Here is a 70,002-nt window from a genome sequence, read left to right on the forward strand (position 1 = left end):
TTATACGAGCTGTCGTGCCCACAATTCTCTATCTCATTATTTGTTCTTTCAAGCCAGCTTTCAACACTTTTAGACTGCACGCTGTTTGAGCCAACTTGTTAATTTAATATAAAAATAAATAAATAAATAAAGTCAACTTGTTAATTCAATATCAAGACATCAAACAAAATAATTTATAATAATAATTCCAATTGGAAGGGTGGGTTTGTAGGGTGACAGCAGCGTGAGAGCGGATCTAAAACATGCCATTTTGTTTATGAATCCTGCATTTCAACCATTAAAATGCCAAAATATGCATTTTGATTCTTGTCCCTAAATTTGCAGTACTCTTAATATGTTCTACCTACTTAAATAACAAGCACGTGATTTTTAAGCTAAACTCTAAACCTTACCTAAATTTTGGTTTTTTATTTTTTTAAATTAAAAATTACTTTTACGTTAAAGTTATAAATAAAAATTTTAAAAATAAAGTTACAAATTATTTGGTAATTATACAAAAAATTTAGAAAGTTATTTATTTAAAAAAAAGTACACATTCAAAAAATTGATACAACTTAAAAAAACATTCTCTTCAAGATTTTTTTGACTTTTTTCTTTGTTATAATTTTTTATTATTATAATTTTTTTTTTGTAAAAAACATGTTTGGAAAGAAGAAAGTAAGAAATAAAAAATACAAACATGGACTCACTTAGGTGGATAGGGAAATTTTTTTGAGATTCCGGATAAAGTAATAATGATGATCCTATTTAACCACTTTGAGATAAAGTTTCTGAAAATTTTCCTGAATTTTTTGGAATTTATTTTGTATACAATTTTTTTACAAAATATCATTGAAAACTCTTGTGTTGAAAAAACTTTACATTTTTTTGCAAAAATTTGGATAATATTTTAACTTATCAAATAATTCTTCAGTAACATTTTCGAAAAAATAACTTTTCCACCACATTGTTAAAAATTATGATTCCCAACATAAAAAATTTATCCTATATCAAGAATATTATTGAAATACCATTGATTTTATTCAGGATGATTATGTAAATATTTAATTCCAAATTGAGAAAATTCGAAACAATTAAAATGTTTTTTTTGGAGATTGAATAGTAAATTTTCAGTACTTAAAAATAATTTTTATATTTGAGTTAGTTGTAAGACAAGAATAAGCCAAAAATAATTAAGAGAGAGAAGAATATAAAGAGCGAACGAAACATTGGAAATAAAAATGGAGAAAAAGGAGCGAGAGAGAAGAGAAGGGGGGGTGATGTTTACCGGATTTGTTCCCGAAGACGATGTAGGGGAAGGTGGCCAAGTAACCGAGTCCGAACGAGGAAATCGAACAGCGTGTTCAGCCGTGCTGTGTTGCAGAGTATGAGCTCGGTGGAGCCCAGCTCCAGAACCCCATTCTCGGAGGGTATGGCAACCAAGGTTCGAATCCCAAAGTGGTGGGCCCTCTTGGTCCTCTGCCACGTGGAAGCCAATAACTGATCTGCGCCTGTTAACCAAACGGGACTCGAATTGAAGAAAGCGTGTCCGGGCAAGTCCTCTGTGTCGGCGAAGGATTGACTCATCGATATCTTAAAGAACCATTCCTCGTCGCTGACCGTGACCGTGACAGACGACCCGAAAATGCGAAGCTGCTTAGACGACGACGCTTTGGGGTTGTAGTGGCCATCGTGGAAATTCAAGAGGGGGCGGTTAGAGGAGGAGGAGCGCCAGAGGATAGCGTAGGTCCAGGTCTGTGTGTCTGTGGTGTCCTCAATCAGCGCCTTAAGGTGGGACCCATGCATCAGCTGAAGACTCAGGGTCAGGGAGAGAGTGTTGTCTTCTCTCATTTTTTGCGGCAACCCATACTCTCTCATTCCATTTGTTAGGGTTTAATTTATGGGGATATCACTTCGGGGAAAAAAATTTCCTTCTAATTCTTCGAGATAGCGCTGTTTTTTTTTTAAAAAAAAAAATAAATTGAATGGGCCCGCCAGGACATTGTGTCTACCACCGAAGATGTCACCCATAATTTATATATAATTTGGAGTGCAATTTTTAAAGTTGAATTTTAAGTTCCATGCACTATGTGAACCTTCCAGCAAATGGGAACCACATTCATGTCGGTGAAGAATATAGATTTCTAGTACTTTACATATTACACCCACTTAAATCAAAACACATTGAGTCTCATTTCTTGGGATAATTTGAGCCTTCCTTAAGGACTTTGGTGGGTTACGAATGAAGCACAATGAAGCCTTTCTTCATTAGTTCATTTGGAATCTGATTGAGTCTCATTACGGAGATAAAATGTAAACCTTAAGACAGTGGGTGAAAAATCACCAATAGTTTTTGAATCCGTATAACTAAGATGTTATAATTAATTCTTCAATCAAAGTAATAAACAGAGTAAAGAACAAACTCATTGGTTATCAAAATTGGATATAAGTATGCAGACAGAATTGAAGGAATCCAAGCCCAACAAAAGTTGTCTCCTTAACAAAATTTGCCTCCTTCTATTGATGTCGAAAGTTGAAGAACAATTGTCTCCTAGGACAGAACGGATTGCGTCTCCAGAATGTGATGGCACTACCAATCTGGGGGCCCAACAAACAACCAAATGACTGAGTAATCGCACTATTAAGTGTATGTCAGAATGCACCTAAGTCTACGAATGTATGGAGGGTTTAAGAAAAAATTTGGGTTACATATTTTTGAAGGTTGAACGTCAATATATTGATGCTGATTGGACACGATGAATCGACGCCTGCGAACCGGTGAATCGCCGTCGGCGAATCGTCACAATAGATAATAGTGAATCAGTTAAAATGATCAAATCGGCGGGAAGAAACCCAACACCCCTTTTTGATTCAAAACGATGGGGAGTAACGTTTCGTTTCAGTTTGAAAATTGGAGGGAAGTAACGTATAAGACAAGGGTATTTTGGACAAAAGATAAAAAATTATTTAATAAAAGATTATTTATTTTTCTCACACACACGAGCGAATCGAACCGAGCCGACGAGATGGCGACGGCGCACAACGTCCTCTCTCCTCCACGGAAGTGGAGTGCCCCTAAGGGGCAAACTAAGAGGTGAGGTGGAGGTTTATAAACCTTTACACCTCTCACGACTTGTCTAATGTGGGACTGCTACCCACACACCCCTTTCAACTTCACTTTTTTTTTCCCTTCCCTAACCTACTTCTTATTCATAAACCATGAATTTTAGACACAAATTTTAACAATGAATCTCATCTCTGGAAAAGTATCTGCAAAATATGGCCAAATGCCTTAAATTCCTGAGCGTGGCAGATTGGAGATCGCACATCTGTGAACTTCTGGTATGAGAACTGGACAGGTTTGGATCAGATTTTGCTATCTCTTGCAACCTCTCCTTCTAATCCCGAAACCTTATGTAATAAGGTTGTAGAGTATGTCATTCTCAATGGTGACTGGAATTCTGCCTTCTTTAACAAGTACTTTCCGTCGGATATAGTGAATGTGATTATGACAATCTTCCCCCTAACCCGCATAGATCACTTGTCTTGGAAAAATTGAAGCCCCAATCAATCCCTTATCAACATTGCCTACAAAAATCTCATGAAGACTACTGATGCCACCCCTAATAGAGCTTGGGATAGAATTCAGAAGTGGAAAGGCCCTGAAAGAATAAAGTTTCTCCTTTGGAAACTGAGACATGGTAGACTGCTGACTAGGAAAAAATTGCCAAGTGGGGCAACAATACTGATAGATGCACATCTTGCTATGACAAAGTGGAGGATTTATTACATGCCTTCCGTGACTGTCCTAAAGCCCTTGCCATCTGGAACCTCAAGTTACTCCACCCCCTTCCCCCTAACTCTTATGTTTGCTCTTCTTTTCAAGAATGGTTAAATATGAATTTGTGCTTCACTAAAAGGAATAGGATGGACTGGAGAAACTATGTTTTCCTAGCTTGCAACTTCTTATAGACATGGAGAAACATTGAGATTCATGGTGAGGACTTCTATAGGCCAACAAATCCTCAGCTTTGCATCTCCTTTCTCTTGAATCAGATCAATTTAAGAAGATCCCAAAGTTTCTGCAATGGTAGCAGTTGCTCTACTGTTACTACCATACCCATCTCGACATGTTCTGACTTTGACACTGCCAAGCTCAACGTTGATGGAGCTGTGTCTAATGAAAAGGCCGCTTATGGTGAACTTCTTTAGAGATTTTAAAGGAACCTGCCTAGGAGGTTTCTATTCCTTTTCGGGCACTTGCTCCCCCCTGCTATCTGAAATCTGGGTTGTTTATTATGGATTAAATTTTTCCTGGGACAACGGGTGGAGGAAGATTAATATTGGAAGTGACTCTCTTCATGTGGTTAACTTACTTACCTTGAATGGTAATGACACTTGAAAGCTTTTTCTGGTTGCTAAAATTGGAGTATTACTTAATAGAGACTAAATTGTTTCTATCTCTCATATTCCGAGAGCTCGCAATAAATGTGTGGACTGGTTAGCCAAAGAAGCCATCAACAAGAACATTGGTCTCTCTGCTATTTCTTCTCCCCAGCATGATCTGCAGATGCTCCTCAGAGCTGACTGCTCTTCCGTTTTAATTTGTTGTCTTTGTTTTAGTTTAGCTGTTTTTCCTTTTTTGCTGTTTTTTCTTTTCTGGGGCTTCTACCCCGCTTATGTAACCAAAAAAAAAAATGAAAAAAGTTATTGAGAAATTCACATAAGTGCATTTGCGCCCATATTTTATTGGTAATTTTTTATTTTTAATGTGACGTGAATTCATATACTTCTAATTTAAATAGGTATATTATATATTACAATTACAAGGGTATAGAAAATTCATCGGTGTAACACTTATTTTATCTTTGGTGAGTCAATGAGTAATATTCTGGTACTGAAGATTCCTTTGATTATGATGAACAGGAGTCAAGCGGACCTGTGTTTTAGATTTTAGCTTATTGATTCTTTCTGTTAATTTTGTAATAATTCTTTTTAAGAGTGGAACAGTCAGCTTTACTACCCGCAATTTATGTCATCATAGCTTCCCATATAAAAGTCGACATGTTTTGATCTGTCACGGAATTCGAGTGTCGAAAGAGTAGGAGTTTTGTTTTTTGATCTGTCACAATAATGGTTTATTTTCACCTTAACAATGAGCAGAGTTAAGCCACGAGAAAGCCAGGACTGATTAATAAGAGGAGTGCCAATTGGCAAGAGATTCATAAAACCAAGACCATTATTAAATTCTCAATTCCATTGTCAAAAGTGAATAGGGTATAAAAAAAGGTTTTATAATTCTCATTTAACATGAGAATTCTCATTTCCGTGCTAACATGGGTCCTACATATAATTTTTTCTAACACGTAGGTCCCACATGCTTTTTATCTCTACAACATGAGAATTGAATTCTCATTTAACATGAGAAAATCAAACTCCATAAAAAAATGGGACGGTTAAGTTTATAACTTGTTTATAAACTCTTATAACCTCAATTATGGCAAAAAAATTAGTTTAATGCTTTTTAATAAAATAATTACGCATTTATTACAATTTTAGAAATAATTACAAATCTATTACACAATGTAACACCTCTTTAAAACGTCTCATCCTAAGAAGAGACGCCTCGTTGGGGCGTCACATGTGACGCCCACAACGGGCGTCACACTTGCATGCTTTGGTGACAGTTTTCAAACATCTTTTTGAATAAGGTGCCAATTTTTCTCAACCATAATATTATTCGCCTCCTCACTCCATTTTAAATTCGACGGCTGAGGCTTTTAACCACCGGCAAACTTGTTTACGAGCTAAATTAAATACAACAAAATGTCCTTGTCAACGCTTTTTAAAATAGTAGCTTATCATGTAACCCCAAAATGTCCTTCACACTTCATTCTTACGAACTCTATATCTTTATAGAATTTTTTTTTCCTTGTAAACGTTCACCCATAGAATTATATATGGGAAATAATTGTCTCATTTTACATGAGATAACTATCTCATATTTCTCTCACACAAAAAGTTATGACATCATTTTTTCTTTTTTCTTTTTTCTTTTTTTAATGGATGGTGGGCTCCACCATATTATGTATCTATAGTAGGAGATACTTATCTCCTACAACATGAGAAAAATACGACCCATTATATATTTGTGATAAAGAGCAAAAGTTTTTGAGTTCTCATACCAACCAGTTCATCTAATAAAAATAATTAATAGATTTGGGGGCTGCACCTGGATATTATGTTGAAAAAAAAATTACATATCCTTTTTAATAATTTTACATATCCTTAAAAGTATCTCCTCATATAAGTTTCTCAAATTAACCACACATATGACCTAACACAGAACGCAATTTGGGGGCTGCACCTGGATCCTGAACCATATATGTTCTTCAAATTTCAAACGTTGCCCATAAAAAAATGAAAATAGAAAAGGAACAATAAGCGAGGGATAAAAATTAACTTGGCTCCTCAGTAAACTTTAAATAACAATCAATAGGAAAGACATATAATATTAATAAACAAAATTTTAGTCTTAACAAAAAAGAGAACAAACGCAGACACTACATAAAAGAGGAGAGAGGGACCAAATAAAACGAATGTAGACTAGGAATTTTTTTTAATTTTTTTTTAGAAATATGTTGTGCACAAAAAAAAAAAAAAGATTCGTCTTTTTTTTTTTTGTAAAAGGAAATCTCATCTACTTTTGTGTATATTACAGAAAAAAACATATTCCCCATTTTTCTATATGTAAACCAAACCTATGAAGAGACTATAAATAATACCAAAAAAAAAAACAACTGAATTTGAAAAAAAAAAAAAAAGCCATGAAATTGCCTACAATCAACGTTTGATCGGTTAGTGCCACTACCTCAAACTTTGATCTGAGTCGTCCATTGATGCCTACGTGATTGCGGGATAAGCATAAAGTCCATATCCCAGTATTTGATTGGCATTAGTGTTTGTGGGGGCCACGTGAATGCCCAGATACCCGCGTAAGTAAATTAAAAATAGTTGTCATGTGACATTGAAGTTGAGATGAGAGTTTGATGGGAAAAAGTATGCAAGTGTGACGCATGTTCTGCGCGTCACGTGTGACGCTCCAATGAGGCGTCTCCTTTTAGGGTGAGACGCTTTAAAGGAGCGTCACATGTGACGCCTAAAAGGGACGTCACATTATGCAATAGATTCGTAATTATTTTTAAAATTATAATAAATACGTAATTATTTTATTAAAAAACATTAAACTAATTTTTTTGCCCCTCAATTATATATTTCAGGGACCAGGGAGTACACATGGAGTGAATGTATTTCTCAGAATATATAATTGAGTTTGTAAACAAAAAAATTATAAATATAATATTTTTCTAAAAAAAAATACCAGCAATCAAAAACAAGTCCAAAAATATTTAACCGAATTTGCAAAATTTAAGTAGGGGTGTTCAAAATGTCCAAAAGAACCAAACAGATCCATAACCAAACTGCTTCACATCTTAAAAACCGGTTATTTTTAAAAATCGGTTTCATATGAAACTGCATTTTAATTTATAAACTGGTTATTTACCAAACCATGAAAATAATTGGTTATCCATAACCAAGCTATTTTATAATTAAAGAACAAATAAGTATTATCTTTTATCCTTAGCATTAAAATGTGAAAATTACATAAATATGAATCATTTTTAAATGTGACATTATTAGAAAAATCTTAAATACTAACATAATTTATCGAAGAAAAATATTTCGTCAAAATTTTTGACAGAAATCACATTACGTAGAAAATAGAGACGAAATTTTTTTTCATCGAAACTAGAGACGGAACAAAATTTTGTCATAATCACTGACATAAATTTTTGAGGGACAAAATATTTTAGTCAAAATTCTTGATAGAATCTAAATTCCGTCGAAACTTTCGACAGAAACAATTCTGTCAAACTTTTCAACGAAAAATAATTCTGTAAAATTTTTGGCCGAAACACATTTTCATAAAAAAAAATTGACAGAAAATAATTTCGTCAATTTTTTTTACGGAAAATATTTCAGTCCAAATTTTCGACGTAAAATATTTACAGCAAAATTTTCAAAAAAACACTTTTACAACGAAAATTTTGACCAAAAATATTTACGTAAAAAATTTTGACGAAAAATATTTTAGAAAATTTTTTTGACTGAAAATATTTCTATAAAACGTCGAAATTTTTTTGTCAATATTCTTTACGGAATCTAAATTCCCTCCAATTATTTCCCTCAAATTTTTTATAAAACATTTTGACGAAAAACATTTTGGTCAAAAAAATTTATCGAAATATTGTTCGTCAAAAAGTTTTACGAAATTTTTTCATAGAAATGTGTTCAGTTGAAAATTTTGATGGAAATGTTTTTTATCAAAAAACTTGACGGAAATATTTTTCGTCGAAAATTTTCGATGGAAACGTGTTTTGTTAAAAATTTTGACGGAAATTTTTTTGTCAAAAAGTTTAACGAAAATATTTTCGTCGAAAACTTTTGACGGAATTTGATTCTGTAAACAATTTCTATAATAATCATTTCGTCCTGAGAGTTCCAAAACAATGAAGATTCTTGCAAAAAATAATCGGTCAACTACCTATAACCGGAAAAAAAAATACAAACGACTACTTATAAAAATAGCACAATTCATTAAAAATCGATTTTGAATTTGTTAAAAAACCGGTTTGAATTAAAACCGATTTTAAATCAAAACCGGTTATGAACCATAAACCGGTTCCAAAACCGGTTTCAAACCGATTTAGAAAATTAAAAACCGGTTTTAAAAGAAGAAAACCAGTTCGGTTTGAAAACCAAACCGTTTAAAACTGGTTTAGTTCGGTTTTTGTTAAAACTGGTTATGAACCGCTCCATGCACAGCCTAAAACTAAGTATACAGTTCTGCTTCTTATCGCCAATGGAGACCAGCACACAGGTATACTCATCCTATTCCTCATCATCATTCTCAACCAGGATCCTCTTGCATGCTTCATAGCGCATGAAAGAGATTCATGCAGCTGGTACCAACTTCATGCAGCTAGGTCCTAGCCCTTTATACAAACCCTGAATCCCTTTTTAAAATTGCAATAGTGTATATAGCAAGAATTCAGTCTATCAAAGTTGTCTGAAGGAACTAAGTGAAGAAAGGTTTTATGCATATGGCAAAGATGGAAAAAAAAAAAAAAAAAAACCTTTGTAGCCTGTGTTGTGTCTATTATTTATTTATGGGATTTTCGTTTGTCCTTTAACATGACATGGTAAAATTTCTTACACATACAACATTTTGTAGAGCCCGCATTTTTTGAAGCAAAAAAAAAAGGCACGGAAAACGAATCTCAGTAACATGACATAATCACTTTTCCTACAACATAACTCTTATAAAACCCTTTTTTTATTTATTGTTGCATGTTGCTCCATACCAGAACAATTTTGTTGGCGGTATTTTTGTGTGATAGTTTTACTTATGCCGACATAGTATGAATGGTTTATTGGATTAAATTGATGAAAGCAAACAAGGTTCTGTTGGGTGCCTCATTACCAATGTTTTTTTTTTTTTTTTAAAGAAAATCATGTGTGCTTTTATTATACATTGTCCATGTAGTATCAATGATTTGTGGACTTAATTCAAAGAAAGGAATGTGCCATTTGGTGCCTCTTTGCAAAGTTCTGTGTTATTGAATTTGTGAAAGCATTAGTTCAATTATTTTTATTTTTCAATATACGAATATATAATCAACTTAACCTTAGGTTTTTATGAGCTAACTTAGGTCGTAGATTGGCCTTTCCCTCGCTTCAAACATACATATCCTCCGTAGGTGGTTTTTATTTTTAGTTTCTATTTCTTAAAGAGAATTTAGCCAAATGTTTTTATAAAAATTCTTATTATATAAAAAAAAGAATTTTATAATTCATAAAAAAAATTAGAAGCTCTTAGAGGAATTTTTTTAATATGTACACCATTTTTTTAAAGTTATAATTTACCACATTAAATAATTTTTCTTTCTTGAATTTTAAAAAAAAAACTAAACTAATTTTTTTATATAATCACAAAATAAATTTTAATTTTAATTTTTAAGTTAATTTAAGCTTTTGTCTTTAACTTAAACTTAAAAAGGGTTTTATAAGAGTTATGTTGTAGGAAAACTGATTGTGTAATGTTATAGAGATTCGTTTTGTGTGCCGTAATTTTTTTTTGGAAAAAGTTCACCAATACTCCTGTGGTTTGCTTCAAAATCACCTATGTCCCTGTGGTTTTTTTTCTATCACATATGCCCCTGTGATTTGCAAAAGGGTATGTTTTTTATCACTTATGCCCCTGTGATTTTTTATTTTTTACAAAACACAAGGGCATATGTGATAAAAAAAAAATCACAGAGGCATAGATGATTCTGAAGCAAATCACAGGGGCATTGGTGAACTTTTCCCTTTTTTTTGTGTCATGTGAAATGATAAATGCTAACCCCACTTAAAAAATAAGGTTACACTTAAAAACAACACCCTAGACAAGCTCTAAAATATTGACTGTTGTTTTGTCATATTTATATGTAGGAGTGTAAATGGATTAGGCCGGCCTAGCCTATATTAGGTCAGACTTAGCTTATTATAAATAGTAAAATAGAACAGGCCTAGGCTTTTAAAAAACTTATTTAGAAAATAGGCCACAAGCTTTTTTGTACATATCGGGCCTATAAGCCTACAGGATGGCCTAGATTATATTATTTATTTTAAATAATATAAATAAAATAATTATTTTTAATAATTTTGAATAATAAAAAATATTATTTTAGTTATTCTTTTAATTGTTGAATGTTTAATAGGCTTAAACAGGCTTAGGTCAAGGCTTTTATTTTTTAAATATAGGTCATATCATACTTGGAATTTGCGGTTTATACAGGCTAACAGGCCAGGATAGATCCAATGTTTTTTACACAGGGCCTGGCCTATTTGAGCCAAAGCATACCTATTTATACCCCTACTTATAGGTGAACTCTATGAAGAGTAAATAACTACCCCAACTCCCTCCAAGGTTTGTATGATTTTCTGTCTACTCATTTGATTGAAGTAACACATAACTTAGTTCCAAAGAGTTGTTAGAGAAAATGGTGTTGTTGGGTGCATCACTCCGATATAAATTTGACAATGCTCGGATAAAAAAAAATCTAGAAATTAATCTGTAAGAAATTATGTTAGTTCATGGATGTATAGTTTTGTTAACCTATCCAAAATATTTGCTGGTCTTAATACAAAATGTGCAACTTAGCAAGCATGTCCATAATTACCTATCACATCAAGACCAGATTGGTTCTAATTTGAAATTTTAGAACTAATTTTGTCTCCTGCAATTTTATGGAAAGAAAAAAGTGTTCCATGATCTAGCCCTATAGGCTAATATTTTTTTTCCTTTTAATTTAGTAAAGAGGCAGTAGCTCATAAGGCCTTAATGCCTTATAGGCTTTTGTCTGTAACTGTGATTAAAATGTCACTGTTCACACAGTTATTTACCCAAATGTCACGTGGGCAGTGTTATTTTCCAATATGCCACGTGTCCAAGTTCGCTACAGTGGGCAGCGAACTTGTTTTGCTAATGTGACACGTTTCTGGTGGACATCAAGTTCGCTACTAGGAATAGCGAACTAGGTTACAATAAATACCCCTGTCCTCTGACAAGTTGGCAGGACACATGGACAAGTTCGCTGCCAATTCCAACGAACTAGGTGTGCCATATGGCAGCGGCTCACCTAATTCGCTGCAGGGGCCAGCGAAGTAGGTGCCAAGTGGTAGCACACTACTAGTTCACTGCATGGGCCAGCGAACTAGGTGCCATGTGGCAGCATCTCACCTAGTTTGCTACAGGGGAAAGCGAACTATGTGCCAAGTGGCAGCACCTTGCAAGTTCGCTGCATGGGCCAACGAACTAGCTGCCGACAGTTACAGTTCGCTATATGTAATAGCGAACTCAGTGCTATTTATACCCCCTCCCTTCCCCTCCTACCTTCAATTTGTATATCTGCTTTTTTTTTTTTAAAGAACCTCGTTATCTTCTTCTTGTTTCTTGCATTTTGTATTACATATTTGACGACATAATGAGTGAGAGTAGCAATGATTTAATCGCCATTTTATATTACAATGGGAGGAGATATTTTGGACCGAACGGTTAAGTGTTTGAAGGAGATACAAAAATGCTCCGCATAAGCCTCCAATGCAAATATAATGACCTGAAGAAAATAATATACAAGAAGCTAATATTACATCAGGGTCAATCCCTCTCTCGATTGATTGTTAGATGCGCCTCCGATAACCCGGTGCAGTGGGTTGCTGTAGAGGTTGTCAAGGATGAAGATGCAGCGTTAGTAATAAACGCATTTCGACAGCATGGAGAGTCCTCATTCATTGAATTGTATGCGGAACTAAACACTGGCGGACAGTCAAGTAGACAACATTCCCTCCTTGCAGTTACTCGATCGACATTAACAGGGAGCCGCTAGTCAATTCGAAAGATAGGCGCGTGTCACCCCACCACAATCACCCCACTAACAATGCCTTCAGATGTGATTCCTGCCTATGACATGTATGATCCCGCGTGGCGTACGGATAGTTCCGAGGAAGAGGTGGACGAAGGTCTTGTTCCTGACAGTGACTCATCGGATACAGACGTTGATGGTGATTTCGAAAGGGAGCCGTCTAGTGCATTGTGTCAACTGATTCCTTCACTGGCCATTGTCGGAATGCATGACCCATCACCAGTGGCAGGTTAGTTACTTTAATGGGGTTTTAGTTTATTTCAAAAACTATTAATAATGTCATGCATATGGGATTATACAGGGGAGGATACTGTATCGATTTGGTCGCAAATAAGCCATTACACGAATATTAACCGGGAACACCCAGATCAGGAGTGTGATGAAATGCATGAAGCACAAACACCAAATTGGCAGATGGGTCAAGAGCTCTATAAGGACCAAGTGTTTGAGAGCAAGCAGGATGTACAGATGGCAATAAAACAATACTGTATGGCGAATCAACACACAACCGTTGTAGAAAAAAGTGATACGAAAAGGCTGATAATGGTTTTTCAAAATCACAATGACGGTTGTCCATGGAGGATGAGGGCATATCTTAAAAAGGGCGGCAATGAATGGTTTATAGGCATATGGAACAACATCCACACATGTGTTAGTCAATCACTTTCTCAAGATCACAAACAACTAAACTAAAATTTCATTTGTTAATTTATCATTGCTTTCGGGGAGAATATTGATAATTGGTCATGATTTTTGGCTTTGGTACGAATCCATGTGACTCAAAAACACGTAATATGTCTTATTTCTGATAATTGGTCAGGATTTTTGGCTTTGGTACGAATCCATGTGACCCAAAGCTTACCATGTGTTTTGTCTTTGACATGTGGGGAGTAATTTCAATCATAAGTTCAATCCGTGTGATCGTGTATGGCAGCATGTCTAACATTAAGCACACGATCCCGGACATCTGCATCCTCCGACGTGTTCCAGACATGCGTGGAGATGTGTTTCTCCTGCAACGTCAGGAGAGAACGGTCAAAGGGACTTGGGTCGATCACACTCTAGGGCGGGTCCTGATGCTCCATAGATCTATTTATAGAAAAAATTAATTATAGTTACGTCTATATAAATTAAGGGTTCGCTTTTTCTACAGTCAATGTAGATAAATTATCTACATTGAGCCCAAAACGATGTCGTTTTGAGGCGAAAATCAATGTATTTTTGTAATTATAAGTTATTTCAGGGTTATAATAGTATTTTTTGTTATAATTTTTTAATTTTTCAACCCAAAACGACGTCGTTTTGGGAGCGAATGTAGATAACTTATCCACATTCACTTTAGAAACATTAAAGACATAAATTAATATAAGATTATATAAACATGGATTATATCTTAAGGGAAGAAAAAAAGTAAACATCTCTTATTACCTAAGAGACCTAAAATCTAAGTTATTAAAATAAAAACAATTTAACATAATTCAAAATTTTAATTTAACATAAAAAATAATTCACACACAAATATTATAACATTAAAAAAATATAACCTAATGTTTCTTTCTTATAAATAAATAATATCAAATAAATAATATTAAATAATGCATAAATAAAGAAAAATAAAATACTAACTTTATTAACATTAATAAAATAGCTTCTATCCTAGGGTCTAAAAAAATAAAAAAAATTCTTCTAACCTAAGTTTTCTACCTGTAAATAAATAATATCAAACAGTTAATATTATTACATAATGCATAAATAAATAAATATTAAATACTAACTTTAACAACATTAATATACATAGCTTCTATCCTATGGTCTCAAAAAAACAAAAAATTCATATAACCTAAGTTTTCTACCTATAAGTAAATAATATCAAATAATTAATATTATTAAATAATGCATAAATAAATATAAAATACTAACCTTAATAACATTAATATACATACCTTCTATCCTATTGTCTCAATAAACAAATTAATCTTCTAACCTAATGTTTCTGCCTATAAATAAATAAGATCAAACAATTGATATTAAATAATGCATAAATAAAAATATTTAAAATACTAACCTTAATGATGTAGAGAGAGATAGAGAGTCAAAGAAAGTGTAAGTGAGAGAGAAAGAGGAAGAGAGTGAGAGTGAGAGGGAGAGAGGTTTGGTGGGATGGGGAAAGGGGTAGCCGTTAGACCAAGTTCGCTACCCACCCCATCGAAGTTGTTGAATGTCAGACACGTGGCCGAACGATTTTTTTTTAATAGTAGTCAGACGTAGTTCGCTACAATGGGTAGCAAACTCCTCTACATCTGCCATATGGCATGGAAGGTGGACAGGAAGGTGGCATTTATTGTAAACTAGTTCGCTACTCCCAGTAGCGAACATGATGTCGACCAGAAACATGCCACATTAGCAAACCAAATTTGCTTTCTACTGTAGCGAACTTGGACACGTGACATATTGAAAAATAACATTGTTCAAGTGGCAGTTAGGTTAATAATTGCGTGAACAGTAACATTTTGATCATTGTTCCCTTTTGTCTTGGTAAACTTTTTAATCTTGACGACAATATTTACAATATGAAATGTGAATGAGATTTTCTTTTTCTAACTCATACAACATTAGAAAGATCATACTTAAATACTCCACACTCCCAATATATAGTTAGTCTTATGTTTCCTCTCATATTTAAGTTCAATTATCGCGTGCATAGAACTCAAATACAAAATTCCACAAACTTATATGTTATAAATGAAACTATATACTAAAAATTCTGGACGGGCCAGAATAATCGTGTGAACATGAATACGAAGTTCTATCGGTGCTTTTGTCAGAATTGTCTGTCAATAGTGGCCATGGACATTTTAAATCATTGATCTTCTCTTTGCCTGGGAATGGCTTATATGAGGTGTCTTGCTCGCAATTCTCTATCTCATTATCTATTTTTTCAAGCCAGCTTTCAACGTTCGAAGACTGCAAGCTGTTTAAGTCAACTTGTTAATTCAATATCAAGTGGACAAACAAAATAATTTATAATGATAATTCCAACTTGAAGGGTGGGTTATTATAGGGTGAAATTTTAAGATAATAAAGACACGATTGATTTGTAGGGATACATTTTCAGTACTATTCTGGATCAATTCTATGATTTTGCATAATCTAGAAGCAAGTACAAAAGATAACTGACAAATTAAAGAGATAAAAATAGAAGAAGAAAGAAATGGAGAAAAAGGAGGTTACCGGATTTGTTCACGAAGATGTTGTAGGGGAAGGTGGCCAAGTAACCGAGTCCGAACGAGGAAACCGAACATCGCGTCCAGCCGCGCAGTGTTGCAGAGTATGAGCTCGGTGGAGCCCAGCTCCAGCACCCCATTCTCGGAGGGTATGACAACGAAGGTTCGAATCCCAAAGCTGTGGCCCCACTTGGTCCTCTGCCACGTGGAAGCCAATAACTGATCTGTGCCGGTTACCCAAACGGGACTCGAATTGAAGAAAGCGTGTCCGGGCAAGTCCTCTGTGTCGGCGAAGGACTGATCCATCGATATCTTAAAGAACCACTCCTCGTCGCTGACCACTCCTTCGTCCGTGACCGTGACGGTGACAGGCGACCCGAAAATGCTAACCTGCTTAGGGAGGCACTTACACGACGACGCTTTGGGGTTGTAGTGGCCATGGTCGAAATTCAAGAGGGAGCGGTTAGAGGAGGAGGAGGAGGAAGAGCGCCAGAGGATAGCGTAGGTCCAGGTCTCTGTGTCTGTGGTGCCCTCAATCAGCGCCTTAAGGTGGGACCCATGCATCAGCTGAAGACTCGGGGAGAGAATGTTTTCTTCTGTTTTTTTTTTTTTTGCGGCAACCCGTAATCTGCCATTAGGATTTAATTCATATATAATTTGAAGTGCAATTTTTTAAAGTTGAATTTTAAGTTTCTTGCACTGTGTGAACCTTCCAGGAAATGGGAACCTTATTGACCTACTCTTTATATATTGTCGGTAAAGAATATGATTTACCTATGTTAGCCCATAATGCTGGAAGACTATGTATTGAAAATGGGATAAAAACTATGTTAAGAAAATTGGATAAAAACTGCAGTTTAATATAAAATGTAATGAAAATGGAATAAAAAGGTAACAAGAAAATTACTTGAGGTTGATTTAAGTGATATATATATGTCTAAGCAAGATTTTGAGTTCAAATCAGGAAAAAAAAAATCTTTTGAAGAGCTAACCTCACATATAGTGCTCTTAAAATCGGATCCCAATGGTGAATCGCGATTCAACCTGTGCCAGTTTTGAAAAAAAATATTTCCTATATTACAGGATTAATGTGTACCATTTAATATATTTATTATATCATTTAATAAATTATAATATCTACCGTTAGACTAGATTTGAATTTTGGATGATTTGCACTATTTAAAATATTTATTATATAATTAAATATAAAATATAAATTTATATATATATATATATATATATATATATATATATATATTCAAATTCATATTCGAATCATACTATTAAATCAGTAACTCACTTCTTCTTGAATCAGTAACCACTGACCCAGTACCCTACCGAATCTATAAAAAAAAACATTGCTCACATGATATGAATATGAATATTATTGGTATTCTAAAATTGTACCTGTTTGCTGTGGTTTGAAAAGAGCAGAAGCTGAGTCCTCAAACTCCGATGGACGAAAACGCTGTTGAAGTGCAGCAACAAACGTAGTCCAATCCGGGTATGGACCCGCCTGGTATTGACTCCGGAACCAACATGATGCAGGAGAGTCCAAATTAAACGAAACCAATAGAAGTCGTTCAGAATCAGGAATGTGAAAATATTGGAAGTAACGTTCCGCTGCATAAATCCAATCTAAAGGATCTCCCGATCCAAATCTGGGGAATTCCAATTTTACTGATCGGGATCTGGGATGATCTAAATTTGTGAGACGCAGATTCCGCGCAGGGCCTGCTGACCCCAAAATCCCAGCATTAGGATCATTAGTGGTGTTGGAAGGATGACCTTGATTCATAGACAAAACAGCGAGAATTTCTTTATTCTGTTGACGGAACTCTTGACGTATGTCATCCAATCGTTGATTTTGGGAGATTTCCATAGACTCCAAACGGCGATCCATCGTGAGCTCAAAATTGGAAAACTGCTGCTGGAAACCATCGTCACGCTGCTCCATGTATTCCAGCCGGTGAGAAACGTTGCGTAAACGTGTGTTTTCTGCCACGAGTGTCCTAAGCTCAATCAAAGCACCAACGAGAGAGGAGGAGAAGAACTCTTCGGATGGGGTGATGTAAGAAATTGGGCCACTAATCCCAATCAGGCTAGAGTAAAGCGTCAGACAAAAAAAATGATATCCCCTAATTTATATCTAATTTGGAGTGCAATTTTTTCAAGTTGAATTTTAAGTTTCATGCACTCTCTGCGCGTGTGTGTGTGTGTGAACCTTCCAGGAAATGGGAACCACATTCATGTCGGTAAATAATATAGATTTTTAGTTCTTTACACATTACACCTACCTACTCAAATCAAAACACATTAAGTCTCGTCTGTAAATAATAGAAAAAAGTTATTGAGAAAATAAATATATTCACAGTTTCACACAATTGCATTCGCACTCATATTTTATTGGTAACTTTTTTTTATTTTTAATGTGACGTGAATTCATATATTTCTAATTTAAATAGGTATATTATATATTACAACGGTATAAAAAATTCATCGGTGTAACACTTATTTTATCTTTGATGAGTCAATGATTACTATACTGGGACTGAAGATTCCTTTGATTATGATGAACAGGAGTCAAGCGGACCTGTGTTTTGGATTTTAGCTTACTCATTCTTTCTGTTAATTTTGTAATAATTCTATTTAAGAGTGGAATTGCCAGCTTTACTACCCGCGATTTATGTCATCATAGCTTCCCATTGAAAACTTGGCATGTTTTGATCTGTCACGAAATTTGAGTGTCAAAAGAGTAGGAGTTTTGTTTTGACCTGTAACAATAATGGTTTGTTTTCACCTTAACAATGAGCAGAGTTAAGCGACGAGATATTAATAAGAGGAGTGCCAATTGACAAGAGATTCATAAAAACCAAGACCATTATTCAATTCTCAATTCCATTGTCAAAAGTGAATAGGGTATAAAAAAATGAGGCAGGTTAAGTTTACAACTTTTTTACTTATAAATTCTTATAATCTCAATTGTATACTCCGGGAAGTACACATGTGAGTGAACGTACTCCCCGAAATATATAGTTGAATTTGTAAGAGTTTGTAAATAAAAAAGTTGTATATATAATATTTCCCTAAAAAATACCAGCAATCAAAAACAAGTCCAAAAATATTTAACCGAATTTGCAAAAACTAAGTATGCAGTTCTGCCTCTTAGCACCAATGGAGACCAGTACTTGGATAGACTCATCCTATTCCTCATCATCATTCTCCACCAGAATCCTCTTGCACGCTTCATAGCACATGAAAGAGATTCCTGCAGCTGGTACCAACTTCATGCAGCTAGGTCCTAGCCCTTTATACAAACCCTGAATCCCTTCTTGTTCAAGTATGCTTGCAAGGGCATGAATAACATTTTTGTAAACTTGCCTTCCACTGAGTGCTCCCACTTGCATTTGCTTGCGAGCTACTTCAAGTGGGAAAGTAGCACTACTTGAAATAGCACCAGCTGCTGATCCTATCAAAAGGGTTTCAATGTTGCCAATCTTCTCTTGTTTAAAAACTTTTTTGTATGCTTTCCTTAAAGTGTCATAGGCAAAGTAATTGGTCGCAGAATATGGAATAACTCCAATAAGACTGGGAGCGAGGCCTCTATAAAGTTCTGCAGCACCCTCTTCTCGAATTATTTTCATGAATGCATCCAGTAGACCATTATAAACATCTCTCTGCGAAATTACCAATCCATCTTAAATTTTTATCTTTTTTTCTTTGGTATGATGCTAAAAGAGAAATATGGGAAAGCATGAGCAAGTTTTTTTTTATTTGTACACACCTGGATAGTTAATCGAGTCTTGACTAACTCTAGAGGATATGTGCATATAGTTGAACTAACTCCAGCACAAGCACCTGCAATCAATGATGGAGGAAAAGGGAGTTTGGGATGTTCCCCAGGCTTTGGTGAAAGGTTCTTGTTAACTGTATCATAAGCAAATAGCTGCAGAAACAAGTGAAATATATTCAGACTTGAACACTGATAGACAACATAGTTCTGTTCAAAACTTGAAGCATTAATTTCCAACGAAACATTAATAAGAATAAAAGGTTGCTTTTCTCTATCAATGCAAAATTCAATTGCATCCATGATTGTATCCTCTCTGCATAAAAAGAGATAAGAAAGGGAAATGCAAGGTAAAAAATGTAAATTTTTATAGCTTGGAAGTTAGAAGTTTTGAATGAGATTTTATGCTTTTCTTGTCTGAAAACAGCAAATACTCTCTTCAATGCAAAAAAGAGCATTATTACTTATCATGTATGTGGTTTTATTCTATCACTAAATCAAATTAAGGAAGCTCATCATGGTAGGTTAACTTGGAGAACCAGTAACTTGCCTTAAAGGAAAAAATTACATAAGAGACAAAATAAAAGTTACCAAAAATCATGGCCATCAAAAGCAATATTAGCTTCGCCACTTATAAAACTGTTTAAACATCTCAGCTGATGCCCTAAAGGGAAAGATAATCTCATGAAAAGACACCAAACAACATGAAATTCATTTGTTTGCATGATTTGTCTTGACATATTAGAAGATGAATTCACAAGTTAAACAGGCAAATAATAGTGCTACTTGAGGTTTACAGAGCATACATTTCATTAGGGGAAAGTTGCACATTGACCTAAACTGAAGGGTCATTTTATATATTTAACACCCCTACCACCCCGGCCCAACCCCAACCCCCAGGCAAAAGCAAACATACAACGAACAATCACTCAAAAGTTTTTTATCAACATAAATAGGGCGAAATTAAACACTAAAACTGGTACATGATTTAAGTAATACTCAATAAGATCAACGTATTGATCAGCATCAACATCACCTTTATCCCAAACAAATTACTGAATTAGATAGGCTGCTGATGAAGCCAAATAAGAAGCAAAAAAATAAAATCGAGAGAAAAAATAAATAAATGAAAGAGACAAATTAAATAAATTCATTATCAACATAAATTAAGTGAATTTAAACACTAAAGCTGCTATAGGATTTAACAGATCATTCCAGAGGAAGGGATACGAGCACATGATAGCTAAATTAATAACCTTTTAAGTAAGGATAACATAAATAAATTATTGAAAATTACAATCAAATATACTTTGGAAAAAAACAGTTGAAGGTAAGATAATATCATGAAAAGAAATTGTTCTACGAACAGCAGCTAGTTAGATATCAAACCAGATATTTACATTGTGGTAGATACAATATAAAAAAAATCCAGAATTCATAGTCTAAATAATCAGCCGAGATGATTCAATACAGACTACTCAAGAATCACTTAAACACTTTATTCTTTACATTGAAACTGTGAATGGCACTCCTAAAAACAAATCCTACCAATAGAAGTAAGTTCCCCCTGACATTACGAAACACAAAAACCAAGAGTCCAATAAATAAAATAAAAAACCAAAATTTAAGCCAAAACAACAAATACATTGAAGCAATCAAATCAAGTAACACAAAATAATTCAAAAACAAGTTGTGAAACAAAACCATTCAAAGTACATATATATATTATTACCTCAATAGCCTTGCTAGGTGCAACCCGAATGACATTAACAAAATTACCCCTAAACAATCCCTTCCAGCCATCAGTCTTCATGATGTTGTGGAACACCTCACCAGAAGAATGGCCACTACTTCCAACCATCAAATGAGTCCTAATAGTCTCCAAGGGTGCCACAGTGGTACGTGACACTGCCCCAGCAAATGCGCCACTAATCAACCTCCTGAGAGAAGGGTTCCTCACCTTAATCTTCAGCTTTTTAAGGCCACCCCTTTTTTTGCTCCTAACACCTTCTTCGTCCACCACCTCCTCCTCCTCATCAGGAACCCCAAGAATCTTCACTTTCCCCTCTGATTGCACATACTTCACGTATAACTCAGTGCAAGGAATCCTCACCCCACCGTTGCCTTGGTTACCAGAAGAGTTTGGTTGTTGAACACCAAACCCCATTCCCATTTGACCAACGCTTGCAAACAAACCTCCAGGGTGATAATAATACCCCTCTTGATGAACACCCCATTGAGACCCCAAATTCGAAACAGAGAAAAGCCCATCTCTTTTGTCATCAAAAACCTGAATTCCTCTCCTACCCATCAATCACAACCTTATGATAAACCTTTTTTTTTTCTGATGATAAAGGCTTAACAAAAAAAAAAAAACAAATCTTAGACAAATATGGTTTCGGAGGTATTGAGAAAAAGGATCATTCGTTTCAGGGTGAAAGAATCAATATAAACCAAAAAAGAGTATCAGAGAAAATGGAAAAATGCGGAGAACACAAGAAAAAAAACAAAAAAAGAGAGGATTATAAGGGGCGGCTAAGTGAGTGGGAGAGAAAGAGAAAGAGAAAGAGAAAGAGGGGGTTAGGTGAAGGTGAATGAGTTTCTGCGTTCCTCTGTGGTCACTCCTCAACGGTGGGGACTTGGATTTACGTCATACGTTATATATAATATTTGCAATCTTCGCAGGTTTTTGTTTTATTCCTTGGTTGGTGTTGGTGGGTTGGGCTCAGACGTGAAAGAGATCTCTTACTTTTACTTTGACGTCCTTTGATTAAGATGTATGTATGTATGTATATACGTATTTGATGCAATTGAGTACTTTAAGATTTAAAATACATTGATTAAAATAGATTTTTAAAATTATGAATACATAGGTATATGTTGTAAAACATTTTAATTTATGAATGACTTGAGTTTTGAATTTTATAACCATGGTCACTAATGATATAATTATTAATCAATTATGATTTCGTAATCATCATATTAATGAAGCATTAGTTCTCTTATAATTATAATCATATATTGACATTATTTCTATTAGAAAACGGTTGAAGATATTATGTTTAAAATTTAAAATTGAATGAGATAATCGATATGCTATACAAGATAACTAAACTGTCTGGGTTTAGAATCAGAGTTTGATTTAAACTATGATGTATATTTGTACGAATATCTTAAATTTAGATTAACTTTGAAAAGTTTAATTTAGATCAAAATTAAAAAATATATGTTAACAATTTTTTTTTCCTAAAATTATAAAAAAGGATATGAATGATTAATTATAAAATTTTAAATTCTAAAGAAGACAAATTAAGAACATCACGTGTCATTTTAAAGAGGAAAATAAGTTAAAAGGGGTGTATTAGATTGAAATTTTAAAGGATTATTTTTGGATAAAAAAATTCATTCGCATTCAATTAGATTTTTAAAGAATTGAAAAAATTATTAAATTATTACAAAAAAATATATTAAATTATACACAAATATGACGATTTTAAACATATGATTTTAACAAGGAAAAATTGTGTGTCATTTCAAAGGATGTAAAGTTATGTCATTTTAAGTGAAAGAAAGAGATAGATAAAGGCAGAGAGAAAGAGTGGACAAAAAAAATAAAAATGTGAGTCTCATCTCAGGTCACCACCCCAAAAGCTAGTTCAAAGGGTAGGCGTGTCCAAGACCTTATAAACCTCACATTAGTTGCCCATACAACTAATGTGGGACTATATTTCTCAACACGTCCCCTCACACGAGAGCCTATTGGGCTTGAAGGGTGGACAACATACAAGCCCACATACATGTGGAAATTCTACTACAAAGAAAGTGGGAGGTGGTGAGATTTCAAACGCTTTGATACCATGTTAAGAACCTTGAGGTCACCACCCCAAAAGCTAGCTCAAAGGGTGGGAGTGCGCAAGGCCTTGTAAACCTCACATTAGTTGCTCATACAACCAATGTGAGACTATATTTCTCAACACGCTCCCTCACATGAGAACCCACTGGGCTTGAAGGGTGAACAACATACAAGCTCACCTACGTGTGGAAATTCCACTACAAAGAGTGAAATATTTTCCCCTTAAAATGATGTGTAAAACTACAAATCTAAATCCAGTGGTATTCAATCAGGATTTTAAACAAAGAAAAAACAATCTTATGGTATTCAAAAATCTAATGATTTTAGTAGATTTTTTATTAGTGTGGATTTCGTGATACTATTTAGTGAAAAGTATAAATAAGATGTTTCTCTCACAATCTCATCCTAACCCCTAATATTTCTTGATATTTCTCCATTGGAGTGCTTTTTCTTCTCGACTCACTTAAAATCGGATTCCGCCATGGGAGCTCAAAAATAGCAAAATTTTAAGCAATATTCAGCACAAAACAACTCAGTAACAACAACTCAAAAAAATTATAATCTAATCCATCTAAAATATAGTAGATTTTCGAGCAATTTTTTAGTGTTTTTGGAAGTTTAAAAAATAATTTTTCAAATTATGGGTCGCGATTTTTTTGGCACAAAAAAATATAATTTTTGTATTAAAAATAACATAAAACAGTGGAAAAACAAGGGCAACAAAAATCCCTAAATCAATTTTTCTTTTACATCAATGAAACGAGATCGATTTAAAAAAAGATTGAAACTTTTATGATATGAACCCTATGTTTAGTAACAATACATTCGTGAACGAAATTTCTTCGCTCTACGATTTCAAATAATTTTTGTGTCAATAGAATACTAAAAAATTATTTTTCAAAAGTCCCAAAGTAATTTAAGGTTTCAATGTATCGATAGAAAATAATTTAAATTTTTTTCTAAACTTTCATATAATAAAACCCATAAATTCTTTTCCAAAAAAAAATCCCAAAAATTCAGAACATGCATATGATATATGGTTAGGAAACTCTCATCAAGTAGAACAAAAATCCCCCAAGAGTCCCAAAATCAATAGAAAAAAATTTTAAACAAAATTTTATCATGAACTTTAGGTTCTATATGCAAATTTCAAATTATTTTAATAAATAAAAAAAATTGTGGGTCTTATAATCATATATGCATAGCTCTTATATCAAATGAAGAAAATAATTTTAAACTCATTGGTCAAACCCAAGAGCAAGAATGAGAAGATGTTAATGCGTGGAGGGCTGGTATAGATATGTGGAGGATTAGTAGGACATTAAGTTACATCAGATTACTGATTGAGAAAATTATATTTGGTTTTACTTTTTTTTATTAATATCATTGCATTTCTTTGTTGTTTTTTTCTATTGACTCTTGTAATTTTGAATGTTTGTTAAAAATTCATATGATTTTTTAAAATCTTATAAATTCATATTGTCCTTTCAAATCTTATAAATTTTATTAAAAATTTTTAAAATCTAATATTATAAAATCTTGATGGTAAAAAAAGTCTTTAAAGTCATTACAATTATATATAGTCTTTTAAAATTTTATAAGATATTCTATCTCAAAATTATCTTTTAAAATCTTAATCCAGTATGTACTAAAAATATATGTACGAATATCTTTGTTTGGCATGTTTATATGATTTAAGTAGTGGATGAAGCAATAAGCGAGTTTGATTTAAGGTGTTGAAGGGTTTCTACGATGTAGAAAAAATTTCACGAGAAAGGACAAATTTTTGTTTCGAAAATTAGTCCCATTTTCTTTCCAAGTTTTATTTTTCTCTCAATCTAAGAACAAACGAATACAACCAATTCTAATGTGTGCTGCTTTCTACTTCAGAGGGAAAAGGCTTAAAAGCTGACCAAACTAGAATTCAAATGTTGAACCTTTGATAGTGGCTTATGCATGTTTTGTTTCTTTGTTTCGGAGTACGATGTGCATGTCTTTGTTTGACACCTGACAAGAGTAAGGGAAACAAAGTGGACCAATTTTTTGGTGGGCCTTGGGAGATCTCACTCATACAACATCTGTTGAAAAATTCTTGTGTACGCGCTGTTTTCTGTTCCTAAATTTACAACATGTGCAGAAATTAACTCCAGCTGACACTTGACAGCACATGATACTTGTGTTTACGTGCTACACGCCTAAAGCCATTTTTTGTCAAAGAAAGGCCCACTCCCTTTTCTTTCCTTCATTTCACACTCTTTTTTTCTTTTTTCTTTTGGGTACACTTATTTCACACTTTTTGTTAACAAAGAGAGAAAGGTACTTAACCAATGGAGTTTTCTTATGGGCTGGTCTCTAGGCAGGCTTTCAATTTAGAGGACAACATGAGTCCTTGGCCCATAAACAATTAAGTCCCATAAAATGGGCCCATGCTTAAATATAATTTTTAAATATTTTTTTAATGGAAAATTACACTCTTATGTTATTCATTTTTCATGTTACACATAAAAAGATATGTCTCATTTTTTTTTTTAAATTGGTGGACCCCACTTAATTTATCTCACAACATAAGATAACTTCTCTCCTACAACTTGAGAGAAGTAAAACCCTTTTTTAATAGATACTTGATTATGAGGAGGAGCTAGCATCTTTGAAGGGGCCATAAAGAAAAACTCTGATTTTCGGGGCTAAAGTTGAATTAGTATTTAAAAAACCATTTACAAGTAAATTTGTTTAAAACAAAATCTTAAGGAATTTCAAGGCTTCGCCATTCATGACAAGGGAGATCCCTTAGCCTCCAAGCTTCCTTAAAAAGAAGCAAAGTTGCAAGGATCATGAGGTAATCTCCTGAATGAACTTCTGCTTGTCCTTTGAGATCCCAGACATGTTACTGACGCCCTGCCCAATAGTATTGAGAGTACCTCTCCTTACTATTACTTTTGTTCATTAGAAAAAAGGAACAAAACCTTGGCCTTAAATCTCTGTAAGAGATCTTGTTGCAATGTTCTGTGTAAAAAGGGACTCAATTTTCTTTTCACTCGATGTGGATTAATGATTGAAATTTTATCATGATTTATAGAAAAAGAAAGTATAGGAGAACATTTAAGTCCAGAACTATAATAAAATTACTACCTTCATTCATAAGAGATTCTATCTTACTCCTAAGTGGCACATGTATTACTAAATAATGATGGTGTCTAAAACTTTCAAGGCCACACAATTAGTCGGTCTACATATTATGGAGGATATATAGATGGAAAAACTATGTCGAAAAAGTCACCAATGAGGCATAAGCTCCAGCCAGCAATAATAATCTAAATGTAAATAGCGGTTACATGAACCAGAAAAGCTATATGCCTTGGATTCACATTTGGTACAAGAAGTCTTGTATAAAACCATGACTATTGATTTGTTTGAATCTAACTACACTCGTATCTAATAAATCAAAGCTGTTAGATATAAGTAAGTAACTCTTATATTTGCTCTCATATCAACTTCACATGACTGCAACCATGGTATCCATCCACCACTTGTTGAGGGAATCAAGCTGCGACTAAACAATTTAATGTTTGCTCTAGTGGTGAGTGCTAGAATTTGATGTGATTAAGTAACCATAAACATTGAACCAAGTACCTTAATAAAAGCACAAACAAGTAAAAGTTTATAATTAGTTGTAACTCACAAAAGGGTGAGCTTGCAGATTCAAAATCTACCAAAATCTGCAAAATCACACAACAGTTTGACTTGCAACGGGAATCATTATTGAACTTATCAATCATGACAGCTAACAACTATACATTTACAACCTTTTCAAAAGTACATATTTATCATGCACTGCTGCGTTAATGCTGTATTATTTAGGATCTTGCTGTAAGGAATAAAGAATCCAATAATCAATATGTCACTAGCTTGGTCGCTCGTCTACTGGTGCTTATTACTGATACTGATAATAAGTCTATTGTTGGCCGATTATCTACACATCAATTTGGCATCAGAAAACAAATATAGTACACGTAGAACAAATTTCAGATTGATGACTCAGATAGTAAGCTGTCACTATTTTTTTGAAATTTTTTATGTTGCCTCTGAAAATAAGGGTGGAAATTACTGACTCCATCCAAGTACAATGGCGTTTGCATTTCAATCAGGCGTGAGACCTACAAAGAAAGACCCAATGTTAATATTTTCTTTTTAGTTGATCTTTCAAAGTTTAAGAGCAATATACAGAATTTAGGAGATAGCTAAAAGGTTGTACACAAATACAACCAAGTCATTTAGAATTGACTTGTCTGTCAGAGTTTAAATTACAAGATAAATTACAACAGAATCTATGGGCAAAGCAGGTCACAGCAGACAAGTTATACAGCTTCATATATTCTAATCCAGTAATGATACATGCAAAGATTTTATCCTCACAAATCCTTCACAGATTCTCACGCATGCCATTGGATAACACCTTGGTCCTACTGTAACTTTTTTTTTTTGAAAGGCCCAAGAGAGTTCACCTTAGAGTCTGTGAGGATAATGTCTGTGCAAGAATCATCACTCTATCATAAACATGACACAGTAGATGATGCTCACTATGACAATTTCAAATGTTTCTGAAACATACTCAAAAATATGGTTCTTTCGTAAATCTGAAACATACTCAAAAAAATCAGACCATACCATGAAATTAATCTCGTGACCACAAAGAATTTAGTTACCAAATCATTTTAAACTTTCTACTTTATGGTCAGCTTACAAAGTTACAACTCTTTACCTTTCATCTTACTGCATGACTTCACCACTCAACAAAAATTATGCTTCACTAACGTGAAAGTCTGTTCAGTGCAAATTACTATAAACTGAATTGTCAACTGTTTTAACTATGTTTTTTAAAACCATTTTCAGATTTCTAACAGAAACCAAATAAAAGTGAATTGTATTTCATGGGTTACTTCCAAGTTTCCTTGAATTTCCTACAAAAATCATTATATAATTTAGCATCCTCTATCACAACATATGAGAATCTAGTATATGCTACACTCACCAGTAGGAAGCAAACTTGTACTGAAAATACACAAAGAATTTCATTATGAAAAGCCACTATAATACAGGTAGTCAGGAACAAGAAATACTACATGGAACCTGTAAAGAACCTTGGGATACACCATCCCAAAAGCTAGCTCAAAGGGTGGGAGTGCCCAAGGCCTTATAAACTTCACATTAGTTGCTCATACAACCAATGTAGGACTATATATCTCAACACGCCCCCTCACACAAGAGCCCATTGGACTTGAAGAGTGGATGATGCAACAGGCGCATCCTACTTGTGCTAAGAAATTCCACAAGAGAAAGTGGGGGGCGGCGAGGCTCTGATACCATGTAAAGAACCTTGGGATACACCACCCCAAAAGCTAGCTCAAAGGGTGGGAGTGCCCAAGGCCTTATAAACTTCACATTAGTTGCTCATACAACCAATGTAGGACTATATATCTCAACAGAACCATTTCAGCATAGTTCTAAATAACGAGATTTTGTCGCAAGTTAAAGCCAGGAAGGGTCACTACTTACAGCTCTGCGAAACGCAAACATCTCTTCTTGGCCAGATAGTATGGATGTGATACCAACAGGGGCACCTCCTGAGCCCACGTTGCCTTCTGCTAAGACATTGCGGCGAAGTTTCCCACCTTCGGTCTCTGTTTCGAACTGGAAACTGGAACCAAAACAAGAGTGAGTAGGTTCAGTTACCAATGCATCATTTAATTATGACCACTAGACTTCCATCACAAAATAGCTGATAAGCCTCACGTCAGCATAGCTTTATACATTATCAGAAATTTCTAAAAAAAAAAAAAGGAATGCCAGCCCCAAGAACAAAACAGATGTAAATCAGTAGGTATTAATTAAAATCCCAAATTGTCTAAAGAAAATCTCATAGACAGGGAATTTGACAATTTCATGATTTTTAAGTCTGCTTGCCTTCTTTACCAAGTTGGAAACATGTAGGAATTGCTCCTTTTAGATCAAGGTATAGAGTCTCCAAGTTCTCAACTTAATCAGTAAAAGTACTTTAACAGTCATCTTGGGTTCTATGCAACCTAATATTACAAAAAACAGCATTTACTTAACGTAGATTTTGGGAAACTGTTAGTCTCACATTTATGCCACATAATGACAAATGTAACGTGTGGTTTTTTGTTTGGTCAAATATGAATTCGCTGCACTATTACAGGGACTTTAATAAATAACAGTTACATGTCAGTTGAGGAAATGCATACCCATGATAAGATTTTACAATAGTTTGTTTTAAAACAAGTTTGTCAAGTAATGGCATTTCACAAACCATCTAGATTTGGGAATTCAATGGAAAAGTTTTCATTATGAACCAATCTGTTCCCAGCTACAACGCATAACAAGCATCAGAATCAATTACTGGAAAATGTATTGAAGGTGAAGTGGCAAAAAGGGTATATAAAATTACCACCCACTTTTAGGGCATATTTAAAGCATTAATACTTTTTAATCCAAAAGCCCTTAGCGCATCATACAGCTCATACAAACAGACAAATTACCTCTCCAAGTCAAAAAGTGTGCCATCTTCGGTTCCTTGAAATAATTCATCAATTGAAGAGGATGCCAAACAAAATAGGCAGCAGTGATGATTGTATAACTCGTCAATAAGGGTGATAAATCTCCTTGCCTGAAAAGTAGAGATTTTTTTTTTCTTTCTCAAAACAGGATAGGGATATGCAGAAACAGAGGTGTACTAAATTGAAATGTCATGGCTGATGCATTTAAATTTTTTAAGCATTGTATTTGAGGAATATCTTAGGAAACCATGCAGATGCAGAGTAAGAAAGCAAGTTTTCTAACCCAAAATTTCTTACAAAAATTTAGGCAGCCATAAATACATCCGAGGCCAACTCAACTGATCTTTATTAATACCTTGTCACGGATGCGCATACTCATCGCTGGAATATTAGATATGAAAACAGTATGATAATTTTCAGCTACTGCAATATAATCTGCTGCACCCAACTGAAAACCAAAACAGTTAGAGATAGATAAAGCAAGTTATCATGTGCAACTGGTTGCATGTGCACAATCATACAGAAGAAAAATTTAAAACAAGATGATTTAAAAGCAAGCCAAATAATGCTGAAAGACGAAGGGGAAAATAACAAAACAAAACACTTGTACCATCCTTAAGGTCTTCACAACCATCCACAAAAACATGGTCTTCTGGGTATCCTTTCTCTCACTAGATTTTTACTCAACCTGGCCTTGTTCATCCTTTCCTACTTCAGCTTTAACATTCTCAAACTTAGAAGCTGAATTTATTTCCTATTATAAAATAACTCCTACGGTTGATTGCTATGGATATCCCTTATTGTATGCTGTAACTAAAGTAGGAAATATATGCCGCAAACATATGTATCTCTATAGTTTAGGAAATTCTTAAAATCAAGGGATATGATTTTGTAATATTTTCAACATAAATCTATGAGAGTTGAGAGGATATCACTAAAGCAATCAAAAAAAACTTTAAGATTTCAAGCCCTACTTTATTAGCAAAAAAGTTATAAATCATTCTATATCTGCACTCCAAGATCCACGTTTGCTCTCCCCGAGGCACAGATAGTTGGCAACAAGATCACAGACACAAGACTAAAACCACAGAAAGCAAGGAGTTTAATCATCAAATGTTCCATCATATCTATAAATTAACTCTTGGAAGCTGTTCTTATCCATTTGAGCCACAAGCAGATTAATGAAACACATAATACAAAACAGTAAGATTTAATGACTATATCATCTAGAAAAAAATACTCTGGAGTTGGACAACAATCAATGAAAAAAAAACAATGTACCGGACGACCACAGAGATGCTCAAATGTGAAGCGTGCAACTCCTTCACAGCTTTCAGGAACCTCAAGAGTCCTGTCACAGAAAGAAATTATAGGATTCATGTTTATTATCCACCCTTCTTTGACAGCATTAAATATAAATAAGATACCTTCCGAACATCACTGAGATGGTGTTGGGGATTATTCTTCCTCCCAATCTGCCTGTTACATCATGCCACTTATTCTGAAATTCATTAATGGCTTTCCTTTCATTTGGCCAGAAATAGTGTACCTACATATGTATACCCGTTTGAATTCTAATACGTTCCAATTTAAGCATTATATTGCAAGATAATATGAGTTTACAGAAAGGCTCTCAGTAAAAGAATAGAATTGTATGTATTTTTGAAAATGATGCATTGTTAACATATAACTATCAGTATACACCATGCATAGATAGAAAACCTATAGTTGGCGGATGATTGTTAGCACATATTTCATGTAATGAATATTGTTCGAAAACAAAGATATATACAATAAATTTGAGTATCTTCAATGAGCCTTTAATTGGTGAGTTTCCTCTCTATAATTATGTTGCCAAGGCTAGAAAGGATTTTGGTTGCCCAAATTTTGTAGGCTGGCATTCCAACTTTGTAATTGTCGAAGAAAGCACATCTACATTGAATTGGTATTTGATTAAGTTGATGAAGTTATATGCATTGTTTTGGTTTACTAAACCATACAGATGTATCTAACTAGAGCCACAGCTTTTCATTTATGTTTCATCAACCATCATGGCCATGTTTACAAACCCTTAAAAAAATCAAGCCCAACCAATATCAAAGAGAATATGACATGGGCTACATGAACGGGGACATGCATATATGGTTACACAATGAGATGAATTTATTGATTGGCCATTAAAGATATTGGGTCATTGCATGTTTCACTTAATTGGCATGGCACATATAATTCATGATCCGCAATGAAGTTTTGTTTTTCCTTTAGTAATAATTTCCTCTGCAACAGATTATCATTTTTTAAATTTTAATTTTAATAACTTCGTTAAGTATATATTTTAGATGATCTATATAACTAATCAATTGAATTTGAATATTATTGTATATTCAAGTGTGTATAACTGTACAAGAAGGCTCTCTATTTATAGAGACTAAAAGACCTAATGGGAAGACCTAATGGGCCAAGCCCACAATCTAGACTATTCTAATAATAATAGATTAATATTATTTCTAACACTCCCCCTCAAGCTGGTGCGTATATATCAAAAGCTCCCAGCTTGTTACAAATATGATCTATTCGGGGACCTCTAAGAGCTTTAGTGAATACATCCGTAAGTTGATCATTGGAATTGACAAATGCTGCCTCGATCTCCCCTGACTGGATCTTTTCTCTAACAAAATGACAGTCAATTTCTATATGCTTGGTCCTCTCATGAAAGACTGGGTTAGAGGATATATGCAAAGCGGCTTGATTGTCACAAATGAGCTTCATAGGCCGTTGTTCACAGAGATGGAGTTCCTTAAGCAATTGTCTCAGCCAGATGAGCTCACAGGTTGCATTTGCCATTGCCCGATATTCTACCTCCGCACTGGATCTGGCGACCACAGTTTGCTTCTTACTCTTCCAAGAGATCAAATTTTCTCCGAAGAGAACACAATACCCTGAGGTGGATCGTCTATCTGAAGGAGAACCTGCCCAGTCAGCATCTGAATAACTAGAGATCTCTGAACTCCCTTTATTTGTGTATAATAAACCTCTTCCTGGCGCCTTTTTAATATATCGGAGAATTCTAATAACTGCATCCCAATGGGAGTCAAAGGGAGAATCAAGAAATTGACTTGCAACACTCACTGCGAAAGAGATATATGGCCTTGTCACAGTAAGATAATTCAATTTTCCAACTAGTCGGCGGTAGCGACTAAGATCTGGCAGTGGCTCCCCCTGTCCTGGTAATAACTTAACATTGGGGTCCATAGGTGTATCAATGGGTTTACAGCCTAACATGCCAGTCTCATCTAGGATATCCAGTGCATACTTCCTCTGACAGATGGAAATGCCCCGCCTAGACTGTGCAACTTCGATCCCCAAGAAATATCGAAGTCTGCCAAGATCTTTGGTCTGAAATTGATTGAATAAATGCTCTTTCAACTGATCAATCCCGGTCTGATCGCTGCCTGTAATGATAATGTCATCAACATAGACCAGGAGATAAACGCACTGGCCAGAAGAGCTATGCCGGTAAAAGACAGAATGATCGGCTTTGCTTCTGATTAAGCCAAAGGATTCAACAACTGAACTAAAGCGGCTAAACCAGGCCCGAGGAGATTGCTTCAGGCCATATAAAGATTTTCGAAGTTTACATACCATTCCAGAACTCTCCCCCTGAGCAACAAAACCTGGTGGTTGCTCCATATAAACTTCCTGTAGAAAATCAGAATTCAAATTCAAATATTTTTCCGTTTTTATTTATTAGGAATAATTAAGATTAATTAGGATTGATTGTTTTTTATTTCCTATTAGTTAGGATTAATTGTAATTATTTCGAATTAATTGTGATTAGGTTTAGTGAGTCATAGTTGAGTCATTCTTATGATTGTGATTAGGTTTGGTGAGTCGTAGCTGAGTCATGCTTAAATATTTTTTCTTGTATAAATACTCCTCATTCCTCATGTAATTATTTTCAATATCGATATACTGAAAACCTTTTTCAATACTTCATCCTGCAAGTCACCATGTAGAAAAGCATTCTTAATATCAAGTTGGAGAAGAGGCCAGTGATGAATGGCGGCAAGGGCAAGAATCAGGCGAACAAAAGCCATCTTAGCAACAGGAGAAAAGGTATCCCCATAATCAAGACCAAAGATCTGTGTGTATCCCTTGGCCACTAAGCGAGCTTTAAGGCGATCAACAGTGCCATCAGGACCAACTTTAACTGTGAACACCCATCGACAACCAACAACAGACTTCCCGGGAGGAGCACGAACAAGACCCCAAGTGCCATTGGAGTGAAGTGCCTGCATTTCATCAAGCATCGCCTGGCGCCACCCTGGATGAGATAGTGCTTCACCTGTGGTTTTAGGGATGGAAACAGAAGAGAGACTAGAAACAAAAGTAAAATGTTGTGAAGAAAGTCTGTCATAACTCAAGAAAGAATAAAGGGGGTGAGGATTTCGAGTGGATCGAATACCTTTCCGAAGGGCAATGGGAGGAGTCTCTGATGGAGGATCCGGAGGAGAAGAGCCGACGGGAAAGGGCGATGAGTCATCAAGAGGCAAAGTCGGAGGAAGTGCAGGCTGACGACGCTGGTATGTGAGGAGAGGACGATCTGCAGGTATGGAGGTAATGGGTTGCTCCTCTGGAATAGGGTCACCTGCAGCTGGTAAAGACAAGTCAAGAAAAGGAACAGGAAGGACCTGATCAACCTGTGACACTGGAGACGGAGTAGAGTGAAAAGGCTGCTGATCAAGGAAAGTGACATCAGCAGAAACGATATAACGATTGAGATCAGGAGAATAGCAACGATACCCTTTTTGAAAACGTGTATACCCAAGGAAAATACATTTGAAGGCCTTGGATGTCAACTTGTCTTTACCTGGAGTAAGATCATGAACAAAACAAGTACAGCCAAAAATATGTAAAGGCAGAGGATAAGAAGGTGCTCCAGAAAACAAAATACTGTGGGGAACATCATTATTTAGCACAGAAGAGGGCATGCGGTTGATAAGGAAACATGAGGTGATAATAGCATCTGCCCAAAAACGGAGTGGGACGTTCATATGAATGAGAAGGGTACATGTAGTTTCAACTAGATGTCTATTTTTACGTTCAGCGACTCCATTTTGTTGTGGAATGTGGGGACAGGTAGTGTGGTGTATCGTCCCATATGTATCCAGAAATTTAGAAAATTCAAGAGACACATACTCTTTTGCTTTTTCACTGTGCAAGATTTGAATAGAGGCACCAAATTGAGTTTTTATTTCTGCACAAAACTTTTGATAAATTGAAAATAACTTTTTTCATTAAATAAACCCAAGTGCAACGGGAGAAATCATTAATAAAGGTTACAAAATACTGAAAACCCAAAACTGACATAGTCCGACTCGGACCCCAAATATCAGAATGAACAATAGAAAATGGAGCAGCAGCTCTCTTATTGACTCTACTAGCAAAGGAAGAGTGAGTATGCTTTCCCTGCTGACAAGACTTACAATTCAAAGACTTAAAAGACCTGACAAAAAAGGAACCATATGCTGAAGCTTCGAGAGACTTGGATGACCCAGACGGCTATGGAGAAGCTCAGGAGACTCTGTGAGAGAGCATGCAACTGGAGCAGAGGGTGCATGCAGATAGTAGAGACCTCGTGACTCACTGCCCGCTCCAATCTTCTTCCCCGTACCCGGATCCTGCATAGAAAAAGACTGTTTAGAAAAGATGATAGAGCAAGAAAGAGAATGGGTCAATTGACTAACAGAAATTAAATTAAAAGGAATGCCAGGGATGTAATAAACAGAGGTTAAAGTCAAGAAGGGAGTTGGTTTGGCTTGCCCAATGCCACGAGCAGGAGCCTTGGTGCCATCAGCAAGAGTAACAGAGGGAAGATTATTAGAAAAAGTAAGGGAAGTAAAGAGATCCTTATTACCACAAAGATGATCAGTAGCACCTGAGTCTATTATCCAGGGTCCAAGAGACGATTGAGAAAAACAAGCAACATGATTACCAATATCTGGAGCAGGTGGCTGAGAAGAACTCTTCTGGAGAAGGGCCTCATAGTCTGCAGCGGAAATAGTCACTGATCCGGTAGAGGGCGGCACAACATCTGTTTGAGCAAAGTTCATATGTAGTGGCTTCAAGTGAGGGTACTTTCTGTAGCAACGTTCTTCAATGTGGCCCAGATTTTGGCAATAATTACACTGAGGCCTTTGTCCTCGGCCACCCTGTCCATATGACGTCGTCTGTCCGCGCCCGCCTGGGCCATATGATGTCATGGGCCCGCGACCGCCTTGTCCGCGGCCACGACCACGACCGCGTCCACCATTGTTCCAATTACCACGAGAGATTAAAGCAGCAGAATCAGACAAGAGGGCAGTAGAGTCAGTAGCTGGCACGTGTGCGGGGGCCACCTTATCTTGAAGATTCAGAAGGCGCTGAAAGGTCTGGGATATGCTGGGAATCTCAGTACTGGTTAGAATGTTCTCACGAACACTTTCTAATCCGTCAGGGAGACCAGAGAGAGTCACAACCGTAAAAAGACGCTCCACTTGCGTCCTGTACACTGTAGCATCCGCAGCATGAGGTAACATAGCCAAAAATTCCTGCATCAAAGAACGAATCTTACCAACATAAACTTCCATACGAGCTTCGGGTGATTTGCGCAAATCCATCATCTGGGAGACAATGGAATAAAGTTGCTGAATATCATTGGTGTAGAGGTTTTTGGCTTCCGTCCACACATCATAGCAGGTCTCAAAGGGAATAAAAATATTGAGAAGAGATGAATCAATGGATTGCCAAAGAATACTGAGGAGCTGAGCATCAACTTTCTCCCATTCAGACGTTTGATCTTTGGAAATATCAGTCTTCTTAGTGGTGAGATGTTTGTCATGGCCTTGACCGGTAAACCAGATCTTAACGGAGGTAGACCAGGTCTTGTAAGTGGCAGATCCGGTCGATTTCAGAGTTGTGATAGATGGAATAGCACTTGAAATGATGCCGGAAGGATGTTTACTGGTTCCTTCCATCAGAAACAGCGATCAGACGACCAAAAAACGGTAAAAGTCACGCGAAAAAAGAACAAAGTAGCAACTTTTGCACTGGAAACCCCCGGACGGAAGAGACCCACAACGAACAGGCACCGGATCTGGAAGGAGGAGGCAGAGGCGAGCCTGTCTGCCTTGGTTTGGCCGGAAAAGGTGGCCGGAACAGTGCACACGCGCCGGAGAGAGGCGGAGCGTGAGGCCCACGCGCAGACGGCTGTGGTGGCGCGTGCTGCGGCCGTTTGGGACGGGTCTTGGACAGAAACGGTCGCCGGCGTGAGGGGATCCTGATCGCGTGGTTTCTCGCCGGAAAGGTGGCCGGAACAATGATGAAAAGTGACGGAACAGTGTTTCTGGCGATGTGAACAGTGTTTTCCGATCAAATAATGAAGGAGGATGACGATCTGAGATCGAAAAAGGGTCTAACAATGTTCGGAGGGTTGAAAAAGGTTGCCGGTATGATGCACGGCGGTAAAAGGGTTTGCCGGTATGATGCACGGCAGTAAATAAGAAAGGAAAAGATATATATGCGGAAGCAGAGCCCTCGGATCGAGAGCTCTGATACCAAATTGAATCTGAATATTATTGTATATTCAAGTGTGTATAACTGTACAAGAAGGCTCTCTATTTATAGAGACTAAAAGACCTAATGGGAAGACCAAATGGGCCAAGCCCACAATCTAGACTATTCTAATAATAATAGATTAATATTATTTCTAAACATAATCAATGACCATAACATGGTGCAAGTACAATTCCTAGAAGTGCATGTCATCAAAAGAAAATACTATTGGAGAAAAAATATTTCAAAATATTGTTGGATTACTTGTCTTCTACTAAGAAATAAATTGACATCATATTTGCACACAGATATTTTTCGATGGTTCAGACAAAGGTGGCGAAAATAACAGATAATTTAAATTCTCACCTGGTTTACTGATCTTTGTGCTATAAAACGACGGTAGTCAATTTCACTCCCTATCAATACATTCTCACAATGTTCTTCCAATTTGGAGATAAGTTTTTGGAAGATTTCTCGTTGCATACCAGCCTGCACAAGAAACAATTCTCGATGAAAATATTCAGAAAGAAGTATGAGGTGACATCCCTGTAATTATTAACCCCATTCACAAAATTGAATAACAAGTAAAAAGACTAAAACATGCTGCAAAAGATTGGCTAGTAAAGAACATACCTCATTTAAATCCTCTGGTGCCCGATTACTGGTAGCCACAATAATAGTTCCACTACTCAGCAGTCTGCTTAGAATTCCAGACAAAGCCACAATAGCAAATACATCAACAGTCTGAAATAAAGAGCATTAATATTCAGTCATATTCTAGACTACAAGCAAAAGAGTGAAGAAAACAAGTGATGCAATACAGAGGGAGGTCAGCAATCATGCTAACAATGAGTCAAAGAGGGCCAAAAAAACAGATGCAACTCAATCTTACAACAGTGGTGCTTTATAGCCAACATTGAGTTTCCACCAGATAGTGTGATCTGGAACTAATTTATACATATGGGCAAGGAAAATTACTAACCAAGAAATCCGTACAGATTACATATAATAAATACGGGGAATTTATTATAACACAAAGTAAGAGTTTTCCTTTACCTGTATCTCATCGAAGCACAAAATGCTAGCTCCCTTTTCATCCTCTTCTCGATCCAGAAAAAACTTATCTGCTACAGCAGGAAGAATGTTTTTCAACTGTACCTCTTGTTTGTATCTTTCTTCTGCAGCCAGCCACTCCTTAGCTTTTGTGTCAAAGGGAAGATTCATAATCCAACCAGCAATGCTTGACTGCAAAGGCTTCTCTTCCATTTGATTCTTCCATATCTTATGCATCTGTTCATTTATTTTAAGCATGGCCTGCACATGGATGAAGTTTAAGTCTTTCTCTTTCAGCACCATGTTCGTGACATTTATCGATGGTCTGACTAAAGAAAGATGGTATATATATTCCAGACAACAACATAGATGACATCTATGTCAACATGACCACACAGGTATTGCCAATAAGCATAGTAAAAGACTCACCTCATGAAAGTGATACCTTCTTCGATGTTTAACAATTCCTTTAGTGGAACTATAAAACATGTCCATCAGCATTGTCTTCCCTTCAGCATTAGAAAAGCAAGCAAAATAATTAGAAAAGAAACTGGCAAGATAAGGTTACAAAGAGAACCAAGGCAACAAATTATATCTACTCAGGCAAGTAACATAAATGAAGCAACCAGAAACTTTAAGCAATACCATAATTAGAAATCAAATCAGGCTGATATAAGTTTGCATTACAGGTAAACATAAACATCAGCCAAAAAGAGAGAGGAAAATACAAGGTAAATACCACTGCCAACATTGCCATATATGTAAAGTCCTTTTGGGGCTGGTGGAGCAGTTGGTCGGCGACCAACTAGTGAATCCAACTTCTTCTCACGTTTAAGATATGACACCCATTTTCCTACCCCCGGCTCCATATTTTCTGGTTTTTTCCTGAGACATAAAAGGGATATGTACTTTTAAGTTTTAACACAATGTAACTGAGATAGAAAAGAAACGAAACAAAATTCACATTAAGGAAACAAAAGCTGAATTTGAAATTGCTTAGTTTCAGACAAAAATTCTCAGTAGCAGTGGAATTATATCAATTCAAGCACCTAGTTGACTCAGAATTTACCGGGAGTTCCATCTTTCAGTAAGTTTATTGTTCAATCGTTTCCACCAATCCTCATCTTTCTGCTGCAGCTCAACTTCCTCCATGAGAAGCCTCCGCCGCTTATTCTCCCTATTCTTTTCCCAATTTGACAGATTTACCTGCCAAGAGCGAGGACAAGTTTAAAAATCACAGAAACAAACACAAACACATGTTAATTGGCCCAATAAAATGAAGAATGAATAGAATATCGAATTCCAATTTTACATGATACTCTTGCATATCTTTCTCATACTGCTCCAACCTTGCAAGCAAGTTCTCAAGCTCTGAAGCAACACTTTCTTGGTAAGGATCATGCTGCAACTTCCCTTCATCAACTAGACTTTTGTACTGCACAAGCGGCCCTGGAACTCCACAATTTCCGCAAATATTGAAAAATGGGGATAATTCATGTTCAATTGTTAAAATAAAATAAAATTACAGAAAGTGGGGCTTAATGATCCAAAATATAAAATTGAAATTGGAAAAAAGTGAAAGATAGAGAAGAAAAATAAACCTGGAGGGTTGCAATAAGAACGAAGCGTATTGGCGCCGAAATTAGAAGTTGGGCTCGCAAATTCAAATGCAATGAGTTGCTTCGATTTAGAGAGAAGATTGAAGATTCTTCTCATTTTTTGCGTCCTCAAACCTCAATGAACTTCACTAGCATTTTTTTTTCTTGTCTTGTTTGATTGAATGAATGCGATCATAACTCACAACATACAGAAAAAAAGATAGGACCTTTCTGAAAGGTAGATGGCGAGTGACGTGGCCGTTGCTCTCACCACCAAAAGAAACAGAATTCGAAATCGAACATCAGACAACACGTGCGACATTAATTCTCGTTTTCGACACACGCTCACGTTTTTGTTTTTGTATATTTAAAAGTTTAAACCTAATTGAAACCCTCATTAGCACACACTGTCGTTTTTATGAAAATGGTTGAAATGAAGCAATGCAATTCCCCATGATAAAAAATGCAATCAACGCCTTAAGGTACCAACTTCCAGCAGATACAACGAAACAAAGAGTTGCGGAACAAACATGCTTAGCTCTTCTTCAATCGTGCAACACTCTCACTAACCTCACACAAATCCACGCGCTCATTCTCAAATTGGGTCTCCGAAATAACCCACTTGTTCTCACCAAGTTCGCTTCCACCTCTTCCGACCTCAATGTCATACACTACGCTTCCTCATTCCTATTCTCCTCTGTTGAAGCTGAAGCTGCTTCCCCTAATCTATTCTACGATACCTTCCTCTTTAACACTGTTATCAGGGCTTATGCTCAAACGGGTGACTCCAAGTTCAAGGCTTTACATTTCTACCGAACCATGCTTCATTATGGGGTTTTGCCTAATAAATTCACCTACCCTTTTGTCCTCAAGGCCTGTGCTGGCCTTGCCAGTTTGAGTTTGGGACAATCAGTTCATGGTTCTTTGGTAAAGTTTGGATTTGAGGATGATCTTCATGTTCAGAACACCATGATTCACATGTATTGTTGTAGCGAGGAAGGGTTTGAGTTTGCTAGGAAGGTGTTTGATGAAAGTCCTAAGACGGATTCGGTGACGTGGAGTGCCATGATTGGAGGGTATGCGCGTTTGGGACGTTCTGCACCCGCCATTGGGTTGTTTAGGGAAATGCAGGTTATGGGAGTTTGCCCTGATGAGATAACCATGGTTTCGGTTTTATCTGCTTGTGCTGATTTGGGTGCACTTGAGCTGGGGAAGTGGTTGGAATCTTATGTTGAGAGGAAGAACATACCAAAGTCTGTTGAGCTATGTAATGCGCTGATAGACATGTTTGCAAAGTGTGGTGATGTTGACAAAGCTATGAAACTGTTTAGACAAATGGAAGCGCGCACCATAGTTTCGTGGACTTCAGTGATTGTTGGTTTGGCAATGCATGGTCGTGGCTTAGAGGCTGTTTCTTTGTTTGATGAGATGATTGAAGAAGGTATGGCCCCTGATGATGTTGCTTTCATTGGGGTGCTCTCTGCTTGTAGTCACTCCGGGCTAGTTGATAAAGGACGGTGCTATTTCAATTCAATGGGGAAGGATTTTGGCATTGTGGCCAAGATAGAACACTATGGATGCATGGTGGATCTTTTGAGTAGAGCTGGACTCGTCAAAGAGGCGTTGGAGTTTGTTCGAACGATGTCTGTTGAGCCAAACCAAATCATTTGGAGAACCATAATCACTGCTTGCCATGCCCGCGGTGAACTCAAGCTTGGAGAGAGCATCTCAAAAGAGCTAATCAGAAGTGAGCCAATGCATGAATCTAACTATGTTCTGCTTTCAAACATTTATGCAAAATTGCTACGCTGGGAGAAGAAGACCAAGGTTAGAGAGATGATGGATATGAAAGGGATGAAGAAGATTCCAGGGAGCACCATGGTTGAGCTAAATAATGAAATGCATGAGTTTGTTGCTGGTGATAAGTCGCATAATCAGTACAAGGAAATATATGAAATGGTGGACGAGATGGGAAAGGAAATAAAAAGGGCAGGATATGTACCTACAACATCACAGGTATTGCTTGATATTAATGAAGAAGACAAAGAAGATGCTTTGTATAGACACAGTGAAAAGCTTGCTATAGCTTTTTCTCTTCTGAATACGCCCCCAGGAACACCCATTAGAATTGTGAAGAACTTGCGTGTTTGTGAAGATTGTCATTCTGCTACTAAGTTCATATCTAAGGTTTATAACCGAGAGGTTGTGGTGAGGGACCGCAATCGCTTCCACCATTTCAAGAATGGTTTGTGCTCCTGTGGAGACTTCTGGTAACAAATTGGTTAGAGCATCTTAGATTTTCTATTCATATGCCGAAAGCTTCAAAATTTCTGTTCTGGATAGCATTCCAAAACTAGCATTTTATGGAAGGATTTAATCATCATGTGCTGAATCATGTTTGAAAACTAACCAGTGAAAAGTTATAGCCCAGAGTCACTTTGAACCCCCTCATACGATAACAATTCTTCTGCTGAGGTTAAACAAGGATGTCATCATCGGTTGGTTACTCTTCCCTTCATAAATAGAAACCAAGGCTAAAAACGATTTTTGTTGCCAAATTTTGTGATGATGGCATCCCAGCTTTGTTATTGAAAAAGCAAGCACATTTACATTGGGTTTCATGATCAAGTTGATAAAATTACATGCTTTAATTTGTTTCACTAAACCATTGATTCCAAGTAGTTGTCACTTCACTTGTCAGTGATCATGGGCGTGGTGTGTACGCACCAATTATATATCTAGAAGAAGGTTGTCTATATATATATATATATATATATACACACGAAAAATCCAAAATTCAGTCACTGGACTGTTCATTGAGTGTATTGTGACTATATTCTTCTGCGAGAATATAGTGCAAAAATATTACAATGGTGTTCTTCAGGTGTTCTCCCGGGAAAACATAGTTATAATATTTTTTGCACTATATTCTTGCAGGAGAATATAGTGCACTGGACCAAAATTACATCCAGTCACTTGATATTCACTAAGCCAATATATATATATATATAATTGTGTAAGGTCCATATAGGCCCATGTGAGAAGAAAAAAAAAATATGAGTCTCATACACTTTTATATGTATGTAAGAAATAAATTTATCTCCTAATAAATATTAAACCATTACAAATTATTTACCTTTCAGAATTATAGAAGACTAGAAATGAACAACTATGTCCTTGCCATTCTAGCCTAGCAGTGGACAACCCCAACTTTCGAAGTTCTATGACAAAATGATATAATCAGTTAAAATTGGTGAGCAATTATGGACAAAATGATATTTCATATCCAAGGAGTTGTTGATGTAAATACCTTGAAATATAATGTGGCCCACAGGCACAGCCAAATCAGTAACTTATAACTAGGATATAAATGGATAAGGGTAAACTGATTTATTAATTTAGTGCAAGTTAAATTCTAAGTTTATTAAGCCTTCAATACATATTAAGAATTAGAAAAAATAAATAAAATTATATTATTTTAATTAAAATTATTTAAATAATTATTTTATTTTAATTAAAATAAATAAAACGATACAAATTCGATTATAAACCTATAGGTCAAGCCTTATAAAATAGACGTATAACTTATATTTTTAACAAATTTTTTAAGGCTTGAGTCTCATGTATTTTGCTAAATATATTAGATCACACCTGACTTGATATTGACAAAATTTTGAAGGCATGAGTCCCATCTATTTTTTTGGGTAGGATATTCTAACAACGAACTAGTGTTAGTATTATCAATCAATTTCATCGTTAGATCAATTACGTTGATTTAACAATTATATTTATTTTCATCTTTGTATGGTTATGATTCCACATATTTAATGTGAAAGCATTAAATATGAAAAATCATAACCATACAGAAATAAAAAGAAATATAAAGTATTAAATACGGGAATCATAAGCATATAAAGGTGAAAATAAATATAACCGTTGGATCAACACAATCGATTTAACGGTAAAATTGATTGGCAGTAACACAATTGATTGTTACAGTATCTTTCCCTTTTTTAAAAAATAAAATAAAACAATTAAAATAAGACCAAACGGTGTCGTTTTGGTTGTAAAAGAACCTCCTTTCATACAAGTGGATCTTCTTCATCTTCGCAAATCCCTTGCTCCCAAGATTAGTTCATCGAAATCGAATCCCAATTAATTAATTTGTCTCTTACTGTCTGTCGCCCATCCATTTAGCCATCGTCGCTCTCGCTCGCTGCTTGGATCCCGCCCGCTCAAAAATAAGTAAGAATATCTTCCCAATAACCTTCGATTTTGTTAGATGCTTGGATATGAGGTTCTTCGTTCTTCCTCGATTTAACTAATAATAATAATAATATCATGGGGATTTTGAGTATCATGAGGTTTAGTATTATGATATTGGTTTAGTTCCTCTTCTCCTTGGTTTAGTATCATTATAGTTTGTTCCTTTCCTTCAATAATTGTTAGTTCCTGTTCTTACTGGTTTACTATCATGAGTTATATAGCTTTTATCTATATTTTGAGGATTTTGAGATGTCAAAAAAAAAAAAAAATTGAATTTTTTTGAAATTTATGAAATGACATCAATAAAAAAAATGTAATACCCTTTTAGCACTCTAAAAAGTAATTTTGTTGATTTAGCAAATAATCAGTGAATGGGTACCACACTACCCATCACTAAGTTAAATATATTTGTTATCGGAGTTCCTTCGTTCAAGCATTGTTAATGCAGCTTGTAACACCTATCAAGTTTTTCTATCTTGAGTGCATCAATCATACTCCATTTCATTGTAAATAATGGAACCTGACCATAATATTATCAGCATGATTTAGGAAACTACACCTTATAGCTTGTGTTTCTTCCATTTATTACAAGGGAAAAAGATACAAGAATAATTGAAGAACCCAACATCTCAGCAAACATTTTGGCCCTTATAAATGCCTTCATATAGACCGACGTAGTGCTGCAGGTGACTACATCAGGGCTAGCACCATTTATAGCAATACCATTGGAGATTGAAAAATAATTGTTTCATTGATAAAGCATACTGACTATATTTCTGTTGTTAGCTAGTAATCTAGTAATCTTTACAGTTTCTCTTATATAATTATAATATTTGGTTAGTTTATGGGAATTCCAATCTATGCTATTTACTGCCAAATATTTCTACAATCTTAATAATCTTAAACCCTGCACATGGGAATTAGAGACCCAAAGGGTCCCAAATAATTATGCCGTCATTTTTTTGGCATTTGCTTAGTCATTCAAGTTTTTGACATTCTATCTCTTTCCTTTTTGATATCTCTCAATTCAAGTTTTTGCAAGATAGATACACTCCCCTATTACATAGCCTCATGCATTTTCTGGTTGGTTAAATAGGAGAGTGTGCATAGGTTGTAAGGCATCTGGTATCTGGCTTGAAATGGAACTTGGGAGAGACTAGGGCCTCTCGAATACTCTAGAACCTTCGATGTTATTTTCTCTTCTTTCATTACTGTTAATTGTCTCTTCCATTATTACTGTTATAGTTTTATTGTATTTCATTACTGTCAGGACTGTAACCTGTATCCAAACTGATGTATTGTTGCAGTTTCCATTAATACAAGTCTCTGTTTTCATTTATTTCTCTGTATTGAGTGAAATCCCTATCAGATTTTGAAGAAGAATGTAGTCCTGGTGAGTCAGTGGTTTGATAAGTTAGCTTTTGGGCAGTTTAGAGCATACTGGAGTTTAGCAGCTCCCTGTGGAGTATTAAATTCACCCCTTCCTTGCGAGCCTCTGTTGTGCTCTTGTTAAATTTTAAAGCTTGTTGTGAGATCCTAATAAAATTTGTGTGCCACTGTTTCTGTTATTATGCTGACAATGGGAGTTTCTTAAGCTTGCTGCTATGTCTTCTCAAGGTTTTTCTGATTTTCTTTTCGTTAGTCTATTGACAACTGCTGTGTTCTTAAGTTTAGTGAATAACTCATGCTTTTATATTGTACTGGCTACCTCTGTTGCACTTGTATGTGGTCTAGCAATATCAGGTTATGGAGTCAATTTTCATCCCTATTTCTTTCATTTCCTTTTTACTTTTAAGTACTATATTTTCTTGTGAATTTCATAAATCTGTTTCGAGAAGAAAAAAACTTTAGGGATAATTAGGGTTTATGCTTGTAATTAGAAGGTGATAATTTAGCCAAGGTTTCATTCTGTTTGGCAGTTGCATGGAACATTATTAATTAATTCTTTCAAGAGTTATCAGCTGAATCAGCATTCTATAAGTTTTACTTCTAGCATTTCTGAGGTGGATTCCATTTTGCAGAAAATCCCAAAGCATATAGTTGTTGATGATTTGTCAACATGAATAAATTGCTAGAGTTTGGAAGGAAAGCCATGTTTTATGTCCGGGTGCTTTCTGGATATGAAGAGCGAAGAATACGGTCTTTTAGGCTGCAGCTCGAGGAACGTGTCAAACAGGTCCGACATTTTCTCTTATATGAACACTTTTTTTTTCTTGAGTCTGTTACTGTTCTCTTTTAGAAACCAAATTAGAAGATAATACATGAATGTTATGAGCTCAGACTTGGGATTTCATATGAAGCTGGGGCTCATTTGCAAATTGAGTAGCCAAGAAGTGAGTCTCATTTAAAAAATAAAGTGAGACTGATAAGTTCCAATAATCTTGGTATAACTAAATGGAAGCAGAATCTGAAAATCGTATTAACTATAATGGATTCTCGTAAGAAAACCAGCAAATTAGTACAAACACCAGTGAAAGTTGAAGAAAATTACAAAGAAAGAGAACTACTGCTAAAAGGAAAGGTTGCTGAAGATAAAATAGTAGAAGAGGAAAATTGATAATTCTCAATTTTAGAGGCTACTGGTAAACATTATCTCCCAAGCCTAGTCTCAGTCTATTTTTTCCCCCCCCCCCCCCCCCCCCCCCCCTTTTTTTTTTTAAGTTTTATGTGGATGGATTAGATACTGTCATCACAAAGTCTAGGCACATCATATTCTGGATATAATAGAGGTGCTGAGTCATTCATTATCTTGCACTTTTGAATGGAGTCAGTAAGGCATCATCTTGTTGATCCTTAGTCTAAATAAGTATTAAATTGTTAAGAAGGGTCAGCTTTTCTTTGGGCTGATATATGAGTCTTACAAAAATAGGTAAAACAAGGTAGTTAAGAATTAAGATATTACTTTTTAATATTTTTCTTCTTCCTTGCTGCTAAGCTCCTATTCACATTGGGTAAATATAAATTTAACTTTCATTTTTCATTGCGGTGAAGGAATATGTGGGATTTTCTCTTTAAAGAGGATCTGCATGCCCTCAAAGCCTTTATACTATTTAGTATCTTCTTTCCCATTTTTATGTGTATGATGTTTTCCCATGAAAAGGCACAAGAAAGGAAAGCAGCCTTAAATAAAGTACCTGAGCAGATTATTTTATCTGATGTTCGTCGTATGGTTGAAGAGATGCAAGCTTTGAACAAGAAGCTGGAAGAAACAGTAAGTTGTATATTCATGAAAAATATGAAATTTTGGAAATTTAAGATTTAAATAATTGTATGTCTTTGGAAATTATCTTTGAAATTTGCAATCCTTTTCCCTGACTTATGAATATGAAGGCACCTAAACAAAAATTTTATTTTTTCCCTAAGAAGTTATGCCAGCATGCATTGAGAACTTCCGTGTGAAATGCAAATTCTGTCATGATTGTCTTATTTAAGATATTTTTCTGTTATATGGAAGTTTTTTAATGATATTTGGTTTCTTTTCCTTGATTTATATTCTGATTATTTTGTTTGTTGCACCCAAATTTGTTACATTACAAGATGTAATTTTCATGTAGGAAACAGCCATTGAAGAATATTTCAAGCCTCTTGACAAGGAAGCTGAGATCATAATGAAAATGCAACTACAAGGGGAAGAGAAAACGTCAGAGATGATGATGAAAGCTCTGGAGCAACAAGTAGACAACATTGAAACCAACCAGAAGGAAGCTGAGATTTTAATGAAAATGGGTGTAGGAGAGGAAGAACAAACTCTGAAGGAGATGATGAAAGCAATGCAGCAACAACTTTTGCTTGAGAAAGCTGATGCAGAAAATACTGATAGTGTGCATCAAGTAGACAACTCTCATATCAACCCGATCATAGCATCCACAGTCACTCCTAAAGAAAGCTAAGATTAGATAAAATTTTGAAACATTGGTGATTCCTGATTTTGAGATTTGAAATTTGAAATGCGTTTCGGCTTGGTTGTTGAAGTGTTTAAACATCATTTGTGTATTCAACCAACAAAGGCAGGACTAGGCTAGATTTGTAGTTTATTTGTATTATTTTATGGATAAAGTATTTCTTCACTTATTGGAAATAAGTTATCTCCTGAGATCCTCAAAATTACGTCGTTTTGAATTAATAAAAAGTGTTTATGTAATTTTAGGAAAGTTAATGAAGGGTGTTTTTGTAAAATTTATATGATAAAAAAATAAATAAAATTACTAAAATATTCTTCATTAATTCAAAATTACGTAATTTTGGGGGTCACTGAAAATAACTTATCTTTATTTTATTCAATAAAAGTTACATCAACTTTTTTATGAGGTATGGTTAAATAATAAACTTTCATGCATTTTTTTTATTTATTATTTAGGTTAAAATATGTAATTCGTACCTATAGTGTTCCTCAATTTTTGTTTATGGTTTCTTTAGTATAAAAATGGTTTCTGTAGTATAAAAATTGTTATAAGTGTCTATACTTTATAACCATTAATACATTGATTTCTCCCATTAGCTAGGGTTTTTAAACCCTTGAGTCTGATGTGGCAAACTATCATCTTATGGCTTTTTGACCCTTATAACATTTTATTATTAATTAATTACCGATTTGACTTTGATTATAAACTATTTCAAAAATTTAACTTCCTCAAAAAACATAACACCAATCTACTCCTGTTTGACCGTTGACCACCAAGCCTACCCGGGTACATCCCTCTCTACGCGGGTATTTTATGAAAAATTTTGTCTACCCGAGTAGGGAGGAGTGTACCCGGATATTGTTCTTCGCACCTGAAAAATTACTTGAATTATTTACCTAGGTAGAGAGGGGTGTACCCGGGTAAATCTTCGACCACCCATTTGGTATTTGCTATAACTGGGGCAACTTGTAGCTGATGGATATAAGAACAGATATGATTTATTTGATTTTGAGGAAAAAGGAGCAACGTGAACACCACCCCTTTTTCATCCTCACCGTCACCGTCGAATCGATTTTGAAACTAAGATGAGATCTAACATTTGGTTACCTAGCAAGAAAGAGAAGAGCTTGGCAATGTAAATCCACAACACACCAAACCTGTCAACAAGAAATTGCCAGCTTGCAAGTAAAAATGTCGTTATTAAATCATTTCCTTTATCTCTCTCCCCTGAGTCCCTTCAATGGTTTCTGGGTTCAGTTTTCTGAATTTTTTCAAAATCTCCGGAACGATGGGATCGCACGATCCTACGGATTTTACGATCTAAGAAGTCGATCTCATCCGATCTCACTCTCAACCGATCTTACCATTCATTTGTTCTTATATCCATCAGCTACAAGTTGCCCCAGTTATAGCAAGTACCAAATGGGTGGTCGAAGATTTAGCCGGGTACACCCCTCTCTACCCGGGTAAATAATTCAAACAATTTCTCAGGTGCGAAGAACAATACCCGGGTACACTTTTCCTTATCCGGGTAGACAAAATTTTTCAAAAAATACTCGGGTAGAGAGGGGTGTACCCGGGTAGGCTTGGTGGTCAACGGTCAAACAGGGGTAGATTGGTGTTATGTTTTTTGAGGGGGTTAAATTTTTGAAATAGTTTATAATCAAGGTCAAATCGGTAATTAATTAATAATAAAAGGTTATAAGGGTCAAAAAGCCATCATCTTATCTTTTTGGAAATATTTATATCGGTTCATCGCTTCGCAACTAATTTGATTTGGGACAAGTTCAGGATTAAAGTTTTAAATTTCTTCCAAAGGTGGATTTCATAATTATCCTAATGGAACAAAAAGATCATTAAAACATGATATATCCAAGTAAGGGTCCACAAAAATGTAGAGGTATATCCAATTTAATAAAGAAAAAAATGATGAAGTTTTATTTTAATAGAAAAGGAAAATATTTCATATTAATGATAAAACAGAATTTAATTATTCTCATAAAATAAAAAATAACAAACTTGTTTATCTTATACAAGGCAATAATAGTACAGACAAAAATTTTATGGAATCATCTCAGGCAGCTGAGAATCAAGGGGGAAGGATAATTAACCCGTTAAATTATTTTTTTCATTTGAAAGCTTTTCTAATTATTATGTATACTGTCGTTTTATCTTTTTTATTTAATATATATTTTTTTATTAAATATTTAACAAATTTTATATATGATCTACAGCTATATATAATTTATACACCTGAACTCATTGCAAGGAAAGTTTAGGATAAATATCACCTTCACATACAATTTTTCCTCTAAAATTTCTCCTTTTAAGTTTATAGACAAATTTGTTTTCGCCCATAAAGTAAACTAAAATTACCACTAGGGTTAGCCTAGTGGTGTGGGGTGTGTGTGTTAGGAGCTATGTAGCACCGATACGACACGCGACACGTGACACGACACGACACTCCACTCCGACACGTCAATCTTAAAAAATTATGGATTTCGACACGTTGGGACACGTTTTAATATTAAATAATATTTTTAATTTATATAGTGTATATTTCATTTAATATTTAATAATTTAACAAAAAAATGAAACTAAATTAATAATACCCATCAACACGTTATAAAGATGGAAGCTTTAATAAAAAAAATAAGAACTGGGATGAGAGATATAAGATCAGTTAGAGAGATCAAATCATATTAGAGAGAGATCAGAGAGAAGAAGATACAATAAGAGCGTGATATGAATTGACAACAATGATGCTGAGATAATCTCTTATCTACTTAAGGGGAAAAAAGACAAAAAGATAAAATTGATATGATCAGGTGGAAGCTTTATTAATATATTTTAACTTTTAAAAAAAAATAAAAAATAAAATAAAAAAATTACGAAAATGCCATTTGACCGTGTCGGACACCGTCAAATTCGCGTGTCGGAATAGTCAACGTGTCGAAAAAAGTCAACCGCGTGTCCGACACCGTGTCGAAGCGTGTCGCCGTGTCGGAGCGTGTCAGATCCGACTCTTCCTGTTTTTACAAGTGTCCGTGCTTCCTTGGTTAGGAGTGTGTGTAGTGTAGGGTGTTATGTTCAATTCCTTGTAACCTCCAAAAAAAAAAAAGTAAACTAAAATTTAAAAAAGTATTTAATATTGAAATATTTATATTTAATTTAATTTAGACTTCTTCTCTTTGTGTCTGTTATTGTGGATGATAACTGTTTTACCCCTTTTTTTTCATTTTAAAAAAAGTAACAGGATCCACTTTCCCCAAAACATCTGCTAAACTTTTTATTACGTTTAAATTCTTTAAAAAAACAAAATTGGTTATCCTACCATTTTTAATTTATTTTTTAAAAAAGGACCTGTTAAATGCTCCTCTTTGTCTCATTTGCATGCCACAACTAATCCTATGCTCATCCAAATCATCGAGAGAATCAGTATATATATGGTTTTCTCTACTTTTCCTCACAAAGTTGAAGCCTTCAACTTGGAGAGGCATTATGTTGGGTCGGTTTTATTATATTCGACCAATGATCATTGGGTTTACCTTGCTGTTATACTTGAGCTTATTGGATTTTACAGATCTAATCGAAACCATTTTGCTCTTATTTTTAATTTAGATTATATCTTGTTCTTATTCTAGAGCATTAATATTATTACTTTAGTTACAATATTTCGTTAATAATTCATTTCCTTAATTATATAAAGTATTATTCAATTAAATTTTTCTCAAACAAGAAAATAAATACCACAGAATTCAAATTAAAATTAATTTAATAACCACCAAAAACTGATCCAGGATTATTTCAGCTCAACCATTTGTCTCAAATTTAAGTGTTTAACTTTACCAGATTAATCAAATAATTGATGAACTAACAGAAATTTAAAATAATAATAATTTAATTATATTCTATAAAATCAAAGAATTAAGACAATGATAATTTAGAATATTATTAGACTAAATTAATATAAACAAAAACCTTTCAAAAAGCACAAAGTGGTGAGACGACTCGGCTATCTTAAGGGTCTAACCTACTAAGCTGAATGTAAGGCTGCAGCCTGCAGGTATTCATCAAAATTAATAAAGAAATTATCAAAACATTATTATTAAAAAAATCATAATTATACGTTTTATAATAAAGTTCTTTCCATCTTTAGCTTAAGAAAAGGCCAGAAAACTAAAATAAAGCCACAAGAAATGGCGACAGCATAATTCATAAGTGGAGATAAAAATTAGAAAAAAATATAAATTACCCCCCCCCCCCCCCCCCCTCTCTCTCTCTATATATATATCTATATATATCTATATCTATATATATATATATATCTATATGAAAAAAGTATATATCATTTTAAAAGATATAAAGTTGTGTCATTTTAAATAAGAGAAAAATATAGATAAAAAGGGAAAGAGTAGACAAACACAAATTATGTAATTTAAAAAAACAAACACTTTTTCTTAATATATATATATATATATATATATAAAACAAAGATCCGACGGTTAAAATACCCATGCAAAATCAGGTATCAATCAATGGGAAACTATTTGTAGAAATAGAAAATCTCACTAAAAAATGAAAAGCTTCCAAAATAATCTTCTAATTAACCGGCCTCCCCACAAATAGCAGAGCGACCACTGTGAGGGTCTTCCCGCATCCAAGCAGCAAACTAATTAAATAAGACCACGTCAATGCATTCAACCATGATATTAACTTCGCAATCTAATAAATTAATTGAAAAATAAGTTCACCAAAAACAACATGAAGTTCAAAGGATAAAAAATCTAAATAATACAGAATACATTAAATTCATAAATTCAGAAGCCGCCATACCACAAAATCCTAAGCTTAAAATGGCGTCAACAGTTATAAAACTAACGGACTCGACAATGACACGGAGAATCATCTGTTCAAATAGCCACTCTGAACTGAGAGATACATATAATCTGCAAGAGCTCATACCATCCATGAAATATACCTAAGCCTCACTATGATGGCACTGCAAAAAAAGTTCAAGGAAATCCCGTCAAAAACTCAGACAGCAAAAGCACAAAGCAACATATAGACAGTTCCCAAGAGAGGGAGAAAAAATATGGCAGTAGAAAGTTGAACCCATCTGGTACAGGGAAAACTTAAAACATAAAAATACGGAATCTATCAAAGCATGAATATTATGCAAGATTTTTTTTTCTGAAGTAAAGAAAGATAATAAAATTATTGATGGACACGAGAAAAAGTTTGAAGTTGCAACTGAGGATATAAATAGAATGGGAAAAAAAAAGCCACGGCAATCCAGTATCCACACAGATCTAATGTCTAGTCCTCAGAAGAAAAACAAAAAAGAAGTGAGTAAAAGCAAATTCAAGAAGCACAATTCTACAATTTCTGTATGAATTGGATTAAAAACTGCTGACTATTGCCAGTTAAGAAAAAAAAAATCTTTATAATTTTAAATTTTCAAAACCCCCAAAAGAAGTAGCATGAAACATGCATATATGATTAATTGGAAAATCCCAGTTTATCATGGATGAAACACAGCAATTCAACACTACCAAAAAGACATACATACACAATTGAGTGAAACTGGTGAAGGATCTAACTAAAGCATAATATTAAACAACCTCAAATAACCAGTATAAGAATTAAAATTAATGGATGAGGAGGAACATACTGTAGGTAGAGGTATCAATCTGCTCAGGAAGTTGCTTTATATCCACCTCAAACCTGGACTGAACCTGGAATACACAACAAACAAAATTAGTAATGCCAATTCACCCAGCATCGTTATTATGAATACCAATAGCAGCAAGAGAAAATTCCAACATGGAATTGTGGCAGAAGGCATTGCAGCAAATGGAGGACACATGATGGTCATGTCAAAATACCACTAAATATCCAAGACATTCATCCTATAAATAATAAAAATCTAGCTTATTTCCAGCTTGGCATGATGCTTCAGTTGCCATCACTCTAAAACAGGTATAGCAAGCAAGAAAAAGAAAAAAAATCCCTGGGCACGATACAGATGCTGGATATGCTAGGTATTAGGGACTTGAGGCTTGAGAATGTTGCTGGGATAAGGCTGGAAAGACTGAAAGAATGATGCAAGGTTAATGGGTAATGCACACTGGGTATTCTGCACAGCAGGTATTCATGGTGGATTCAGGGGTAGTTCATGGTTAAGAGAGTCAGCTGTTTGGGACTTTTAAGGCTTCTTGGTGTTAGGTGAGTTGGGTGATGGGTCATGAGAGGACTCTCTTATTTTCATGAAAACAGAGAGGATGAGACATGAAGCTGATAACTGAGACTAGAGAAGTCACCAGAGAACACAATTGCCAAAGACAGACGCACAGCATATGCAAGACAGAATGGTTCAATTCAATTAAATGGTTAAAGCTTGGTTCAGTTTCAAAACAATTTTTAGACAGAAACTCCAAAAAGGTACCCATCATCGCACGCCCATCAATAAACCCACAAAGCCTTAAATTGCAAGGCCTAAAAGGTAACCACCCTTCGCATCCTGGAAGATTTCCAAGGCGTCGTGGAATATGAAACAAATGTGATTGCAAGGCCTTTGGTGCCAAAAACTTCAAATAAATTGTGAGAAAAAAAATCAAGTTACATACATTGTTGAGAACATCAACATCAGTAGAGCATGAAACAAACGTAATTGCAAGGCCTTTGGTACCAAACCTTCCAGCTCGGCCAACCTGTTCAGAATTTCACCCAAAAAGACATGACAATTAGATGGCTCTGGACTAGAATATAGGGACAGGGACATATAGACTAGTTTTAACGATGAAATTAAACAGATAACATTAGCTAATCATACCCTGTGCAAGTATGTGTCTGCAGAATCAGGCATGTCATAGTTTATAACTATATTCACACGCTCAATGTCAATTCCCCTACCAACCAAATCGGTTGCAACAAGAATCCTTGTATGCCCCTCCTTAAAACTTTTGTATCGCTTTAACCTACAAAAGCCATTAATCAAAATCAGACACGATTTACCTGCACACATAAACATTTCATTTGCTACAAAATTTAGTATTAGTGAGACAAAAAGCAAGCAGAACACCCAATCAATCAATGCAGGGGAGAAAAAGGGCTACCATCAGTGAGCAACACAAACTGTAGCATAGTTGTTAGAACCACACAATTTGCAATTTAAATCGACACTATTCAGCAGGCCAATGATTTGTATCATGTGGTGAATCATAGGTGGCTTTGCATTATCACATGAATCAGCATAATTCTCATCACCAATTGATCCCATTATTCAAAGGGGACCCTAGAGGGATAAATTGCTTAATAAAAGGAATCATAGGCCCATTATGTTTTGCACCATTTTCTTGACTCTGTCTTACTCTGTTTTCATTTGAAGAAACAGAGAGGCCTACTGCGTGTTCACATTGCACACCAGTGCTCACGTAACAGACTAAGCACCTGACTCTGTCAGGTTATTCAGGTTCTTCACTTCCTCATTCTCTCCCCAACAACTAAATGTCATCTCTCCCCCCCTCATCAATTAAACACCTCTATATTTTGTCCTCCTCGTCATTCCTTTCAGTTGGAACTTCAAAAAATATTTGAAGACTATGGGGACACCATTGACAACGATCACCCCATTTTGTCGCCCAAATGGCCATATAAAGCCCCCTTCACCCTGGTGCTCCGCCAAGAACCGGAGGACGTGATCAGCAAACATTGAGGGAGCAGGCATTGAACTTGAAAAAGGCTTGTTTAAAACTGGGTGATGGTGGAATTCCTGAAGTAGTTGGAGATTTTGTAGTTGTTGGTGGAAAAGATTTCACATAAAGAAGGTGAAAGTCGCAGAAAGTTAATGGGTAGCACAGAAAGGTTAATAGTGAATTAATGATACATTAATGAGTTTTCCTTTTCCATTTTGTTCTTTGTCCGTGAATTAATGGTGATGTTGGTGAATTAATCGTGATGATAGTGCCTCCCCAGAGCTTGCCACATGGCAGCACAGCAATATTTTTTGGGTAGCACCATTTCCATGTAATGCCATGCAAGGTGCCATGTGGAATGCCCTTTTGCACGTGGCATGCCCGCATGTGCAAGACTGCCCCATTGTGGTAAAATGTTTTTTTTTTCTTTTTTGTAATTTTTTGAAGAAGTTTTTTTTTTAAATACCCCTATGGTTCTTTTCCCTCCACTGATATCACATACAAACCTTTCTTCCTGGGACATTCCAGAATGAATGCAAATAGATGGAAAGTTGCACTCCACTAGTAGTTTGTCCAGCTCAGCTGCTCTACTAACACTTTTCACAAAGATAACAACTTGATTGAAGTCCAGTGCATCAAGAAGATCATTCAACTTCCTGTTCTTCTCCTCCTCTTTCAATTTGATGTAGTGCTGCCATTTCAACAACCAATGTAAGCCATACAGCTCACAAATTATTTATGAAAAGATGAATTGAATAAAACAATGTAACTTGCAAAAGGCCCACCTGCACAAGACCGTGAAGGGTCAACTTCGCTTCGTCATCAACATAAATTTCCATTGGCTGAAAGGAACAATGTCACGGGAAATCATATTAGGAGCCTTCCTCAAGCTAATGGAATCCAGAATGAAATCAATGATGGATGCAGATCCCTTGAATCACAGTTCTTGTCCATCTATTTTGTCTCCTTGCAGATACTTTTTTTTTTGTCACGCTAAGCAAGTGACACTGACACTTGACACTCTAATAATACTGGCAGCAACATACCCTGAGTATTAACAACCCTCCCCCTCAAAAGTGAAAAATAGAGAATATCCTAATTTGTGAAAAGCCATATCAGATAGAGAGGCTATTAGAGACAAAACTAACTTCCAATGGGAAACAAAAGGGGAAAAGTATAGAATCAGAAGAGCTAGAGGCCTACAGCCACAGTCCGGGCTTTCCCAAAACATCCCCATCTAGATCTTCTAGCCCAAGCTACAGCCACCCAACCACACTCCACCATGCCAGGTATTTGTCTCCATAAAAACTGGCTGGAAAACAAAGGCACTATCTCTGAACCCCTATCATCAAAACTAAGTTTTGATGAAACCATGGCATTCTAAATATCTAAAATGCTCTCAGGGAATGCGGGCATTATGAAAAAAAGAGACTTCTAATACAAGTAGTACTGGCCATGGGACATTACATCTTGCATAAATTTCTTGCAGACTGGGCGAATTTCTTTGCTGAGTGTTGCAGAAAACATCATAACTTGCTTGTCGTGAGGAGTCATCTTGAAAATGTCTTGCACATCTTTCCTCATGTCTGCAGAAAACATAACGGGAACAATGAAAACCATATTGAAATCATAGAAAGTCCAAAGGTAAGATTCAAGTCATAATAATGACTGTTCAGAAATTAAACATACCCAGTGATTCCAGCATCTTATCACATTCATCTAAAATGAAATGCCTAACATTCTTCAAAGAAAGGTCCTTATCCCTAGCTAATGCTAGTATTCTTCCAGGTGTGCCAACAACAATATGTGGGCATTCATTTCTCAACAGATCCTTGTGAACTTTAATGTTGACGCCACCATAAAAAACAGCAACCTTGAGATCAGATAAGTAGGTGCTGAACCTCTCAAACTCATGGCATATCTACAGAAAGGCATTGCACAAACATCTTAAATCATAAGCTACTATAATACAAAGTCCCATAAGCTTTCATCTATTGAGCCCCAAATAAATACCTGGTATGCTAATTCCCTTGTATGACACAGAACAAGAGCAGAAACTTGGCCTGCAACAGGATCAATCTGCTGCAAAGTTGAGAGAACAAAGACAGCAGTTTTTCCCATTCCAGATTTAGCTTGACAAATTACATCCATTCCAAGGATTGCTTGAGGTATGCACTCATGTTGCACTAGTGATGAACCAAAGAAAATGGAGGTTGAAGGAACCGGTGGTAAGTAAAACAAACCTTTCTGACCCTTTACATTTGATTTGATATAGTTACCAAAGCATAAGAATTCTCCAAAACAAGATTAAAAGTATTACCTGTAAAAAAAATTTGAAAAAAGACACAAAGTTCAGTGAAACTGTGATTTTTATAAATAGCATCTTCATCAAACAAATATCATTGGAAGAAGGATAACTTGTCAGATATGTAATTTAAGCAATCTTGAAAACAGAAAGCAAATATATGGCACAGGACACATGAGGATACAAAATTTTTAAGAATTATCAGACATGACATGGTAATAGTCCAATATATACAATTAGTATAAAATTAATATAAGAACACAAATCTTAAATCAAAAGAGACTATCAATGTTTTAAAAGTTAACAGGACTCAGTGTAGGCATAATAAAATATTTTTTATCTAATTATCATGATATTTTCATCTGTATTGGTATAGAAGTTCAAAACATAAAAGTGAAAAATATAAAATGCAGCTAGGAGTGTATAAAGTATCCATGACATGCCCAACACGGATGCGTCTGCCACGGGTAACTACTATTTTGAAGTAGTTGTACTTCCTAGTATTATAACGAGGGTATATTAGCAAACCATTTTGAAAAATCCCCAAGCCCAATTTCTTTTGGGGTACTAGATCCTGTTAGAGCGTAGGTAAGACATCACTCTCGGATCCCCACTTGGGGGGAACAAAAAGGGAAGGGGAAGGGGAATGAGAATGAGAAAGGAACGTCCATTAAGGGGTGTTGATCTCCAAGCCCAACATTTATTAATAAACAATAAGACGGAAGTAAAGAAAAACATGTGTCAAACAATCTTATTGTAGACCTAAAAAAAGCTTTTGAAAATAATTCAAGCCATAATAATTAAACCCCTTGAGTTCCTAAATTATTACAGCAGCTACAACAACAATTACTACATATAAGGATGCAGATAATTTGCCTTCAGAAGGATGCTCAAATCCTGAGTCCACGATAGCCCGAAGAAGCTCCGGCTTCAGAAGAAAGTCTCGGAATCCTGAACTGTGAATCCCAACATAGCCCCTGCAAAAAAAAAAAAGGGAATATATACCATCAGAGGATAACAAAATATGACAAAAAATCCATTTTCATTCCACCCAACTTCTTCCAAGATCAAAACATCTGCCCATTTCCAAAAAAATTAATGTAAAACTATAGTGTTAAACATAGATCTTATATCACAAACAATTCAAAATTTCACATCATTCCCCCATAGTTTCCAAGTAATAATTCCTAGCTCTGCCATTTTCTCATATCATCAGAAAACAGTACAAGGTCTAGAAGCAAGAAACAACTTACTTCTTGGCAGCTTCACCGTTGACTTTAGTTCCGACGGAGTCAGGAGCCTTGTCTTCTTCCTCTTCGTAGTCAAGAAGCTCTTCCTCGTATCCTTCGTCCTTTGTTTCTCCCATAATCTGCGATTGACACGGTGTTAATTGAACCAGCGTTTCAAACAAATCATCAAAAACAAAGCTAGGGTTTATATATAAATACACACACATATATATATATATATAGAGAGAGAGAGAGAGAGTTCTAGGGTTTTTGAAGAGGAGGAGAATACCTGCTAGAAGAAGAATTCGAAGGAAGGTTACAGAGTGAGATATGGTAGGGTTAGGGTTCCGAAGAGTCTGCAAAGGAAATTTGTTAGCTGAAAAACAATTTTGGGGGAAAAGAAACTGAGAGAGTTGAACCTCCTCGACCAGAAAGGAAAAAGAGCGAGTGCGAGAGAGAGTGTGTGATATAGAAGAAAATTGTCTAGGGTACAAAATGTTGAAGGAGCCATTTTATAGGCACCAACCAACGGTTTAAAATTAATTGGTGTGACGTACTCATAGTATAAGCTTATATTATACGTTATGACATTTTCAGTTGTTTGGTGTGAGCATCATATAGTATAAGCTTATACAGCAGAACCCCTTAATACATCAAAATGATGTATAACTTAATCCGACCTAAGGAGGGTGGATTAGGCCTGATAAGGGGTTGATGTATTAATACTGATTACAAGTGCAATTTCCAAAAACTAATATATCATTTCAATATTAATATATTAAAATAATTTTTTTAAAGGGGAGGGATCATTTGACTCAAGAGTAAGACTTAAAAATCTTACTCTTCATCGCAGCCGTTGATTTCCGTTCATCTAACGCTTATAATTAATTGTTATAATTTATTAAATGATAACCATTAGATAAACGAAAATCAACGGCTGCGATGAGGAGTAAGACTTTTAAATCTTACTCTAGAGTCAAAATAACCCTCCCCTTTTTTAAAATATTGAAAGTTATTATCTTATACAATATCATACCAAACGCTGGATTGTATTAAAATTTAATCAGGTCTTATATTATCAAGTCTTATACTATCAAGCCTTATCATATACTATGCATCAAATATACCTTATATTTCGAGTAAAACATGTTTTCAGATAAAATATGTTTCAATTAATTAATTATATTATTAATTTGGCCACTTGAAATCAATATTATTAATTTCTTCAATTGGATTTAAATTAATACATAAATGGGTTTACATCTCTGCAGCTGATATACGTGCAGCAATCAAATACTTGTCATATATATATATGTGAATGCCTTAAATGTGGGGAATCATAACCATACAAAAGATGAAAGCATTAAATGTAGGGAATCATAACTATATACATATCGTCTATGAAGCACCGACACTTCAAAAATTCTGACGTGTCGTGTCTGACACTTCCCGACACTCCCCGACACTCTAACACGTGTTATAGAAATTCAAGAAAAAGTTCAAAGATTGTGTTGCGTTAAGTTTTTAGTTTCAACTATTAGATTCGTTGAATTTCGATTACCATTTTATTGAGTTTAATATAAATATTTGAGATATCTTATGTTTCTTTGCAAAATTGATAAATATTATAAGTTTAGTTTCATTTTTTTGTTAAATTATTGAATATTAAATATAATATACACTACATAAATTAAAAATATTATTTAATATCAAAACGTGTCCTAACGTGTCAAAATCTAACATTTTTTAAAATTAACGTGTCGGAGTGTCGTGTCGTATCGTGTCACGTGTCACGTGTCAGTATCGATGATACATAGCATATCGTTGTTGTACGTAAAGTGGCTGCAGAAATAATTTTACCATCTATTAAATAACACATATCAACAATTCACTTGAAAACAATCACGCTACCAACGGTGGCGGAGCCACGTATAGTGTGGGTATGGTATCAACCTGAGCTAAATTTTAACAAACTGTACTTATTATATATAATTATATAATTTTTTTTGGTAGAATATATAATTATATAATTAATTATAATTTAGTATGGGTTAAAATTGGAATTTGGCCCACGCTACAATTTGTAATTTGGCCTATCTAAAACTTAAAATATTTTTGGTGAAAGATTTGGATAAATTGAAATAGGTTATGTGTTCAATTTTCATTTGTATTAAAAAATATATACATATTTAGTAAAATTAAAAAATATTTAATAAAATTATAACTTTTTTTAGTGTTGTCTGCTCAGGTACTCTGTATTTAAATAATTTCAATATATTATACATGAATTAATTAAAATTAATAAAAATAAATACACATATAGGGTCTGTTTGGAACACTTGATAAAGAATATTGGATAGGATAACTTATCATATCCTACTTTTATCTCTTGTTTGGAGGGTCAATATGATACGATTATCTTATCCTATTGTCTTATTTTATCCTATCCAATACATGATTTCTTATCCTATGATGGGAGCTAGGTTAGGATTCAACATGATAGGATATCAATATTGGATACCCAATATATTCTCACGCTACCCAATATATCTCCATGCTACCCAATATATTTGTATTTACTGCATTATATTATATTATATTTTTCTCCTTTGTCCTTCTACATAATCTTATCAGATTGATAATCCGGTGCTCATCAAACACAAGACATGATATCGGCTTATCAGCTCCATATCATATCTGTCAAAACAATGGTGTCATATTATGAATATTTCTGTGTGTATATTCTTCCTCTACTGGGATAATTATATACATAAATGAGGACTCTAGGTCCATTACAAATTAGTTGTCAATAAGCTATGAATAAGAAAATGAAATAACATGTTATTATTTCTATTTAATACAAAACTCATATGATTATGTCAATCAACTGCAAATAAGAAAATTAATCTATTTAGTACAAATCTCCTATGATTATGTAATTGTGTAATCAATGATTAAAATTCCAACAACTGTACAACTCAGCAAATTTTATCTCATTTCAACACTCCCCCTCAAGTTGGTGCATAGATATCAATCATGCCCAATTTGTTAATTGCTTCTTCAAACACATTTCTTGATACAGCCTTTGTCAAGATGTCGGCTAACTGATCTTCAGATTTGATGTAGGGAAATTGAATAATTTTTTGATCTAGCTTTTCCTTGATAAAGTGTCTATCCACTTCTACATGCTTGGTTCTATCATGTTGAACTGGATTATGGGCAATTTCAATAGCAGCTTTATTATCACAATGTAACTTCATAGGCTGATTGTAGCAGATTCATAAGTCTTGTAGGATGCTTTTAATCCACAACAATTCACACACTCCATGTGCCATTCCTCTAAACTCTGATTCTGCACTCGATCTGGCCACAACTTTCTGCTTCTCACTCTTCCAAGTAACTAGATTGCCTTCAACAAAAGTAAAATATCCCGAAGTTGATTGTCTGGTAGTTTTATCTTCAGCCCAATCTGAAAATGTGTAGCCTTTGATTCCGGGACTATTATTTTTTTAGTAAAGCAGACCTTTCCCTGGACACCCTTTTTAAATACCTCAATATTCAATGCACAACAGCCATGTGATCCTCACTTGGATTGTGCATAAATCTGCTCACAACACTAACTGCGTAAGCAATGTCTGACCTAGTATGTGATAAATAAATTAGCCTCCTTACTAGCCTTTGATATCTTCCAACATCAGTCTGTACTTGATCAGGATAAAAACCCAAAACATGATTCATTTCAATTGGTGTTTTTGCTGGTTTACATGTTGTCATTCCTGTTTCTGCAAGTATATCTAAAATGTACTTTTTTGTGACAAAAAAATTCCCTGATTTGATCTAGCAATTTCAATTCCAATAAAGTACTTTAATGATCCTAGATCTTTCATTTCAGACTCATTTGCTAAATGTCTTTCCAATAACTCCATTTCAAATAAATCATCACCAGTCAAAACTATATCATCAACATACACTATTAACACTGTTACCTTTCCTCCATTATGTTTTATGAATAGGGTGTGGTCTGCATTACTTTGTTTGTATCCAAACTTCTTCATGACTAGAGAGAACCTGCCAAACCAAGCTCTAGGTGATTGCTTGAGGTCGTATAGTGCTTTTTTTAATCTACACACTTCATTTCCCTTCAAGTTGGCATGTTTGGCGCCTGATGGAATTTCCATATATACTTATTCTTCTAAGTCTCCATTTAAAAATGCATTCTTTACATCAAACTGCTTGAGTGGTCAGTCCCTGTTAGCTGCTATAGAAATCAGAATACGAATTGTGTTCAGTTTTGCTACTGGTGCAAATGTATCTTGGTAATCAACCCTGTATTTTTGTGTGTATCCCCTAGTAACTAATCTGGCTTTATATCTGTCAAGGTTGTCATCTGCTTTAAGCTTCACAGTAAACACCCATTTACATCTAATTGGTTTCTTCCCGGTTGGTAAAGGAATCAGGTCCTACGTTGAGTTTTTTTTGTAAGGCCTTCATTTCTACATTCATGGCTTCCTTCCAATTTGGATCATCCAAAGCATCCTGCACATTGTTAGGAACAAATATACTAGACAATTGATTAACAGATGCAATATATGATTCTGACAACCTATGATTGGACATGTAGTTACCGATAGGGTATTAGACCTTAGAGTTTGGATCTGGTTCATAAAGCTATTTTGGTACACCTTTATTTGGTCTTTGTGACACTCTAACAAGTAAGATGGGACCATTTATGCTAGTAATATAAGGTTCATTTGAAGAAATAGGAGTAAGATTAGTGTTTACCTCAGGTATGGATTCAGGAACATCCAGGGACGATGCCTCAGTTACAGGTGTTAAACGCGTAGCAAAATCATTCGTGGGAGGGGTATCATCTGGTCCAGGAGTGTGTTGAAGAGTTATAATTTCTTCTCCAGTAGTAGGTATCTCCCCCTGAGAAGAAGTAACAGAATCTCCCCCTGAATAATATGGTTCCAATTCTTGGAAAGACACGTCCATGGTCACATGCATTTTGTGGAGAACGGGATCATAACACCTGTAACCTTTTTGTACATTAGAGTAACCCACAAATACACATTTTTTAGCACAAGGATCCAATTTGTTTCATAATACCTTAGGGATATGGACATACACCGTGCACCCAAAAACACGAGGCTCAAGGTTGGGAATGTGAGGAATGGAGAAATAAGATTCCAGAGTCTGTTGTGGAGTTTTAAAGTGAAGGGTGTTGGATGGAGTACGGTTGATGAGGTAAGCAGCAGACACAACAACTTCACCTCAATATGTTTTAGGCAAATTCATACCAAAAAGGGAGGCACAAACCAGTTCTAGTAGTTGTCTATTTTTTCGTTCGGCTAGGCCGTTCTGTTGGGGTGAATAAGGGCAAGAGGTTTGGTGTCGGATCCCCTGTGTGCTCAAGAAATCAATAAAGCGGCCATCGAAATATTCCCTGCCATTATCAGATTGTAGAATTTGAACCTTAGACTGATATTGGGTTTGGACCATGCTGTAAAAATTTTTGAAGGCATCAAAGACATCACTTTTGTGTCTAAACAGTGACAACCAAGTCATCTGGGTACATTCATCAATAAAAGTCACATAATACTAAGCTTTTGAGAAAGAAGGCACCTTTGCAAGGCCCCAAACATCGGAATGAACAACTCAAAATGGAATAGAACTTTTATTAGTACTAGGAAAATAAAGAACTCTATGACTCTTGGCCAATTCACAAGTGCTGCATTTGAAATCAGCATTATTCAAATGGAAAAACAACCGAGAAAATGACTTTTTCAGATAACTTAACGAAAGGTGACCAAGTCTTCGATGCCAAAGCCAAATGGTAGCACGGGACTGTTCTGGACCGATTGTTGCACATGTAGTAGCCAAAGAAGGATGGCTAGGATCAGGGACCTCCAAGAAGTAAAGCTGGCCATGTCTAACACCATAACCAAGAGTAGTCATAGTGGGGATGTCCTGAAAAACACGGTGAGAGGGAGAAAAAGTTACTGAACAGTTAAGCTTTGAAGTTAATTGGCTCAGAGAAAGTAAGTTGTATTCAAGAGAAGGTACAACCAACACAGAGTCTAGAAATAAGCTATTAGAAAGGGTTAAGGATCCTTGACCAGTAATTTTTGAGGTACCCCCATTGGCAGTGGAAATAACGGATTGTGAAGAATTACAGAGATTAAACAACTGGGAAGAATCTTTAATCATATGATCAAAAGCACCTGTATCAATTATCCAAATATTATTCCTAGACAATGTATAGAAAGCAAGAGACTTACCCAAAATACCGGATTGAGTAAAATTGGCAGCAGGGACAGGAACATCTCTAGCGGAGACAATAGTCATGGCTTTGGCAGGTATTTTCTTTCGGGAACATTTATTGAAAAAATACGGGATTGAAGATTTAGAGGAGGTTTTGAGATTATTCATGGGAAAATGGAAATTCGAATTGGGTAACAGAAAAAAAAAATCGAGTCAGGCAAATTGAACAATACGATGTGGAAGGTTTAATGCAAATAGGTTCCTGGATTAGAAACGCTCTGATACCATGTCAAAACAATGGTGCCATATTATGAATATTTCTGTGTGTATATTCTTCCTCTACTGGGGTAATTATATACATAAATGAGGACTCCAGGTCCATTACAAATTAGCTGCCAAACAACTATGAATAAGGAAATGAAATAACCTATTACTAATTCTATTTAATACAAAACTCCTATGATTATGTCAATCAACTGCAAATAAGAAAATTAATCTATTTAATACAAATCTCCTATGATTATGTAATTGTGTAATCAATGATTAAAATTCCAACAACTGTACAACTCAGCAAATTTTATCTCATTTCAACAATATCCTATTCTTATCAACTCTATATCATATCCTACTCTTATCTTATCATGTCCACCAAACGAGCTTGCCCATTAGAACCAGACTCCGCCACTTACCAATAACATTAGAACGAAGTCAACTTGTTGCATAGTATCATGACAAACAAACATTTCCGTAATTCAAGAATGAGGGGGGGGACATGATACTAGCAGCAGGAGTCAAGATGTACGAAAACTAATAAATTGTATCCTTGTACCGAACAAATCTTTGGTGTTATTGATACACTAAATATTCAGTGCATCCTATCAATAAAAATATTACATGTTAACTAAAATTTTATATTCTCTGCCAAACTCTTTCTCTCTCCTCTAACATGTAATACTCTTATTGATAAGATACACTGAATCTAAGTGCAATAGATACATCTAAGATTTATTCCCTTGTACCATTCACACATGATTTCTCAATAACAAACATGATACAACTATTCATCCGAATTTATCTATATATTTTTTAGTAAAATTTTTTTTAAAAAAATACAATATCTTCAGCATAATTTATAGAGAATAGGGAAAATGAAATAAAATTATAAATAATGGAGGACAAAATATCAGCTAGGGTTTGAACGTTGAATCTTCGTGCATTGATTGGTTCTAAGCTCTTTTCTTTGATCAGTGTGCTTGTGTGTTCTGATGTGCCTAGTTTGATTTAAAAGGGGAAAAGTGAGAAATGGAGGAATTATAACATAAAAAAGAGCTTGTTTGGTATCTCCTTCTTTTAAACTAATAGTTACTTTTATGGGGTATTTTATAGAGGATAGATTTTTTTATATCCGTGAATCATGATTCTCAGAAATATGATGAGAAAATTAATTTTTCAAAAATAGTACCAAAAAGATGTATATTATATCAAAATATTATCTAAAATATTGGCTCAAGATTACAATTATATGTTTCGTTGATTGTCAAATATTATTAAGAATATGGGATGATTTTACAAAATTAACTTTACAATTAACATTCAGCCAAAAAAAAGTTTACAATCCATTATCGTCTAAAAATAATCCAGAAAACAATCGAGACTTCTGTTTTAGATACAACCAAAGAATCCAAACTAGACACCGTGGTGCTATGCCGAGAAAGGCCTTCACTTGTGTCTGCAATTGTTGGGAGTTTGCCCAAAAACTAGTAGCAAACATAGCAACATTTCTCTTCAATAAGGACTTTGTGGAAGGAGGAAGATTAAACCTCTTGGGGAAGTCAATATCTCTTTGCAACTGCAAATTATTCTCTGTACTACAAGAGAAGAACTCAGTCTCCGAAGAATCCAAGCCTCCCCCATTTCCATATCTCTAGCCCCTATGAAACCTATACAGAGCTGGATATGGCATCCTCGTCGCACGAATTTGAATCTGTTTTCATTGATCGAGACCTCTAATTGCTCTGGTGTGCTTTTCCCTTATCGTACAACCTATTTATATTTTTTCTTGTTTTCTATGATTTTGTTGATTTTTATGTGGAGATGAATAAAGGGGTAGAGAAGAGAGGGGTTAGAAATCGAAAAAGAAAATCAAAATCGAAACTTGATGGAAGGAAGCAAAGAAAGAATACTCGCAGAGGGTGGACGAGGATCGAATCAAATATTGAGACTAACAAATGAACCAGATAGAAGAGATAGAGAGAGAGAGAGGAGGGAGGGAGCTTTCATGTCGAAAAACACAAGGTATTTTGGTCTGAAAATATTTGAGAAATTTTTCCATCACCTTAGAATGGCTTTTTAGCATACAAATGGTTCACAAATCAAAATCATGGAAAAATTAGATTCGCGAATTTTTCGCCAGAAATCTTATACCAAACGTAGGTAAATAAGATTCTCAATATCAATTTTTTGGGAATCTAAAAAAAATCATCTACCAAATGCCCCCTTAAGATAAAGCTAAAAGAAAGAGTTTTAAAAATAAAGTTATAAGTTGTTTGATAGTTATATAAAATTTTTATTTTAAAAGTTAATTAAAAATGTTCATTTAAAAAAAAAAAGGCACCAAGAGAGGTAAAACCCACAAGGTGCATGTGGACATAAAAGGCAAAGAGAGGATGGACAGGAAGGTGAAAACCTTCAAAGCTAGCTTGGAGGGAATTTTTGCCAGACACCATGCTTGAGTCTATCCATATTCTCTTAGTTGCTATAAGTCTCAATTATGAGATTTCATTTTGGGAGTTGGATGTCAGGATATCTACATACAACAACCAAAAGGGTTTATAGCAAATGGGTAGGAACACATGGTATGCAAGTTGTGAAAGTCTATTTCATAGAATTAAGCAAGCATCCAGGTCTTGGAACATTAGTTTTGATCAGGTTATCAAAATTTTGATTTTGAGAGAAACTTGATGAATGATGTGTATTTGTATGTAAAGGATCCAACTTAACCAACTCTTTATGCTTAAGGAGCATATCATCTACATATAAATGCTTCAAACTCTTAATCACATGTTTGCTGTGTCTAGCAGCTCTGCTAGACAAAATGCAGTAAGTGCAGGTTTTGCTAAGAGTCTTGTTAAATCCAAAGGGAAACCCAAGGGTGGTAACAAGAACAAAATGACTTGGTTATCAGTTGTCAAGCCAGTTGCAATGAAGAAGCCGAAAGGCAAGTGCTTCAAGTGCAGGCTGAAGGGACATTTGATGAAAAATTGCCCAGAGGTGATAAAAAGAAAAAGGTAAGGGTAATTTAAAAGGCTTAATTAATGGATGAATCTATGATTCAGGAACCACTAACTATGTTTGTTGCTCTTAGCAGTGGTTCAAGCATAGAGAGCCTATTACCATTGGACAAAGATATTTTAAGCTTGAAGATAGGGAGCTTGTGTCTGCATTAGCAGTAGAAGAAGTTATTTTATCTTTTGATAATTTATGACTTTAGTTTTGAATGACTGTTTAATTATTCCGGATTTGAAGAGAAATTTTATTTTTGTTAGTTGTTTTGTGAAAACATGGTTTAATAGTACAATTTAATTCCTCAGTTTCAATAAGAAGTTCATCTTATTTTATTCCGGTATATTAAATTGTCTTTATTACTTGAGTTATATATCCCATTTAATTTATTATGTTGAATGGTAAGGATGATGAACAAGGATTTTCACCAAAGAAATAAAAGTTTCAAATGAAACATAACTTTGACCTTTGTGATTCAGTCACATTACCTCAAGTAGGAAACATGTTTTAGTTAAAAGAGGGACTGAAAGTTCAAGAATCTTTTAAACTAAAAGCTACATGTTAGTCCTATTTGGAAGGTAAAATGGCCAAGCAATCCTACAAGGGGCCAAAAAGATTTGCGCAACTATTCAATTGGAACTGGTACATACTAATGTATGTGGACCAATTAGCGTTCAAGCCAGAAGGGGTGATGAGTACTTAATTATATGAATGTTTACTCAGGATTTGGACAGATCAACCAAGTGCGCCATAAGTCTAAAGCTTTTGGAAATTTTCAAGAGGTTTAAGTCTGAGGCAGAAAAGCATGTAGGTGTTCAAATCAAAACACTTTGGTCTGACCAAAGTGTTTTGGCTACCTGTCTGGTAA

At 35.1% G+C, this 70,002-nt stretch overlaps 7 protein-coding genes across 9 annotated transcripts in view; 2 read left to right on the forward strand and 5 right to left on the reverse strand.

Moving 5' to 3' along the window:
* LOC133318465 (transcription factor MYC2-like) overlaps positions 1-1,941 on the reverse strand; it is a 3,512-nt gene extending 1,571 nt beyond the window's left edge. The window contains exons 1-2 of the mRNA XM_061520472.1: positions 1,268-1,941; positions 1-81 (exon numbers count right to left, since the gene is read on the reverse strand). The exon at positions 1-81 is cut by the window's left edge and continues 150 nt beyond it. Coding sequence (XP_061376456.1) covers positions 1-81; positions 1,268-1,857 — 671 coding nt within the window. The 5' untranslated portion in view covers positions 1,858-1,941. The remainder of the gene's footprint in view (positions 82-1,267) is intronic.
* Positions 1,942-15,114: 13,173 nt separating this feature from the next.
* Positions 15,115-17,644, reverse strand: LOC133318460 (transcription factor MYC2-like). Of its 2 annotated transcripts, none has more exons than XM_061520464.1 (3): positions 17,138-17,644; positions 15,738-16,326; positions 15,115-15,477 (listed from the first exon to the last, which is right to left on the reverse strand). In XM_061520464.1, the coding sequence occupies exons 1-3, from the start codon at positions 17,631-17,633 to the stop codon at positions 15,255-15,257; spliced, it is 1,308 nt and encodes a 435-aa protein (XP_061376448.1). In that variant the 5' UTR covers positions 17,634-17,644; the 3' UTR covers positions 15,115-15,254. The 2 variants fall into 2 exon arrangements, with proteins under 2 accessions (XP_061376448.1, XP_061376449.1); XM_061520465.1 differs by having other exon boundaries at positions 15,324-15,470.
* Positions 17,645-18,933: 1,289 nt separating this feature from the next.
* On the reverse strand, positions 18,934-21,831 carry LOC133318461 (adenine nucleotide transporter BT1, chloroplastic/mitochondrial-like). Its single transcript, XM_061520466.1, has 3 exons — positions 21,253-21,831; positions 19,515-19,676; positions 18,934-19,407 (listed from the first exon to the last, which is right to left on the reverse strand). Exons 1-3 carry the CDS (start codon positions 21,829-21,831, stop codon positions 18,934-18,936), a joined length of 1,215 nt encoding a protein of 404 aa, XP_061376450.1.
* Positions 21,832-27,125: 5,294 nt separating this feature from the next.
* Positions 27,126-40,461, reverse strand: LOC133318456 (uncharacterized). 2 transcript variants are annotated; one of them, XM_061520457.1, is made up of 14 exons: positions 40,193-40,461; positions 39,904-40,040; positions 39,661-39,797; positions 39,331-39,476; positions 39,021-39,100; positions 38,595-38,852; positions 38,172-38,282; positions 37,905-38,027; positions 31,373-31,494; positions 31,227-31,296; positions 30,301-30,393; positions 29,928-30,055; positions 28,927-29,068; positions 27,126-27,527 (listed from the first exon to the last, which is right to left on the reverse strand). In XM_061520457.1, the coding sequence occupies exons 1-14, from the start codon at positions 40,305-40,307 to the stop codon at positions 27,396-27,398; spliced, it is 1,794 nt and encodes a 597-aa protein (XP_061376441.1). In that variant the 5' UTR covers positions 40,308-40,461; the 3' UTR covers positions 27,126-27,395. The 2 variants fall into 2 exon arrangements, with proteins under 2 accessions (XP_061376441.1, XP_061376442.1); XM_061520458.1 differs by lacking the exon at positions 40,193-40,461 and having other exon boundaries at positions 39,941-39,992.
* A 161-nt stretch (positions 40,462-40,622) lies between these two features.
* LOC133318466 (pentatricopeptide repeat-containing protein At4g21065-like) lies at positions 40,623-42,854 on the forward strand. Its single transcript, XM_061520473.1, has one exon. The coding sequence runs from the start codon at positions 40,631-40,633 to the stop codon at positions 42,461-42,463; it is 1,833 nt and encodes a 610-aa protein (XP_061376457.1). The 5' UTR covers positions 40,623-40,630; the 3' UTR covers positions 42,464-42,854.
* Positions 42,855-44,312: 1,458 nt separating this feature from the next.
* LOC133318463 (uncharacterized) lies at positions 44,313-48,701 on the forward strand. Its single transcript, XM_061520469.1, has 4 exons — positions 44,313-44,434; positions 46,477-46,631; positions 47,556-47,666; positions 48,010-48,701. Exons 2-4 carry the CDS (start codon positions 46,515-46,517, stop codon positions 48,343-48,345), a joined length of 564 nt encoding a protein of 187 aa, XP_061376453.1. The 5' UTR covers positions 44,313-44,434; positions 46,477-46,514; the 3' UTR covers positions 48,346-48,701.
* Positions 48,702-53,068: 4,367 nt separating this feature from the next.
* On the reverse strand, positions 53,069-60,052 carry LOC133318419 (DEAD-box ATP-dependent RNA helicase 15-like). Its single transcript, XM_061520407.1, has 12 exons — positions 59,878-60,052; positions 59,613-59,728; positions 59,236-59,336; positions 58,068-58,240; positions 57,744-57,975; positions 57,522-57,640; positions 56,840-56,896; positions 56,561-56,745; positions 55,193-55,337; positions 54,987-55,070; positions 54,032-54,095; positions 53,069-53,359 (listed from the first exon to the last, which is right to left on the reverse strand). The coding sequence occupies exons 2-12, from the start codon at positions 59,723-59,725 to the stop codon at positions 53,349-53,351; spliced, it is 1,284 nt and encodes a 427-aa protein (XP_061376391.1). The 5' UTR covers positions 59,726-59,728; positions 59,878-60,052; the 3' UTR covers positions 53,069-53,348.
* Between the last annotated feature and the right edge of the window lie 9,950 nt (positions 60,053-70,002).

Source organism: Gastrolobium bilobum, unplaced genomic scaffold (assembly GCF_033153095.1).
Source record: "Gastrolobium bilobum isolate Gb01-03AN ecotype WA unplaced genomic scaffold, APGP_CSIRO_Gbil_v1 utg14936, whole genome shotgun sequence".
Classification (NCBI taxonomy): Eukaryota; Viridiplantae; Streptophyta; class Magnoliopsida; order Fabales; family Fabaceae; genus Gastrolobium; species Gastrolobium bilobum.

Excerpts from the sequence above, each read along its gene's own strand:
- LOC133318419 (XM_061520407.1), bottom strand. The coding sequence starts at position 59,725 with ATGGGAGAAACAAAGGACGAAGGATACGAGGAAGAGCTTCTTGACTAC. Across the intron at positions 57,976-58,067 it reads CAAGGGAATTAGCATACCAG|ATATGCCATGAGTTTGAGAG; the intron begins GTATTTATTTGG and ends GCCTTTCTGTAG. Across the intron at positions 56,746-56,839 it reads CCCTTCACGGTCTTGTGCAG|CACTACATCAAATTGAAAGA; the intron begins GTGGGCCTTTTG and ends TTGAAATGGCAG.
- LOC133318466 (XM_061520473.1), top strand. The coding sequence starts at position 40,631 with ATGCAATTCCCCATGATAAAAAATGCAATCAACGCCTTAAGGTACCAA.
- LOC133318456 (XM_061520457.1), bottom strand. The coding sequence starts at position 40,307 with ATGAGAAGAATCTTCAATCTTCTCTCTAAATCGAAGCAACTCATTGCA. Across the intron at positions 39,798-39,903 it reads AAGATATGCAAGAGTATCAT|GTAAATCTGTCAAATTGGGA; the intron begins GTAAAATTGGAA and ends CGCTCTTGGCAG. Across the intron at positions 31,495-37,904 it reads CACAAAGATCAGTAAACCAG|GTACACTATTTCTGGCCAAA; the intron begins GTGAGAATTTAA and ends ATACATATGTAG.
- LOC133318461 (XM_061520466.1), bottom strand. The coding sequence starts at position 21,831 with ATGGGTAGGAGAGGAATTCAGGTTTTTGATGACAAAAGAGATGGGCTT. Across the intron at positions 19,677-21,252 it reads CACCTAGCAAGGCTATTGAG|CTATTTGCTTATGATACAGT; the intron begins GTAATAATATAT and ends TTGTTTCTGCAG. Across the intron at positions 19,408-19,514 it reads AGACTCGATTAACTATCCAG|AGAGATGTTTATAATGGTCT; the intron begins GTGTGTACAAAT and ends GTAATTTCGCAG.
- LOC133318460 (XM_061520464.1), bottom strand. The coding sequence starts at position 17,633 with ATGGATCGCCGTTTGGAGTCTATGGAAATCTCCCAAAATCAACGATTG. Across the intron at positions 16,327-17,137 it reads TTTCAAACCACAGCAAACAG|AAGAAAACATTCTCTCCCCG; the intron begins GTACAATTTTAG and ends AAAAAAAAACAG. Across the intron at positions 15,478-15,737 it reads CATCTTCGTGAACAAATCCG|CTTGCAGTCTTCGAACGTTG; the intron begins GTAACCTCCTTT and ends TGACTTAAACAG.
- LOC133318463 (XM_061520469.1), top strand. The coding sequence starts at position 46,515 with ATGAATAAATTGCTAGAGTTTGGAAGGAAAGCCATGTTTTATGTCCGG. Across the intron at positions 46,632-47,555 it reads TCGAGGAACGTGTCAAACAG|GCACAAGAAAGGAAAGCAGC; the intron begins GTCCGACATTTT and ends TCCCATGAAAAG. Across the intron at positions 47,667-48,009 it reads ACAAGAAGCTGGAAGAAACA|GAAACAGCCATTGAAGAATA; the intron begins GTAAGTTGTATA and ends ATTTTCATGTAG.